Source organism: Ptychodera flava, chromosome 8 (assembly GCF_041260155.1).
Source record: "Ptychodera flava strain L36383 chromosome 8, AS_Pfla_20210202, whole genome shotgun sequence".
Taxonomy (NCBI): domain Eukaryota; kingdom Metazoa; phylum Hemichordata; class Enteropneusta; family Ptychoderidae; genus Ptychodera; species Ptychodera flava.
Window position 1 is genome coordinate 30,591,058 of NC_091935.1, and position 72,089 is coordinate 30,663,146.

General features: G+C 38.9%; 4 protein-coding genes and 1 long non-coding RNA gene across 9 annotated transcripts in view; 2 read left to right on the forward strand and 3 right to left on the reverse strand.

Moving 5' to 3' along the window:
* The first annotated feature begins 2,658 nt into the window (after positions 1-2,658).
* Positions 2,659-6,809, forward strand: LOC139139038 (uncharacterized). Its single transcript, XR_011553712.1, has 2 exons — positions 2,659-2,781; positions 4,938-6,809. It is a non-coding gene; the product is annotated as an uncharacterized lncRNA (long non-coding RNA).
* Positions 6,810-13,498: 6,689 nt separating this feature from the next.
* On the reverse strand, positions 13,499-37,735 carry LOC139139043 (carbohydrate sulfotransferase 1-like). Of its 4 annotated transcripts, XM_070707747.1 has the most exons (3): positions 37,380-37,735; positions 36,988-37,098; positions 13,499-16,279 (listed from the first exon to the last, which is right to left on the reverse strand). In XM_070707747.1, the coding sequence occupies exon 3, from the start codon at positions 15,907-15,909 to the stop codon at positions 14,548-14,550; it is 1,362 nt and encodes a 453-aa protein (XP_070563848.1). In that variant the 5' UTR covers positions 15,910-16,279; positions 36,988-37,098; positions 37,380-37,735; the 3' UTR covers positions 13,499-14,547. The 4 variants fall into 4 exon arrangements, with proteins under 4 accessions (XP_070563848.1, XP_070563847.1, XP_070563845.1 ...); XM_070707746.1 differs by having other exon boundaries at positions 36,988-37,735; XM_070707744.1 differs by lacking the exons at positions 36,988-37,098; positions 37,380-37,735 and adding an exon at positions 17,007-17,637.
* Positions 37,736-49,208: 11,473 nt separating this feature from the next.
* Positions 49,209-50,257, reverse strand: LOC139139039 (alpha-crystallin B chain-like). Its single transcript, XM_070707736.1, has one exon. It carries the CDS (start codon positions 50,119-50,121, stop codon positions 49,528-49,530), a length of 594 nt encoding a protein of 197 aa, XP_070563837.1. The 5' UTR covers positions 50,122-50,257; the 3' UTR covers positions 49,209-49,527.
* Positions 50,258-53,775: 3,518 nt separating this feature from the next.
* LOC139137945 (uncharacterized) lies at positions 53,776-58,775 on the reverse strand. The gene is made up of 5 exons (XM_070706186.1): positions 58,425-58,775; positions 56,771-57,408; positions 55,511-55,673; positions 55,196-55,340; positions 53,776-54,318 (listed from the first exon to the last, which is right to left on the reverse strand). The coding sequence occupies exons 1-5, from the start codon at positions 58,623-58,625 to the stop codon at positions 54,176-54,178; spliced, it is 1,290 nt and encodes a 429-aa protein (XP_070562287.1). The 5' UTR covers positions 58,626-58,775; the 3' UTR covers positions 53,776-54,175.
* A 2,410-nt stretch (positions 58,776-61,185) lies between these two features.
* Positions 61,186-72,089, forward strand: part of LOC139139046 (uncharacterized) — a 12,451-nt gene continuing 1,547 nt past the window's right edge. The window contains exons 1-2 of one of the 2 annotated variants that reach the window (XR_011553713.1): positions 61,186-61,432; positions 70,956-72,089. The exon at positions 70,956-72,089 is cut by the window's right edge and continues 473 nt beyond it. Coding sequence is in view for 1 of the 2 variants with exons in the window: in XM_070707748.1 (XP_070563849.1) it covers positions 61,424-61,432; positions 70,956-72,089 (1,143 nt within the window). In the remaining variant the exon portion in view is untranslated. The remainder of the gene's footprint in view (positions 61,433-70,955) is intronic. The other variant, XM_070707748.1, reaches the window with a different exon arrangement.

Consider the following 72,089-nt stretch of genomic DNA (forward strand, 5'->3'; position numbering starts at 1 on the left):
CCTTAAGACTTAAAGATATCTGGGATGATAACAGAAGTGACTGGCTTGAATAATGGGATATAATTGCAGAAATAAGGGGAGGTACAAATAGATATATGCAAGAGGAAATTAAGACAAAGAATGAAACACTCCTCAATTCTATTCCAGATTCCTGTAAATTAATAATCAGTGCAAACATCCGAAATGAAGAAAGCTGTGATATTCCATACTTGGTGAACTATATTGTCTGACAAAGGGAGATGTCAAAACCAAGCCACTCCATTGGAAATTAGTTGTTAAAAAACAGCATGAAGTCAAAGGTCAAATTGGTCAAAACGGGCTGAGAATCGTCTAATTCAACAGGGATTGTCTTTAATACAGTAAATGGTTTAAATTGGAAGATATTTCATAGAGGCCTAATCATAGAAAGCATGGCCAAAGCATGAATTTAAGTGACGGGATATGCCATATTTGTGGCCAAGAAGAAACACTGTAACACATCTTATTTGAGTGTAAATATGTAAAAGAAATCTGGCAGAAATGTATTTCTTTCTTTGTCAGAAAGTACAATTTAGATAACAATACCAATATCAAAAGATAGGCGATTGTAGGAATTGAAATAATAATTATGCAGCGTCAGACATCATATGATGTATCACTTCCATTGTAAAATACACAGGTTGGAATGTTAGAAATTCAGCTACTTTTGATGGGATTAAATTTACCCTCAAATCATATGTTATGCAATTAAAGTGCTATCTTTCTTCACGGATGAATACATGGTATTTCACTTATGAAATGATGAACAAAGCTGATAATTTTAACACAAATTTTTCAAGACTTGTAAGACTTGAAGAAGAAGGGTGCGCCTGAACGCATTTATGTGATGATATGATTTTCTTTGAGATATTTTTATTTTTCTTATCTTTAGTTACATGTCCATTTTTTCTGACATATTCGTTCGCTCAAAACATTTCACAGTTATGTCGATTTGTCTTATTTGCCACTTCGTTGGAATAAAATTATCTTTTTCAAAAAAACAAGGAGAAACATATTGTCCCTGTTGAAACGCACACTCCCAAATATTTGGTGTCCAAATTTAATCGCACTTACTGGTCGGAAACAGATGTCGTTTTCCAAACAATATGGGATGTACGATGAAACCATAAACCGGCAGCAGTCGTAGTCATGCGTGAAACACGTCGATATTTCAGTATTTAGTGTCCTTTTTGCGAGATGCCGGTGTTTTACATGTAATGGCATATTTCCGCTATCGTGTTGACATCTCGTTTAAAAGGACATCACTAACGACGGGCCATATGTTGCTTTTGATAATATAATGGTAAATTGTACAGAACGTATGCATTCCGTTCGCTGATAAAAACGATGACGGCAATTTACACTTGACGTCACGAAAGCAAGCAATCACTGACGTCAAGAAAGCAAACACAGAATTCTACCTGAAAAAACGGCAATATTTACATCGGTTTCGGACTGAGAGAGCATGATCTTACATAGCAAGCAAACCATCTGTTTTAAAACAATTATATCCATCTTAATACGCAAAGGCCGGGATGGTTTTATGACCAAACTTACTTGACATATATACCTAGAATTTCGATGAACCCTGCCGCCATACATGATGACGAAAACAGAAAAGCTAACAAAATTTAAGAGCTCGATTTCTGCATTAATAAATGACCCCCATACACAAAATAAACACAGACATTTTACAGGTTCCTCAGCTCATTCTCAGGTTATGTCGGTTAAAAATAAAATTTTAAATTTACACGACTAGCAATTATAAACCTTGAAATCGTTCATTCAATCTTAAATTTCTTTCCCGGATAAACATTAAAGGCAGGATTAAGATTGAGACAAACCGAAATTAGAAGTACTTGTGATTTCTTTCCGTTTGATAACTGAGCAATATATTTGGAATATTAAAGTGAACCAGGTTTGTTTGCCTCCTGTTTCTGATTTGATGTTAAATGCAATCCTCGGTTTTCACAATCTTGTTTATTGATCATGATGTAATTGTTTTATTGTTTTGAATTTTTCTTTTATCAAAACGTTCCATAAAATAACTGAGCAATATATATATATATATATATATATATATATATATATATATATATATAATATATATAACATATATAATATATATATATATTATTGGTAAAACTGTGTAGACAAGAGGGAAAAGCCGCGAGATTAGTGACGCTGAATCCTTTTGGACCCACAAGCCATACATACCCCTCTCTTGTTTTCATTGACGCGAATCGGATAAAATTCAACAGTCAAAGAATTCGAGGCGTGGGTTCAAGGTTATGGTAGTCTTGGTAAAGTTGTTGAACACTTAAGAAGTAGACCTCGAAATATTTTGCTTTATTTTGTTGATAACTCCCAAATATGAGGCAGCAAACGTGTGTGAAGACCTCTAAGTGGTCCCTGACTTCAAAGTGGTCCCCGTAGTTGTAATTGAACTGAAATTTACGCAGTCCAGGGATTTTTCCATTCCTATATTTGCATAAAGTTGTTAAACTTTGTAACATTGCCAATACTAATCTGTTATTTTGGTCCTTTTGATATATGCGCTCACTTTTATTACTTTTTCAAAATTCCGATGCATTTTACATGCCAAACCAGCCCAAACTGCGTGTCCAATTTTTTCACCTGGTTAGGGTGTCTCATATTAGCATCATGGGAGATCGATTGCGCTGCATACGACACGAGACCAGCGACCGCGACCCACCGATCACTGTACGGATATGCGGTCCATATGGCCTAGCAGTTTACTGAGTGAGTACCAGCTCAAACAGTCATTAATTTCAATCTTGTTGCTTGACGTTATATTTCATACTCGCATACAGGCGTTCTGTTTACTGGGTAGCTCTGCATGGCAGGGCTGTGTGTTACCGGCGTTATACGGCCTCCCACCACATGTGTTGGGAGGTCGTATAACGCCGCGCCGCTAACACACAGCCCTGCCATGGCCATGCAGCAGAGCTATACTGGGTAGTTTGTTTTATGCTACGTTCCGACCATGGTTCCGACGTTCTGTTCCGTAGACTTTTACGGAACAGAACATCGGAACGTAACATAAACTACACTTATACAAACTATCCAGTAAACAGAACGCCTGTGTGCGAGTGCTGATTGTCTTCGTCCAAAATCAAATTACACTGTGAACTTACAGTACACAGAAACATCGCACAATGAATGATGGCCCTGCGTACGATGCTGTGTGTTTCCGCAGAGCTAAAACTGCTGTACCTCTCTCGGGGGAGGGGGAGTACTTGTTCAGAGAAGTGGTAGGGGTGTGCGGCCGCAGGTATAAAACCCAGGGCCCATTTTAGACCTAAAATCTCGTGGTTTTAGGACCCCATTTTAGACCTTTTTGACCTTTGACCCAGGTCAACAGTCGTAACGTCAACATTTTTAAAACGGAAAAAGCAAGTATTTGCCCCGGCAAAGCCTACCACTGTAAGCTTATACTGCGTTTAGAGCTATTTTGTTGCTGGCCAAGCCATAATTCCGAAAAATCATGAGGAAATACTAACAAATTTTGTGAAAGAAAATGCCTTTCACTCTCACCAAATTTTGGTCCAGCTTCTGCAAATTATCAGTCATCTGCAGTTACAGTGTGAGTGGTGTTTTTTTTTTAAAATTACAATTCACAACAAACCTCGCTGTTTGTCTGTAAAGCAATACTACTTCATATGGCCATGGTCGACCTGAATAATACTAGGAGCAGTAGAGCCACTTTGTTTGGGTGTGGGCAAAAATCTGCCATATGTAGAGTTCTGACAAATCAGTGACAATGTTTTAAAACAAAGTCCATATTTACTTTCAGCCAGGGGGTCTCTGTAATGGTTCCCCTGCCACAGAAAAGATATCCATGCTTATTGAGTGCAGCTCAGAACCCTGCTAGCGAGATAGGAACAGACTGTTGAAATTTGTTCTTGTGTGGCACTCAAACTTCAACCCCATTTTAGACCATGGTTTACAGTGGAATTGACCCCCCCACCCCCCATTTGGACCAAATTGCTGAAATACCCACCCCATTGGGCGGCGCATATACATATTGGCAAGTAATAGAAGTGACCCCCCCCCCCCCCCCCCCCCCCGACTGCTCTTTGCCAACTTAGATTTTTTTACCTGTCCGTGGTATTTTGGGGAAAGGGTTTTAAACAGAGTTTGTCAGGAATTTATGATGATACTTGAAAGAATAGAAATATACTCCAACACCCGACCCTGGCCCACTAAGCCCCAAGGCTGTATCATGCACGCACAGGAAAGCAAATTTAGCACTTTGAGGCAGCCATATTGTCTAGTTTCTATGTGTTGAGTTCGTACTCTACATGCCTTGACATTGTTTTCATTGTAACTTAGGTCATTTCACATCATTGGTACAATGTACATTTCAGTGACTTTGAATGACAAAGTTCTTTTACGTCAAGGACTGTGTCATCAGTCTTAACTGATGTCTAGCTGTAAATTCAAGCTGTCAATCTAAACTGAATACAATATGATTGTGCTCATGGAATTTGTGTCCCTACACTTTTGTAATATATTGTTGTTTCAGTCGGATTTGAACTCACAACGTATAGCACCAGTCACCTTGCGCAGAAGCCATAGATAAAACAGCTGAGCCAAATCCCCAATCTCAGCCTCATGTGTGTTCAGCACACAATTTGAGTCTTTACGGTTACACCTATAGTGTACTCATTTATGTATTTTGTTATGTCTCCATTTCAATACTTACCGTAGTCATAATTTTACATATGTGCTTATAATGAACAGACCTGCTTTGAGTCAGTTTTTAGCTCATATTTGGTGTGTATATAAATACCAAAAAGAGATTATATTTAATTTGCATACATTTTATCTTCTGATAATGATGACTGGATTGATTTGCTTACTGGTAATAAATTTTTCAATTTTAATCTCTCCAGATAACAGAGTTCTTGGAAATGATGTGGAAAGATCAGAGTTATCACTGCTTGCTGATTTGGACCATGCCTACACGTTTTAACAGGCTGAATAATAAACTGGTGACGTACTCAAAAATTGGCGCCCAACAGAAAAGTAAAAAAAAAACAGTATTTCCCCGCACATACACACCATGATCATACCAGAAACAACAGCATGATGCCATTTACTTAATGCACAACACACGAATGCCAACTATTTGTTGTAATTTTTATTTTCCTGTCATATGATTATTAGTCCCCAAGGACACCGTCCAGGGGGACTTATAGGTTTGGTCATGTCCGTGCGTCCATCCGTCCGTGCGTGTGTCCGTCCGTCCATTCACACAGATATCTCAGAGACGCCTGGAGCGATTTTGTTCAAACTTGGTACAAGGATAGTACCCTACCTCATACAGATGCACGTCAATTTGTTTCACAATGTGATCAAATTTGGCCGTCTTAGAGGACTTTTTAGTTTACACCTCCATAGACTCCCATGTATAAGGCAGCTCTCCATAGACTCCCATGTATAAGGCCAAGAAAAATAAAAATTTAGTTTCTCATCGTATTCATATTGCAAAAAGGATGCAGTGACACAGTTTTTAGTCCCCACAGATAAAGTCCAGGGGGCTTATAGATTGGGACATATCCGTCCGTGAGTCCATCCGTTCACCCATCCAATCACGCAGATATCTCAGACTCTTTGACAAAATGTCACCTGACCTTGGTGACCTTTGACGTCAAATATACATATTTGTCCATAACTCAGTAACCACAAGTGCTAAACCTTTCATATATGGTATGATAGGACACCTTATGACGCCACAAATTGTACCCCATTAATTATGTGCATATCTAATTTTGAGCGAGCCAATAGAGCTAGAGGTCTGATTTTTGGTATATAGGGATAACTTAGCAATACAATTTTTTTGACAAAATGTCATGTGACCTCGGTGACCTTTGACCTTGATTATACATATTTGTCCATAACTCAGTAACCACAAGTGCTACACCCTTCATATTTGGTATGATTGGACACCTTATGACACCACATACTGTACCTCATTAATTATGCACATATCTCATTCTGAGCAAGCTAATAGAGCTGGATGTCTGATTTTTGGTATATAGGGATAACTATAGGAGAGAAATTTTTGACCAAATGTCATGTGACCTCGATGACCTTTTACCTAAAATATATGTTTATGTCAATAAATAAGTAACCACAAGTGCTATGTCCTTGTATTTAGTAGGATGGGAGACCTTATGACAACACACACTTTACGTCATTAATTATGCACACATCTAATTCTGGGCAAGCGAATAGAGCTAGGGGTCTGATTTTTTGGCATATAGGGATTAATTAGCAATGTAGTTTTTTTTTCAAAATGTCATGTGACCTCGATGACCTTTGACCTTGATTATACATATATATGCATATCTCAGTAACCACAAGTTCTATACCCTCCAATTTTGATAGGATATTAGACCTTGAGATGTCACATCTTGTACCTCATTTATTATGCGCATATGTAATTCTTGGCTGGCCAATACTGCTAGAGGTCTGATCTTTTTTCCCGGTATAGAACTATAACTTAGACATGCCTCATGTGTTTCAAATTTGGAACAACGACATAGACCTATGTGCCCATAGATCTCAACATATACCGGTACACTCCAGTGATACTTCTTAGTGACCACATTTCCCTGCCCCATCAAGACTAATACTCCTATTACAAGTGGGGACTATGTCATTGTCAATGACTTGTTGAGTTAATGGTTGTATCACAGTATTCGATATTTCTAATTCTGTATTTTTTCCATTTTATATTCTGAATAAATACATTAAACATATTTCACTGTCTCCAGTACATTACATTTAAGTATTTTCACTTCATGCACTTTATCCCTTTCAAACATGTTCAAATATCTGACCAGAGAACAAACACTAAATAGTCCAGGATGGGAGCTACAGTGTCATTGACGCTATTTTTTGTTGACATCGCTTTCTGTATGTAGGATCTGCTTGTCCCGTTGCTATAGAAGATGATATTCCCAAAGACGACCTCCAGAGTACCTAAGTTGCAGACCTTATTTGCTTTTGTCATTCTTGTTTTTCTGGTTTAAATATTTCTTGAATTTACCAATTCAAACCGAATGTGAGCACACTGTCCTTGACAGTATTTTTTGATATTGTTGAAAATATGCAAATTAGCGCCAAAAAGGCATTTTTGGTAAAAAATCTTCGTCATAATCGCTGGTCAGACAGCTTTGTTATTTTGTATATAGGTCCCTTGGGATAACCCAACTTAGATTTGTTCAAATTGTAATGAAATGTGCAAATCTGTACTTTTAAGGAATTTTTTTGTCATTTTTGGTCAAAACTTTATTTCATCAAAACCGCCCATCTGACAGCTTTGATATTTGGTATTGGTATACAGGTTCCTACAGATGAACTAAATATGATTCTTGAATATATGATGAAATCTGCAATTTTGTATTTTGGGGCAATTTTTCCAATTTTTGGTCAAAAAATATTTTTCTCTCAAATTTCTTGTTAGATTGCTTTGAAACTTAATACTCTTGACTCTAGAGTTGTTTTCTATATGATTTCTTAAATTGTGGTGAAATTTTCATCTTTGTGTTTTTGGGGTTTTTTTTGCATTTTGTGGCAATATTTTGGTCAAAAAATAATTTTCTTTGAAGTAAATGTTTTGATTGGTTTGAAATTTGTTTTTAATGTATCTAGAGGCAACCTCAGTTGAGTGTCTTCAAATTTTTGGTGAATATTTTCATATAGGCATTTTTACGCAACTTTTCCCATATTTGGTCAAAAATCATTTTCTCTGAAATCCCTCTTCCAATGGCTATGAAAGTTTGTATGCATGTTGCCAAGGGTAAACATAGTTAAGTGTACACACTGTGGCCTGCCTCATCAAGTCAAATGAGAGCCAAGTGTCATTGATGCTATGTTTTCCATTATTGATCGAAAAATCTCTTTCTCTAAACACTACTCATCTCATACCACTGGTTGATTTGTTCTCAGGGATAATCTTACTGTGATGTTCAAATTATAATAATATTTTCAATTTTGTATTAGTGGTAATGCAGCGTTTTTGACATTTTTTGAAATGTGCTATCAAAGTATCTATCTTCATAAACATATGTGTCACAAAAAGCTATTCTCTACATAGCACAACAGGAATGTATTGGCCTTTAGGTAATTTGCTTTTATTTTTGTGAAATTGATGCCCTTTATCTCATTTTTCCGGTTATTGAAAGTAGTTATTTTACTTTATAGAGAAAAACTGCTCTTGTGCTTTACTCTACTGTTAAAATTTATGTACAGTTAAGTAAAGATTTTTTTGGCTAAATAATGCTCAACGTCCATTTGTATGTGTGTATGAGATTGAGTTAAAGACAGAGTTACTTGTAGGATTATTCTACATTTCTACTGATTTATCACACACAATTTGTATTGTATTGAAAAAATACATATGAAACCAAAATGTCCGTAAAGGTGTCCACGGAAATTCCACTTGATTATACGCTCCATCTGCTATGTTCAGCTTCTTTTAAGGTAAATAAAAAGAATTGTTGACTTGAAAATGTAACATGCCAGCTGTGAAGTATCAGGTATAATAGGCCTATAGTACACTTCCTTGGATTTTTGTCAACTTTTAGTATTGCATATAGAAAATCAGTTCGACTCCAAAAGTGTCCTTTTGACTTCAAAGTGGTCCCCGAAAACTTGGGATGATTTTACGGTCTCTCTGCTGTATTCAACATCGTTTATGTTAAAGAAAGAATGTGTTGACTTGAAAAATGTAACATGCGACCTGTGAAGTATCAAGTATTAATAAAACTATAGTACACTTCTTTTTTTTTGTCCAACTTTTAATATTGCATAAGCAAAATCAGTTTGGCTCCAAAAGTGTCCTTTTGACTTCAAAGTGGTCCCCGGGAAAATCGAATCATTGTACACTCTGTCTGCTTTATTCAACTTCTTTTGCGTAATTGAAGCAATGTTCTAACTTGAAAAACGGAACATGCGACCTGTGAAGTATCAGGTATTAGTAGGACTATAGCACACTTCCTTGGATATTTGTCAACTTTTAGTATTGCATAAAGAAAATCAGTTTGACTCCAAAAGTGTCCTTTTGACTTCAAAGTGGTCCCCGGGAAAATCGAATGATTGTACACTCTGTCTGCTTTATTCAACTTCTTTTGCGTAATTGAAGCAATGTTCTAACTTGAAAATTGTAACATGTGACCTATGAAGTATCAGTTATTAATAGGACTACAGTACACTTCCTTGGATTTTTGTCAACTTTTAGTATTGAATAAAGAAAATCAATTTGACTCCAAAAGTGTCCTTTTGACTTCAAAGTGGTCCCCGGGAAAATCGAATGATTGTACACTCTGTCTGCTTTATTCAACTTCTTTTGCGTAATTGAAGCAATGTTCTAACTTGAAAATTGTAACATGTGACCTATGAAGTATCAGTTATTAATAGGACTATAGTACACTTCCTTGGATTTTTGTCAACTTTTAGTATTGAATAAAGAAAATCAATTTGACTCCAAAAGTGTCCTTTTGACTTCAAAGTGGTCCCCGGGAAAATCGAATGATTGTACACTCTGTCTGCTTTATTCAACTTCTTTTGCGTAATTGAAGCAATGTTCTAACTTGAAAATTGTAACATGTGACCTATGAAGTATCAGTTATTAATAGGACTATAGTACACTTCCTTGGATTTTTGTCAACTTTTAGTATTTAATAAAGAAAATCAATTTGACTCCAAAAGTGTCCTTTTGACTTCAAAGTGGTCCCCGAAAACTTGGGATGATTTTACGGTCTCTCTGCTGTATTCCACATCGTTTAAGTTAAAGACAGAATGTGTTGACTTGAAAAATGTAACATGCGACCTATGAGGTATCAAGTATTAGTAGGACTATAGCACACTTCCTTGGATTTTTGTCAACTTTTAGTATTGCATATAGAAAATCAGTTTGACTCCAAAAGTATCCTTTTGACTTCAAAGTGGTCCCCGAAAACTTGGGATGATTTTACGGTCTCTCTGCTGTATTCAACATCGTTTATGTTAAAGAAAGAATGTGTTGACTTGAAAAATGTAACATGCGACCTGTGAAGTATCAAGTATTAATAAAACTATAGTACACTTCTTTTTTTGTCCAACTTTTAATATTGCATAAGCAAAATCAGTTTGGCTCCAAAAGTGTCCTTTTGACTTCAAAGTGGTCCCCGGGAAAATCGAATGATTGTACACTCTGTCTGCTTTATTCAACTTCTTCTGCGTAATTGAAGCAATGTTCTAACTTGAAAAATGGAACATGCGACCTGTGAAGTATCAGGTATTAGTAGGATTGTAGCACACTTCCTTGGATATTTGTCAACTTTTAGTATTGCATATAGAAAATCAGTTCGACTCCAAAAGTGTCCTTTTGACTTCAAAGTGGTCCCCGAAAACTTGGGATGATTTTACGGTCTCTCTGCTGTATTCAACATCGTTTATGTTAAAGAAAGAATGTGTTGACTTGAAAAATGTAACATGCGACCTGTGAAGTATCAAGTATTAATAAAACTATAGTACACTTCTTTTTTTGTCCAACTTTTAATATTGCATAAGCAAAATCAGTTTGGCTCCAAAAGTGTCCTTTTGACTTCAAAGTGGTCCCCGGGAAAATCGAATCATTGTACACTCTGTCTGCTTTATTCAACTTCTTTTGCGTAATTGAAGCAATGTTCTAACTTGAAAAACGGAACATGCGACCTGTGAAGTATCAGGTATTAGTAGGACTATAGCACACTTCCTTGGATATTTGTCAACTTTTAGTATTGCATAAAGAAAATCAGTTTGACTCCAAAAGTGTCCTTTTGACTTCAAAGTGGTCCCCGGGAAAATCGAATCATTGTACACTCTGTCTGCTTTATTCAACTTCTTTTGCGTAATTGAAGCAATGTTCTAACTTGAAAATTGTAACATGTGACCTATGAAGTATCAGTTATTAATAGGACTATAGTACACTTCCTTGGATTTTTGTCAACTTTTAGTATTGAATAAAGAAAATCAATTTGACTCCAAAAGTGTCCTTTTGACTTCAAAGTGGTCCCCGGGAAAATCGAATGATTGTACACTCTGTCTGCTTTATTCAACTTCTTTTGCGTAATTGAAGCAATGTTCTAACTTGAAAATGTAACATGTGACCTATGAAGTATCAGTTATTAATAGGACTATAGTACACTTCCTTGGATTTTGTCAACTTTTAGTATTGCTTAAAGAAAATCAGTTTGACTCCAAAAGTGTCCTTTTGACTTCAAAGTGGTCCCCGAAAGCTTTTGATGATTTTACGGTCTCTCTGCTGTATTCAACATCGTTTATGTTAAAGAAAGAATGTGTTGACTTGAAAAATGTAACATGCGACCTGTGAAGTATCAGGTATTAATAAAACTATAGTAAGCCTTACACTTCTTTGATTTTGTCCAACTTTTGGTATTGAATAAAGAAAATCAGTTTGACCCCAAAAGTGTCTTTTTGACCTCAAGGTGGTCCCCAAGACTTGTGATGATTTTACGCTCTCTGTCCTGTATTCAATCGTTTATGTTAAAGAAATAATGTTTTGATTTTACAATTGATATGCGACCTGTTAAGTATCAGGTATAAATAAGACAAGAGTACACTTCCTGTTTTTTCAAACTTTTAGTAAAGAATAAAGAAATCAGTTTGACTTCAAAAGCGTCCTCTTAACTTCAAAGGTGTCCCATGAAAATTCGGATAATTTTACGCTCCGCCTGCTGTATTCAACTTCTTTTAGGTAATGTATTACTTCAATCGCGTCACTTTCTATGGTAGGTATTGGATATCTTTGTAAAAAAAATTAAGAAAAATATCCCCCTAAAATATTGGCCTCGAGCCCTATTCTGGTGTATTTTTCATCTGTGCATTCGTAGCATAATGCTGAGGCCTATAGATTGCATTTGTGTCAAGGGATATCGCTTCAGAACCGCTGTTAATCTGTCCATAGACCTTTTCTGTAGTTTACTACGACACCAATCGTTTTTTTATTTACCTCGCAAAATAATGAAATAGCTTAGTCTTTGAATAAATGAACATGTACCTACTTTATCTCTGACTATCTATGACTCATCTCCTACTTCCGTTAATTATGTTGAATGTGGCAACATCTATAATTTCAGCTTTTTTAAGAGCCGTCGACTGTTTCTGCTCGGTTCTGAACTTTTGACAGACCCAAAGTATTCAATTACGCGAGAGGGCAAACGTTGCAGAATTCGTGGACGTCGGCTCACGGGAAAACGGTTGAAAATACATGTTTATATTATTGAGGTAGCTAGCAGAAGTAGACAATGGGTCGTGAACTGACCAGTGTTATAGTACCGGTCGAAGTAAACTACCAAAAATGTCTATGGGCTGGCTTGTGGCGATGAATTTTTGACCCGCAAGTGCGATTGATACGCCACAGCAATGCTGCAAATTGTATTTCATATCCGTTTATGTATTTACGAGCAGCGATTAGAATGACTTCCAAATATCGATATGACTTCAAATGAGTCATTTTATAGATAAGTCATGATTGATGTAGATACTAGCCCTCCCCATTGTTAATTCTGTGCTCAGCCCTTATTTTGTACATTTTCCCAACTCTAAGAATTAAATACTAAAATAGCAGCTGATATTACATCGGAAACGTCCGTGTGACAACAAAGCGTCCATTATGCGGTAGGTGTCGTCAGACTTGAGTTTAACCCCCTATCTTACCGGACATTTAGGATGGGGACCACTTTGAAGTCGGGACCACTTTGAGGTCTTCACAAAAGTGGCTTACTAGTCAAACAAACGGAGGTACGAAACCGTGCCTTAAGAAGAAATTCGACATGACGGAAGATTCTATAATCTATCTTGCATCTGAAAAAATCAGACACAATTGTAACGCTATTTTTAAATATAGTTGTAAAAACACTGTCTAATAATTGACCTTTTTTTAAAGTTTCATGCCAATGTTACCATGTTTGCGTGTACATATTAAAGATCTGTGCGAGAACTACACAGCCTGTTGTTGTCTATAAGTATTACTTACGACTCCAGCAGGTCATAGGGCTTCGTCTCTACAACAACTGCAACAATCTGGAGAAATGTACCGTTTGAGGAGGTAATAGATTCGTATTTGAATCATCCCGATAATTAGATTAAAATAAAAAGTGCCATCGTATGTTTCGTGTGAATTATTGTAGTAGAGAACTTCATCATATATCATGAAAAATATACATGAACGTTCACAGAGCATGACATACAGTCTACTCTATAGTGACAGTATTTTGGGTTTAAAGATACGGCACGAAGAAAACAAAAGACAGGCAAGCAGAAAATGGCTCTGCAGGAAAAAAAGGTGACCGTGATTTCCTGAGTCTTTGCTGCACAAAGTCACACCACCTGCATAAAGAGAACCCTCAATCGTGTCTGCTTCTCCGAATTTGGGAAATGATCATCAACTTATAACAGGATATAGAGTTATTGACAATGTGATTTAATGGAACGTTTTGATGAAAAAAATCAAAACAATTACATCATGATCAATAAATAAGATTGTGCAAGGATTGTATTTCACATCAAATCAGAAACAGGAAGCAAACAAAACTGGCTCACTTGTATGATTTTACATATAATATTCCGAATATAATATTCCCTGTCGTGTTTTGATATAGTTGATTGTTTTACATGTAAATAGCTACTGATATGAGGGAATTTTTAGCTCAGTAATGAAAATATCCCGGTACCTCTTTCTGTGATTATTCTAATATTTTTTAATTCCGAAATACCATTACAAAATGCCGGTACCTGAGACAATCATAAAACGATTGTATTTCAAATTTATATATGACCCTTGAAATTTATTTCAGCGTTCAAATGCACTTTGTCGTCCTGAGTCCATCTTAAGTCTAGGGGTAGCAAACACGCCGATTGTAAGAACTAATTTAATTGCAGGGAATACGTAAACTGTCCTCCAATCGCAATTTGTTTTTTTTCTGCCCATAGTTTCCCAATCTCCTCTTCCCCATCAGGAAAACTCCCTTGGGCCCTCTTCAACACAAAATCTCCTTACTTCCCTCACTCTGCCACACCAGTCCTTCTTCCAGCCCCCCTAATCTTCCCGGCAATCTTCTCTGGAGCAACCGAATCCCATTCCTGGCCCGTCCGCTAAGATTGTTTATCCTGTGAAATGCCCCGGCCACGATAAAATTTTTCACCCTTTCCTCCGGTCACTGTTATAGAAAAAAAAAGCCCGCTCACCCAAAGAGAAGCCACTTGCGATCACTTTTTAGGCAAATATGTTTGTTGGCTGACCCTTAAAGGTATACAGTCACCTGTAATCTAAATATGCCCATATAGTCAAAGGGGCGTTCCTTGTTATTCAAAATGCCCATGTGAGGGCGCTGTTTTTTAAAAAGCGGCCACCCGCTTAAAATTTGTTTTTGGTTAGATTTTCTCTTTCCATGGTAACTGTGGCAAAATTGGAACAGGTGACAGTATACTTTTAAATGTTTCAGTAAACTTTCAACCCTTCTCGACATATCTCCAGTCATTGTAGAAATTCTCGGGGTGGAATTCAGGTACCTTGTCGACGAGGCTCAAGTTCTTTGCATTAAGAGCATCCTCACCCTGAGCGGCCAAATAACCAAGGGTAGCCATCATCGACCTACACGCTGTCAAGTTCTCAACAGCTCTCACGGCACCCAATGACAGCTGAAGTCTCCATTTCTGAGCCTGTTTTCTTGAATTCCGACTGGTTCCGTAACGCCCACCGTCCGGCTTTCGCCCCGATGTGTTTTCCGCAAGCCACTCGCGCACGTTGCCGGGCATGTCAAGTCCAAGATCTCGGTAAAGTTTCTCGGCTGTTTCGAATGGACGTTCGGCCATGTCTTCGTATCGAACGAAAAGATACCTGTCCTTGAAGTAGGTGCTGCTCATACTCCTGCCAATGATGTAACTCTCCAGCCACTTCCGGCAATACGCGTTGGTCGTATCCAGGGCTGAACGGTCGACATCATCCGACCCGTACTTAGCTTTTACTCCTTTCTTCATCTCCAACCAGGATGTCATCCGTCCTCGAGGATCACGGATAACGTGGACGACCTTTGCGTTAATGTTCTCGTCTCGTATCAAGTGAATTGCTTCGTTGATGTGCCTGACGCGAATCGATTTGATAGCCACGTGTTTCCTTCCCCGGCAGAGCTCGCCGAGCAAGTTCGGAGTCAACGGCGTGCAAGCTTGGATGGAGTTTCCGGTACGATTCATCGGACAAAGTTCATCGTTGACGGCAGAGCGAATTTCCCGACGTCGCCCCTTTGTTGACATTAACGAAATTTCGTTGAAGTAGCAATCCATGTTATCGAAACGACACTGGAACATTTTGTCTAACATTTCGACATGTTTGGCCGGAAAGACACTCTCAGGAAGTTTTGACATCGTCATGCATTTTGTCAATAAACGCCCGGGCTCAAACACGTAAAAGAAGTTGTCGTGCTGGTTGAACAGCTCGGCAGTAAAAGTCGACCCTGTTCTGTACCCAGCCATTAACAATATATGCATCCTGCCATTCGTCTTCGATCCATTTGCTGCAAATGGCGTTTTCAGCTCCGCCAAAGCGATGCCCGAAGATTGTCCGTAAGAATTGACTTCTGGTAAAATTTTGACGGTAGTTCTATTTTGATGACCCGGAGTCATTTTCGACTTTATTTCAACGGTCGCCATTCCACCGTCATACGGCTTCGGTCTTCCCTTGGCATCGCTTTTCTCAAAACCGTTTAGAGCTATTATCCCAATCAGAAAGAGGATTGCGACTGCTAAGTATTGTGTACAGTTTCGTATCATTTTTGTCGGGATGATTTTCGAACCCCTGTCCAAATACGCGGGCATGGTTGTCAAAGTTCCCGGAATCGGGAAGGTGATGAGGTCGGAAAAGCGGTTTCTTAGAACGTGACAGATATTGCAAATCAAGTCTGAAGTCCGTCCATGCTTCCCAGTGACATTTCCAGTCTGCGTCGTAGGCTACAGGTGTAAAGTGTTGTATCCTTACGACAGTAGGACCGCTCACCTTTGGTGTGAGCGCACTTCAGTACTGAGCTAACAATATGAATGGTGGGAACGTGGTAAACAGAAACCTTATGTTTCCGCCGGTACTTTCAATACAGCTGCCGTAGGTAACCAAGCGATTGAAATGGCCTTTGAGTATCGACGAGCGAATCCTTACTATGCCCTCACGCCTGCGCACGACTGAGCGATGTCACTGTGGAGGGCAGAAACGCAAATATTACACATTTTTCAACGAGTTCAAATATATTATATTGATTTATAATAAGAGACATATTAACGAAATGACGAACTATGAAATGCTCTGTCTGCAAAACAATTATCCTGAACATAATTCATTTTTCAGACATCGATCACGATCACACTGTAATTTCAGAATATCATTGTGGCGTGCGAGCTTTGTATGCGCACTATAATCGCAGATATTGTTCGAAAATCCAAAACGACTCAAATAAATTTCTTTCTTCACAGATATTTCACAATTTCGCCAGTTTGTAGGTTTCACGGTTGTGGACCTAAACGACAACCGTATTCAGTATATGTTCAACGAGAAAAATAAGCAATTTCAGCGTTGCGCGTGAACTTGTACCGTGTACGATACGCAATACTCAGTATCGGCACAATATGACGAATGACCACGGGAGACATCACGAGAGACCGAATTCGAATCCAATTCACCGATTAATTGTGATACTTCGAACGTGTATGTAGAAAAACGACTTCCATTGCCTCACCACTGTGTACGTTGCTGACTATACTGACAGTATAGGACGACTGAACGACGAGTTGTTAAAGGATAGTCTTGGTTCGTCCCAGTTACCAAGGTTACGGTTTGACACGGATGGAATCTATACTTATTATGCATATTCTTATAAGGTGTGTATTATATACGATAAATAGGATAAAGCATTAGACTTACGTACGTGATACTGACAGTTTCCATGGGACAGGGTTGTCTAACATCCAGTCTTTCGAGAAGGAAGCTTGCCCGTGTCAGTTTGGTCCGCGTACAGATGATGCAGACGTCAAAATGGAGTTAAACACGATCAATACAGCCTCGTACGATTTTGCTGGTAGTACGCGGTTGCTATGCATTATCAACGGTGAAGTGTGCGACAGTATGTTTGTGTACGAGGGTACTTCAATATTATACGCTTATCAGATGGCCAGGACCTCGATTTCAAAACAATATGTGATTAACATCGCATTTGTGAAATTAGAATGGCTGTAGAGTCGTTAATAATTGATGTGAGTGACGTCAGTCATAGGTATTAATTTTCTGAGCCAGACTTCAAAAGACGTCTCTCGGGTAATCATGGATGCGAAGCAGCAAATACAGTGTTTATCAACGGCAGGATGATAACCATCGCCCCTACCCCCTTCCCCCGTCGCGGTTGTCAAGGCACGGAAGCGGATCGATGAAAATAAAGCGGAATGGAATGCTTTCAGTCAAACGATGTCGCCAATATAAGGTTTCCAAACACATGACACGTTTTTAAAGACGTTTTATTGCGATTTTAATGGTTTTGATGTGTCGCCAGAGTTGTCGTCTTGCAATTCAGCGGCGCTTCAGCAGATAGTTATCACTCGTAAACCCGTACAAAAGCGTGACATTCGATGAGCTAAACAAACAACAAATTTGAGTTGAAGTTACGGGTACCATCAAACCTTGCGAAAGCAATGCTCGTATTAGAATGTAACAGGCACGGAAGTCATATATTTAACATTCTTCGTTGTTTTAAAAGATTACACTTCACTTTGGAAATGCATATATAACTCCTAATTCCCTGGCGGGAAATTGTCTTGATGCTGGACTCAATCCGACGTACCGGTAAAGAACATGTAAAGCAAACAGTGTGTCCATCTGTCTCCATGTACTCGTCAAATAGAGTACTCTTGCTCGTTAACTCAACCTCTGCGTGTTCAGAAAGGTAGAATGCGCCTCGGGACAGATATTTGAAATTTTCCAATTCTTTTCTTATATATCACTAGTCGGGGTTCATTTTAAAGCTCTGGGTGCGATAAAAATTTTTACCATCATAGTTTTACGAAAATTGAAAATTTTATTTTTCTCCATAGACTTAGGGAGCCGTCATTATTTACGGCCTGGGAGGAGGGGTCGGAGGAATTTCATCGGAAACTCCGAAATTTCGAGTAACCTGCAACCACGATGAATTTGAGTAACTGCCCCTCTCTAACGAAGAAATTTTAACCGATCCCACCCCTTCCCGCACTTAGAAAAGTTAAATATCAATTCATGTATTAGTAAAATTTACAAAAATACAGCTGTTGGGAATCACGTGTATGGTGTAGCTCCGCCCACCAATTCCTTTACTAATTATGTAGATTATGCATTGGGCGTGTCATTAGTTGGCAAATTATACAGACTTATAAAACACATGTACACCAACACAAATACACATCAAAACGAATAATTTTATCTCGCCCAGCCTGAAAGTTGAAAAAGGAGTAAAACAGGGCTGTGTTCTAAGTCCTAGTCTGTTCAATTTATATGTCAATGACTTGAAAACAAATCTAGACAAAGTAAATACTCAACCACCAGTGTTGAATAATACCCCAGTTAACTCATTATTTTACGCTGATGACCTAGTCTTAATCTCTACTTCAAAAGAAGGTTTGCAAAGGGAGTTAAATACACTACACACATTTTGCTCCAATTGGAAACTTGATGTTAATTTACAGAAAACCCAAGCAGTTAATTTTAGTAAATCTCCTTTGGTAGATAAACACTTATTAACTATGGTAGTACATGCATCAAATCTGTTAAGAGCTATACATACTTAGGACTGACAATTAAATCAAATGGTAGTTTTAGTGACACAATTACAAATTTGGCTGATAAAGCAGCAAAATCTTTGTATAGTTTAAAAAGGGTTTTATTGCACAACAAAAAGATAAAATTTTCCCTACATCTATTCAATGTTTTCATTAAACCTGTTTTACTGTATGGCTCAGAGATTTGGGGACAAGATTTCATGGATTACAAGAAGTGGGATAAATCAGCAATTGAAAAAACTCACCTCAAATTTTGTAAGAACATTTACAGTGTAATAGACAAGCTTGTAATGCCGCTGTGAGGGTGAACTAGGACAATTCCCACTTCTACTGGAGATCAAACTTAATATTGTTAAACACTGTCTTCATATCGTACAACTGCCACATTGTAATCTTGCTAAAAAAGCTTTTCTGGAACAAATGGTAAACAACACTAACAATAGATCCTGGTTTAACTTAAATTAAATAAGACAATGGAATGGACTTTCTCCTTGATAAAGCTCCATCACTTAAACACCACAAAGTTATAACTGGTTTAATGAAAACAAATTTAACAAACAATTATGAAGTCTTTTGGAAAAAGTTGATCACTGATGAAAATAGTAAACTAAGAATGTATGCCAAAATAAAACGTAATTTTAGATTAGAACCCTACTTAACACAGTTGCAAGGTGAGAAAAGAAAATTGCTCACAAAACTTCGCATTAGCAATCATGATCTAGCAATTGAAAAAGGGAGACACACTGTTCCAAAAACCCCATTAAATACTGAAAGACACTGCAATCAGTGTAACACCAACAGTATTGAAGATGAAACACACTTTTTATTAGTCTGTCAGAAATACAAAGTCCAAAGAAAGTACTTTTTCAGTAAAATCATTTCCCAAACGACGATACTGAAAATCAGCTTATTTCTCTACTAACAAAACAAGAGTTATCTTTTAATGAACAACTTGCTGATTATATTTTTACTTTATATAAACAAAGAAATACCTAGTTATATTTATTATTAGCTACTATAATTATTATACTGTAATACTTTATCTTTATTGAAGAAAATTTTAACTTATTTTTGTATCACACTTTTATTGCCACAAATGTGATGTAAATCCTATATTTACAAGCAAGCAATAAAATATTATTGTACTTGGGCCTCAGCCCAAGTACATTTGTTTTCATTCCGTGGGAAAAAACTGTAAGGTATAACCATTTCTGGCTGAGACCAGGGAGGGCAAAATGTATTGGCTTCATCTTTCTTGGCATAATAAATGGCGTAATGATGTTAACTGAATGGAAGTGCTGCTCTCAGCCAGTCTTGAATAAGTGAGATGTGAATATAAATGCTTCTCTATCTGAGTTTTTGCACAAAATCTTCTGAATATAATCAAAATGTGCATCGAAATGCAACAATTAATGCACCCTCCGTTTACTAGGCGATGGCACGACCCTTGCTACACCCACTGGACGAGCCAAAGTGGGAGGGGTAAGTTCGGTTTGGTCGAACAGGAGGGCTCGAGACCAGAATTTAACATTTAAACTTGAAACATGTTTAATCACTGACAAGATGTGGATTAGTGTTAATCAAAGAGAAAGTTTGAAAAGGAAAGGTTTTATATCCCGGACACAATGAAAAACATTACGACTGGAAACTGTACCCCCGGTTGAGAATAGTAATGCCCACAGCGATGGAGAACACTTATCCTTGAGCTGAGAAAACCAGACCATCATTTCGAATAGAGCTGCAGATTCGAGAAGCTCGTTAAAAATAGCTAGGTACACCCCATAAAGGGGTGGTTTCGAGTCTTGAGGGCAAATTTCGCCTCCTTCATTTAGAAATCGTACGTTTGTTTTTCCAGGGGAACACATCATTTGACACAAAATTTGCATGAAAAGGGGTCGCCAGTAAGCACGTGGTCAAATCTGGCATAAGAAACAATATGAAATGTTGGGTAAAGCCAGTCCAAAAATAAACTGATTTGAACTTTTGTCTTTTGTAATTTATACCACTGCAGTAACATGACTTTTTTTGACAACATCACACAATGTAATACGTTTTGAAACTGAATACTCCGACGTATTCTGTGTCCCCTTTGCTAAAAAATACGGTATGCCGATTACCATGTAAGGAGATGATGACGTCAAGACAGATTTGTAGTGCGTTTGGTCTTGGATGGTGCACGAAGTTTTGTCGAGGTAGCTTGTGTATTTATTTCCTAAATGGGAGATATTAGGGTCGATCTAAAAGAAGGCCGAAAAATGTTATGATACTCTAAGCGAGCTGAACTCCAATGCGAATGGTTGGATAATTTGGAGGATGTCTAGACTGATCTCGTCTCATTACTAAGATTATTTGGCGGTCAGTATTGAATTTCAACTGCGTCACAAGTTTGCGTCGAACGGTCAACGAACGATATTTTAGAAATCTGGAGACATGGCACATCGCAGTTTTATTTTAGTATTTTATATTTTACAAAAGATGTAAGAAGCAATGATTTTGTTGAAAATTCTGAAAAAAATATAGGAAGATTTGATCGCGAACACATTTTCACTTGGGGGTCAACTAGCCCTGCGTACGATGCTGTGTGTTCCGCTACAGCTACTGCCCCGCTCACCACAGCCCTGCAAAGACCCGTACGTTGGGTCGGTGACTTCAATCCATTTTGGGACTTGACCTAAAAGCCAAATTACTGCCGAAATTCAGCGTTCTTGGGCCCAAGTCGTATCCCAGCCTACCTCAGCTACTCGATCGCTTCCAAAAATGACAGTCTTTTATTCACTTCTCGTAAATAACCGTCGATGTCGGCAACTCTCTCGCTGGCCCTGCGTACGATGCTGTGTGTTAGCTGTAGTACATAGCATCGTACGCAGGGCTAGGGGTCAACATGGGGTCGCAGCCATGTTGCCTCAAAACTTATTTCTGTCTGCACTCAAAACTCAAAAATGTCGCATATGAACCTGAAAAATCGATGTAATTTGTCAAACTTCGGCGAAATTTCAGCCTAATTTCATCTAGGTAAGGTAAATTTACTGAAATTTGATCGACAAATAATCCTGAGCTTGAACGTGACAGCTCGCCTTCTCCGGGAAGTCATGCATCCGGCCAGCTGCCCATATGGCCGGGTGCATGAGATTGTTTTCAAGCGACGGCGGCAGACCGTACGGGGCTCTGGATAGGAACCTACCGCCGGTGTAGCTGTAATAACTGTTGCGTTGTTTTTAATCACCACGGACGAAGTCCGAGGGGACTTATAGGTTTGGTCATGTCCGTGCGTCCGTCCGTCCGTTCACGCCTAGTACCCAACCCCATACAGATGCACGTCGATTTGTTTCACAATGCTATCCAATTTGGCCGTGTTAGAGGACTTTTTAGTTTACACCTCCATAGACTCCCATGTATAAGGCAGTTCTCCATAGACTCGCATGTATGATGCCAAAAAATAAAAATTTAGTTTCTCATCGTATTCATATTGCCTAAAGGATGCAGTGACAGTTTTTTTGTCCCACAGATAAAGTCCAGGGGGCTTATAGATTGGCTCATATCCGTCCGTGAGTCCATCAGTGAGTCCATCGGTTCACGCAGATATCTCAGACATTTTGACAAAATATCATGTGACCTTGGTGACCTTTGACCTCAAATAAACATTATTGTCCATAACTCAGTAACCACAAGTGCTAAACCTTTCATATTTGGTATGATGGGACACCTTATGATGCCACATATTGTACCCCATTAATTATGTGCATATCTAATTATGAGCGAGCCAATAGAGCAAGAGGTCTGATTTCTGGTATATAGGGATAAGTTAACAATATAATTTGTTTGACAAAACTTCACGTGACCTCAATGACCTTTGACCTCAAATATACATATTTGTCCACAACTCAGTAACCACAAGTGCTACACCCTTCATATTTGGTATGAAAGGACACCTTATGACACCATATATTGTACCTCATTAATTATGTGCATATCTTATTTTGAGCGAGCCAATAGAGCTAGAGGTCTGATTTTTGGTGTATAGGAATAACTTAGCAATACAATTATTATGACAAAATGTGACGTGACCTCAATGACCTTTGACCTCAAATATATATATTTGTCCACAACTCAGTAACCACAAGTGCTACATCCTTCATATTTGGTATGATAAGACACCTTATGACACCACATATTGTACCTCATTAATTATGCGCATATATAATTTTGAGCGCGCCAATAGAGCTAGAGGTCTGATTTTTGGTATATAGGAATAACTTAGCAATACAATTATTTTGACAAAATGTCACGTGACCTCGATGACCTTTGACCTCAAATATATATATTTGTCCACAACTCAGTAACCACAAGTGCTACACCCTTCATAAATGGTATGATGGGACACCTTATGACACCACATATTGTACCTCATTAATTATGCACATATCTAATTCTGAGCAAGCCAATAGAGCTGGATGTCCGATTTTTGGTATATAGGGATAACTATAGGGTAGAAATCTAAATATGCCCATCTAAATATTAGACATCTACCATCGAGAACAAAAGAAATTTGCTGTAATTTGAATATTTAAGGAGTTTAAGCAATTCCCGCTATAAATAAAGAACCCTGCCTCAAACTCCACAAAAGTTGCTAAACATATTTTGCCGTTGTCATGCCATTGCTTCGTTTAATAACCAGTTAATCAAATGCCTCATTGACAGGAGGAAATTCAAGACCATATTTGAATAGTAGTATATATTGTCCTCAAAATTACCCTATCACGGCCCAAGTACTCATTGCCTTCAGCAATACTGCCTTGATATTATTATTATTATTATTAGTTAGTCATGTCATTCATTGATTCTAATGATTATTCATACTACACTGTATATATGGACCTGTGACAGTAATAAAGGTCAAGATTTGAACTTGGTCATACTAAGACACAATACAAGGCTGTCTCCGGCCTATTCTGTCTCTCTCTAACCGAACCTATCCCAAAGTGTGTACCCCACATTTGTTGGTGCCGAGACCAGGTCATCTTATTTGTAGTTTCTTTCTTTAAAGCTTATAACGAACCTTTACGGTAAGAAGGATTTAATTAAGTATGGTTATATAAGGATTTTCAATAGAGATTTCTTTGAAGTTTGTATCACGCGCCACAAACAGAAGCAGATTGTGATTTAATCCGTACCAGGCGTATTTTCTTATCAAGCATGATTAGACACCAACCGCCATTGATCTTTCAGATTATTCTTTCCCAGTCTAACGCTTATCATTGACACTTTACTCTTGAGATTTATTTCGTGTTGCTCTTTTGCATTTGTGAATTCAGTTGTGTAAGATTTTGAAACTCTTTATCTTGCCGGCGGGAGGATGTTGGGAATCACGTGTATGGTGTAGCTCCGCCCACCAATTCCTTTACTAATTATGTAGATTATGCATTGGGCGTGTCATTAGTTAGTCATGTCATTCATTGATTCTAATGATTATTCATACTACACTGTATAACAGCAAATAGTAAAGACCTTTCAAATCCTGGTGTGCCCTGCTAGATTATCATTGGTTATCTCATGATGGTTGAAAAAAGGTGAAACCAATTTAATGAAATTCAAAATCACAACAAAATATAGATATAAGCTTAAAAACTCACGCTATAATCAGTATCCACCCATACGGTATTGTTGAATTTGGACGGGTATCATGACAGGGTTTTCACTAGGATATCTGACCGCGCAGAATTTGAAAGTACGGGGGGAGAACACGCGAGAGGCTGAGGGGGAAGGTGCAAAGAGGAGTGTCCCCTATCTTGCGTGGGAAATTTTGAGATTGATGTGTGCAATGGTGCAGTCTGGTACAATCTAAGAGATGTTTTTAATTTTTTTTCACCAAGTAAAACAGAACACCCCAAGGGGAGAGCACGAGAGGGGGTGCCCCTCTCTCGTCGAAAATTTTGAGAAATTGATGTACATGTATTTATTTTGCACTAGGTAAATCTGTTTGAAAATGACATTGAATACTGATATTTTCATTACATTTTTTGCATGATCAGTGTTTGAGTCACAATATTAAACAACCAAACGATGACAATGCATTTTGTAAAAATCAGTTCTCAGTTTGCCTGGGATCGAAGACCAAAGAATATGCAGGAATGGCAAATCTGCGAACTTTTTGTGTTATTTGCGAAATCTTACATTTCTGTAAATGATATTAGAGGACCATCAGTCAGAGTCAGTATTTTTTTTAATCCATTCATTATTTGTTTGCAAGTTCGCCAGCCTTGCAATATCTCAAGCTGCCAGCTTCTAATGAAAACCTGAATACGGTATGGTTGAATGTCAAAATGGTTATTCAACTGAAACCAATTAAAATGTAAGGTTTCCGTGATTATAAAGGATGAATTCGCAACAGTTCAGTTTTGTCCTAGATCCTGTGAAAAATTTGAGAAATTGATGTGTGCAATGGTGCAGTCTGGCAATCTGAGAGGTGTTTTCAATTTGCTTCTTTACTAGTCAAACTGTTGAGAACACCCCACAGGGAGAGCGCGAGAGGGGGATATAATTTGAGAAATTGATGTGTCCGGTGGTGTAATCTGAGAGGTGTTTCAATTTACTTCGAAACTAAAATTGAGTAACCCCCTTCTTTCTCTCCACATTTTTAGCAACCCCCTTATAGCATTCAATTTTTGAGTGACCCCCTCACATTCCTCAGACCCCCAGGCCATAAATCATGACGGCTCCCTTAACACAGGGATGGTCGCCGTTTTGAATTTCAAATATCGGTAAATCTTGGGTAATTTGTTTCTCCAGCACTAAAATTTGCACGGTGACCGTCGATTTTATTCTTGATTTTGAAAGAGAATTATTGAAAGATTCCATGAGGAAAGTTTGAGCAAAAATTTTTAAGTTGTTTATATACAGAATCTATATCAGAGACAATATTGCCATTCTTGTCTATAATCTCCTTGTTGAATTGTTTTTTCCCTCTGTGTTTTTCTTGATTTAAGGAAATATTTTGAAGACTTCTCCCCTTGTTCAACCCATAGGGTCCTTGACCGAAATTGCTGTATTTGTATTTGAGCTTATTTATGTGATTTGAACTGATTTTCAGCTTCTTCAGTGTCCTTTACGGATTGATCTGATGTCAACATGCAGCATATTAGTTCTCCAAAAGATTACGACGTTTCTAATCAGTAAATTCTGTTTCTATGTAAACTATACTTAATGGCCAATTCTCGAGGTTTATCCTTTCCTTTGTCCCAAAAAAGTGAAGTGTTGGTTTTTGACTTTGCCAAAATTTCCAACGATTCTCTATTTGGTTTCAAGTTACACTTATTGAATTTCCATGTCTCTTTCCCATGTTTTAAACCTTCTAAAGATTCCATATCAACTACAACTGGTTGATGATCTGAAATAATACAAGGTAAATTCACACTTTTTAACTTCAGGAAACAAATCGTCAGTGAAGAACCACCGGTCCAGCCTAACTTTTGTTTGAAAGCTCGTTTTGTCTTTGCAGAGTCTGTGCCACGTGTAGTGGAGAAGATGTGGGTGTAGTTCTCCCTACACCAGTCGGATTGAACTGTTTTACCATAGCTTTAATTTCCTTTACACTACTATCATTACACAACCTAGCTGACGATATCTTATCTTTGGATGTATCTACACCGCAGTTGAAATCAACACCACAGATTATCATGACAGCTTTTTGCCATACAAATTTCTGCGAGAGCTTCTGCCAGCTTAATGAGTTAGTGGGTGGTTGTGTCAATATGTACACACTGATAACAATGAATTTTAACAAAGAAGCAGGTCGTATGTCAAGATTTTAAAACTTCAGTACTTGGTGACTAGAATATGACTAGAATATGATGAATATGACTAGAAATTCTATTCCATAAGGAAGCAGCAGCATTCATCTGTGCAGTCGAAGCTCTCGTTTTTCCTGGTCGAATTTGGATTGCAACGGGAAAACTCCGAGTCGTGCGACGGAAAAAGAGTTTTTCCGTCGCAACGTACGAGAGCTATGGCTGCTGCTACAGCGACATATGAGAAAGAACGACCATCACAATTTGAGTTTTGTTGGTTGAGTTTTAAGAGAAACTTCATCACATGAACGGAGAGATCTGAATTCTGGTTTATGAAATCGAAAACTTTAGTGTATACATAGTCCCTCATAACATGACTAGTTGGCAATAGTGTAATACTGTCAGTAAAATTGTACTCGGATTCATTGGAGGAGAATAGAGAAAATTGAGACATTCTTGAAGTTGGCCGGTGTTTAGACTCTCTCACAGCCCCTCGTCCGCTACGCAGCTCTATCCTCAACCATACGGTGACGCGCCCTCAACGGTCTTTATAGCAAGCGAGGCTCACCCAGCCAGCCGGGTTATAGCGTAGCGTAATAAAGGGAAAGTGGCTTCACACATCACTCATCTCGTCTTGTATGTGCTTTGGTGTGTTTAGTGTCTGAAATGTTTTGGCTGTTAGTGTGAAAATTAACAAACGAATCGTTAATTTTAAAATAAGCCATGGCGAGACGTGGGCGTAGTCAGATGTGTCTTTGACAACGTTGACTCTTTTTTTATCCCCACGTTTCGAAACCAGAGCGGTCTCTTCCTCAGTCGCCTAAGATATATGTTTATCTTTTTTGTTTTATGTCACATCGAGTTTGTTGATCTCCTGTTCTTCTAGCAATGAAGCCAGAATATTTATGTTTGGATCGTCATGTGTTCGTTCGTTCGTTCATTGACTTGTTCCTAATACAAAAATGCCGTGGACTTTGGCCTGTATCAGTATATCGCTAATGTTTGGATTTCTTTTGTATGCGATGATCGGTTGTTGTGGAAATATTTCATTCAGGCTTAGTGTTTCGTCCTTGTCTATGTGTTCCCAGTTTTCGCACATTGCTGCTTTTTATAGCTATAAAAATAAGCTATAAAAAGCAGCAATGTGCGAAAACTGGGAACACATAGACAAGGACGAAACACTAAGCCTGAATGAAATATTTCCACAACAACCGATCATCGCATACAAAAGAAATCCAAACATTAGCGATATACTGATACAGGCCAAAGTCCAGGCATTTTTGTATTAGGAACAAGTCAATGAACGAACGAACGAACACATGACGATCCAAACATAAATATTCTGGCTTCATTGCTAGAAGAACAGGAGATCAACAAACTCGATGTGACATAAAACAAAAAGATAAACATCTATCTTAGGCGACTGAGGAAGAGACCGCTCTGGTTTCGAAACGTGGGGATAAAAAAAGAGTCAACGTTGTCAAAGACACATCTGACTACGCCCACGTCTCGCCATGGCTTATTTTAAAATTAACGATTCGTTTGTTAATTTTCACACTAACAGCCAAAACATTTCAGACACTAAGGGACTGGACGTAAATTAGCAGGGGGGAGGGCCGGGGGGATTTGGGGGAGGGTCACAAATTTTTGAGCCTCTGTTTGGGGGAGGGTCACAATTTTTTGAGCTCCTCTAAGGGGGAGGGTCACAAATTTTTGGGCTTGTTGTCGGTGCACTAAAGGTAGAAAGCAAATTGTTTGTATAGACAATTATGCTCACATGACATCACTAGCTCGCACACTGCCTCTTACTTTCTATTAAGTGCTCATTCCCAACTCTCTGTGTATCTCTTCCCCACCATTATCTTAAATACGATTGTCTCTCTTGTTGCTATTCTTATCGCCATTAAGTTTATAGCAAATCAAATCTATTGTTCCTCAGCTAATCAGTGGCACTCTGGCTGCCCAGTGTACATGTAGTGTGTTTCGTTAATAAACATTGGACAGTGTTTTTGCTAAGATTGGGGAACATTGGGAACCCTGGTAAAATTTCTGTTGTCCGCTAGTATGACTGCACTGATATACCAAGGCTAACCCTGGTAAAATGACTGAGGAACCCTGGTAACATTTACCTAGGTACCGCCCTTAACAAAAACACTGCTGGATATTACCACAATATCTTACATTGTTCCACTGATGTAGTCAATCTTGAACCTATAACTATTTGACAATATTATTTCTCATTCCACTTTTTGTTGATCAATAAAAGTTCCCTCTCTTTCATAAGCCACTTCCCTTTAAAGTTTAAGGCCAAGCTCCACCCTGCATCAGTCACTTTATAGGTACATGACTTTTAGTTTTTAGAGATACTATTGTTTGAAATTAAGAGCAAGCTTTGGTGTGATAATTAATAATTTTGATTCCAGAAAAGTGATTTTAGTATACTTAAATATTTAGGTACAGTCATTTGATTGGTATGGCTACTTGTGGCATTTTTCAAGTTTATATTGGCTTTACCACGTGGGTACTATCTTTGGAATGGATAGTGTTCATTTGTGTTGTGAAGGCAGGATATATGACATTTGTTGAAATTTAATGTCGGTAATTTATACAGTGAATCAGCCATGTTGATCACGTATTCAGATTGAACTTGATTAAATATGGTGATATCCCGATGTCATTTCAGAATATGGAGACTTGATTTGTCATGAAATAGTGTTTGCCACTTCTGTGTCAAATCAGGATCAGTCTATCCTCTATTATCTAGGCTACTTTCTGTGATATGTTTAAAATGCAAAGAAACGAGGCACAAAAATTGACAAAGTATTGTAAATGTTAAAACACCATAATTTCAAACTATAGCATTCAATCCATGACCATACTTTGAATTGTTTGCTGAAATTATTGCTTGAATATAGCCTTTCTGTTGACCTTTCCCCACAAACAGGGCAACATGACCAAAACTTCTCATTGTCTACTGGAACACAATAGTACATTTCGTAAAACTGGATTTGAAATGAGTGCAATGAGCACATGTACAGGTATTTTCAGTTCTTTGACTACACAGGTCTATCAGGAATACTATAAAATCCAGTGAATAATGGGGTCATGCACACATGTAGTTCTGTATCTGTACCAGGAACACATTTTAAACATACATTGTACTTTCCCATATTTCCTCCCCATGTAGAGATTGAACTGCTCAATACATTGTACATGACCATATATCATTGTTATGGAGATCACGTTGTGTTTCCAGTATTCCCTCAATTGTCAATGTGATATATTCCAAAATTATGAATTTCACTGATATTTTGATAAATATTAAATTATAATTCCTTAGAAAAAATGGCAGGCACATGCATGTGCATTAATATAAAAGAAAACATTTGAAGAGCATTATTTATCACAATCACTCTTAAGGGAGTATAAGTGTGCTCTAGTCCATTATGAGCCAATTTGGGCATTCATTATTGGAATTATTGGACAATCTGTTGAATCATAACATTCCACATCTGCAGTTCAAAGCCAAAGTGAAAGGGTACATATTTACTGCCTACTTTACATGATATGCCATTGACTTGGTGTAGCAGTTTAAGCCCTACGAGAATGGTAAGAGTATTCAGCTATTGGCTGCTTTGATTGCCTCCAACAACGGCATACTCATCACACAGGTGCAACCACAGTCGCAACGCGAAGGCCTATGCACCCGGTAGAGAGAGAGCTCTTTGGGGTAAGTAGTCTTTGCGTAGCGACGGTGGTACACATATCCGCCTAGCGTAGGGCAATATTGCCGTTGTACCTCAATATTTGGACTGCTGTTTAGGTAGGACGTCAACTTGATCAAACCCTAAAATCTAAAAGCTTAAACTCCAAAAAAGGCAAACCCTTCAGTTTCGGAACTGCAGCTACATAAAGCAATATATGATACCACGGTACTACCAAAAGAGTGTGGTAGCTTCTAGCTTTGCATAGCAGGGCTGCGTGTTACCAGCGTTATACGGCCTGTGGTAGGAGGCCGTATAACGCGCGCTGGTAACACACAGCCCTGCCATGCAGAGCTTGTTAGCTCCATGATGATACTGATACACTCCTGCTTGGGAAAACAACACCGAGACTTGTGAATTGCAATATCAACATCCTTCTGATCCTTAATATATTTTTCATAAGCCAATAATACAGACCTTTATTCCCTGAAAATGATAGGCCAAATGTACAATGTATTGTACGTCCAGAGAACTATGCGTTGAAGGTATTTGAATATTTTTAGAACGATGTTCACTGTCACAATTGGAAGTAGTGACAATTTAGTCAAGTTGTAAGTGAAACATATTTGTGAAAATCATCATTAAATTAAGTACTTTCAATACTTAGAGCTCAATCAATTTTGACAGTTAGGAAGAACGGACAGAAATAATTGAGTGGAATTAATGACTCACATGACGAATCTCTGACTTAAACTGACGTTGAAATAACTGCCATTTTCCAGAATTCATGTACGTACCAAGCTTGCAGGTCAAGTGCAGAGGGTCAAGTATGATGTGAAATAGGCCCAGAAGAAAGTTTTTAAATAGCTTTGAAACAAACGGACTGCCAATCTTGTTTAGTGGTCATCTTGTACCAAGACTTTTTAACTTTTTCACATAATGCTATGCTTGGTGTCTAACCTCCATGGTGTACAACAAACCGGTACATGATTCGGCACTCAGCAGAGGACTGCACTTTCATATTGGAAATATTTGTGAGTTCACATGGTGGTGTAATCTTACATCCCTGTTCAGAAATGGCTAATATTATGATACTTTGGACAAAGCAATTTTGTCAACATTTTACAGTACTATCTTGTCAATGCACCAATTATAAAAATATTCATTGCCACCATTGCCACCATTTTATACTTCAACAGTGCAATGGTCATGCTGCTTGACACTTGAATTAAAAGAATCTCTACTAGATATGTACCAAGTTAAAGGGACAAAGTTGCTCATTATTGACATTATTTTGCCATTTAAATTTCTTTTGATAGATTATTCTCACTGAAATATGCTCACTCTCTGGTTATTGCAATTCAATTCTCACTTTTTATAAGACACATTAACATGTGAAATTTACTGTGACAATTTTTGGTACATACCTTAAATTAAATTATTAAGTGACCACATGTTATATCCATGCATGCATATGAGTTGAGCTGTGACAACCAGAATTTATAATAATACTTTATTGTCCAATCTAAGTGGAAAATTATCTTTGGCACCAGGCGTTAAAAAGCAAAACACTTCAACTACATAAAGAACAGTTACACAAAACGACAAACTACACATACGCCAATCCTAAAATCCTCTGAAAATGGAAGCTCTGCTTCCTGACGATAGTTTTGACATGTTCTTATTTAAAATGGCAACAGCAGACGGGATGAACGATTTCTTAAAAACATTTTTCTTTGCTCTAGGCACCAATAATCGGCGACCCGAAGGTAAATATTGGAAATGACTATGTAATGGGTGAGATTTGTCATTCAAAATCAACAAGCTTTTCCTCCGAAGAGCCTGTGTGTACATTTTTTCCAGGTCATTGAATCGTACCCCAACTAGTTTGTTGCAGATATTAACAAGTCTTGATAATCTCGTTTTATCTCTGACGGAGAGATGGCCAAACCAAGAGATAATATAAAAGTTAGCACACTCTCGATACAATCTCAACAATAACGATAAACCGAAACTAGTACATGGGTGCTGACATTGAAATTCTTAAGTTTACGTAAAAGATACATGCGTTGCTGAGCTTTTTTGTAGATGTTATCGGTGTTTAACCTGAAACTGAGATCCTTATCTAAGTGTGAGCCCAAATACTTGAACGATGTCACAATTTCTACATCTTGACTGTCAATACGAATGGGTGTCATTTCATTTGATTTACAATTACCAAGAACCACTCTTTCGTCTTAGTGATATTCAATGTGAGGAAATTATCTTTAAACCAACAACATAAGTGTTCTATTTCAGTAAAGTAGGTAGACAGTGAAGCTTCATTTGCAATTAAGCCCATTTCAGTGAGCAGCAGAAAAGTATATATATTCAACGGAAATTAAAATGACCAAAATTTTGTCAAAAATGAGTGACTTTGTCCCTTTAATGGCCAATGAAAATGGCTAAATTCCATGTTTGCTGTTTTGTTAGTTTTGCCTGTCACTGTCAGTCACTGTAATTTGAAACAATGTTGTTTTGTTGTTTACTTTGCAGGTCAGAGTTATATAAATTCATAAGATTTCAGAATTTTTTGTATTAGCTGCTGTATTTTAGCATGATATGCTCTGTATTGATTCAGTTTGTCAGCCTAGCTTGATGACACTTGAGCAGGGGTGTCATTTTCTTTGTGTCCAGTGAAGTCTTTGGTTTGTTCCACATCTACAAATGTGCTGACAAGGTGGAAAATAGAGCATTTCATCAAACTTGTGCAGAAAATCAAACAATGAATTAATTTAATCATAGAGTTTATCCTATGGTGTTCCACAGAACAATCCTGCCATACAACACTGGAAACAAGAATACCAGTACTCCTTTATTATCTGGTGATTGGTTTACTAAGTTTAACCTGTTCACCCCCAAGTCCCTGTAAACAGGTCCACACTCACCATTGATAACAATGGGATTGGGCCAAACCATGGTGGTGAAAGGGTTAAACAGTGTAAGAGTTAAACAGTATATTAAACCATTATCATAACAATCAAAGTGCATATTGTGTAGGCAGAGAAATCAGGGGTTTCCATTTTATTAAAAGTACTGAAAAATCTCTAGCATAGAATTATCGAGATTTTTTCTACAAGATTAGTTTTACCCATGCATGCTGGTCAAATGGGACTGACACCATGTCATTGAAAGTATTCTTAGGTAAGGCTGACATCCATATCTAGACTTGTTCTTGTCACAAGCAGAAGCAAATAAAACATTTGCAGACATCCCTTGCTGGTATCCATCTATATTGCCCTGTGTTGTAAATCCCCACCTCAATTTTTGATCGTTGAAACTTTGATCAATTTGTAATATTCTATTTTTTTGAAACTGGGGAGGGTCACAAATTTTTCAGCCTTGCTTTGGGGGAGGGTCATAAATTTTTCAGCCTTGCTTTGGGGGAGGGTCATAAATTTTGGTCACTCTCTTACGAAATCCCCCGGTCCTCCCCCCCCCTGCTAATTTACGTCCAGTCCCTAAACACACCAAAGCACATACAAGACGAGATGAGTGATGTGTGAAGCCACTTTCCCTTTATTACACGGTGACCCAAACACGAGAGAGTAGTATCCTTCGCGTATTTTCCTCTTTATATAAACCTTGTCTTGTTGTGCTTCTCCAATAAATGCAGCTGAAACATTTCTCTCCTTTGCCGCCCGAACTTGATCTTCCATAAGTGCCGTAAGTGGGCTAACAATGATGCCAATATGATGAGTTTTCGTAAATTCTTCAATACCATGCATTATATCGAATACCTTTGGAAGTAACTGGTAGCACTTTGATTTTCCGTAGCCAGTCGGGAGTATTACTAGCGTATCCTTGCCGTTGGCACATGATGACAGAGCTTCTAATTGCTTGTCACGCAACTTCTCGATATGACATTTATTTTGTGTCAATGCAATGGCCTTTTCGACGCTGTAAGCTTTCGGGTAAGACATTTTGAACCATGGACTTTCCGCCCCACTGACTATAATTGCACGACGTCTCGATTTCGTATCTATTTCGGCAATTGCGTAATACAAGCCTAAGGTATTTGAGCTGCGGGGTATCAACACTGATATCCCTTGTTATCTCATCATGCTCATAGGGAACAAGTCTGTCTCGATAGCATGGTCCAATGGCAGGCGAAATCGAAAAATATGGGTGGTAACCAATCAAAAAAATCGAAAATAAAATCGAAAAAACAATTGTGAACAGCCCCTCGCTGGCTTCGCCGGCTCGCTGAGCCGAGCTTCGCTCGGCTCAACTGCTGAGGGCGCTGGTATGGTCGAAGGCGTAGCCGGCGAGGGGCTGTGAGAGAGTCTAGCCGGTGTTCTGCTATATATCCTGCTGCCATCTATCCTGACATTTCTCATTTGCATACATAAATATGCGTGTTGGGGCAACGTGTTTCAATTGATATGCAAATGAGAGGATAGATAGCAGCTATATCTGCCATCTATTTTCCCCTGCTATCTATCCTTCCAGGCTTACTGTCAAAGCTCTGTATGAGTTACTCAGTTTTATTCATTTGGGGCAAAAGTCGCTCATTTTATTCATTGTAAAAGATGCTGATGTATTAGTGAAATATTTCTTTTCAAGGAAACAGTGACAACTATAAGAAGGTAGTCGGCAGAATCATAATGTATATGTAATAAAGGGAAAGCGGCTGCACACATCGCCTACACTATTTTTCCGTTCTCTGTGTTCGTGTTTGATTTTGTGTGTTTGGCTATTGGTGTAGATATAAGCCATGGCGAGACGTAGCCGTAATCTGGCTGTCGAATGACAGGGTGATTCTTTGACGCTACGTTTCGAAACCAGTGTGTGGCCTCTTCCTCAGTCGCTTTTTGATACTTGCTCTCCTTGGATTTTTGTTTCACTGTTTGAGGTTAAACCTTGTCAGTGTTTTGTTCATCCAGTAGGAGGCTAGAATACTTATCTGTGGAACAGTTTGTTGTGTTTCATTTGTTTGTAGAAATTGTTGTTAAATACGAATGTGTTGTTTTTCAGAATACTGTTTAGCATAATTAAACAGGTATTCTGTTGGTGTTTATGAATATTTGTTTGTTGATTGTTTGTTTTCGTTTCGCTGTTTAACGCTTTGCCGACAGCCCTCATGGCGTCATCGTGTTGTGTGCTTGTGTACATAGATACTGCGTCTTAACTAATGTGGCTAAGATAGCATTGTTCGGAAACTGGACAGAGTCCATTTTCCGGATGAAGTCTGTAGTGTCTTTTATATATGTATGTTGTTTTTTCACGATTTGTTTGGGGATGTGGTCTAGGAATTCCGATATGTGATATGTTGGACTTGAGCATTCGCTTATTATTGGACGACCTGTGAATTTCGTGTCCGTTGGTGGCGCTTTTGTGTAATTTTGGTAGACAATACCAGCGTGGTGTTGGCGTATTAGTATAGAATGGATTTCTATATTTTTAAGTATGGTGGTCGATGTGTTTCTTGTTGTACATTTCTGTTGTTTGTTGGTGTATTTTTTCTACTGTTTGTTTTGTGTAGTCTGTTGCTAATTTTGTGTAGTAGTTTGAGTCGCCGAGTTGTCTTTCACACTATCTTATGTAATCTATTGTGTTCATGATTGCTGTGCCTTTTCCCTTGTTGAGTGGCTTAATAGTGCATCTCCAATAGTGAGTTTAGTGTTTGATTGCTTCGCGTTCATTACGTGTCATGTTGTCTTTTTGTGTTGAAGAATGAAATTTTAATGGTAGCGCTAATTTTCCAGGTTTGTGTTATTCGATGCTGGTAGGGCCCATGTTGATTTGTGTTCGAATTTTGTTCCTTGGTTTGTTTATGGCGCATAATGTTTTGGAGACTCATTCTTCTTCGAGTAAACTTGTTTGCGTCTTTCAACAGTGATTCTTTTTTGGTGTCAGAATAAATTTGTGCCTTTTGTTGTGTGCATTTGTGTTAGTTCGATTGTGTGATGATAGATTTTTTATGACTCTGAGATTGTTGTTGGATTTTGTTTGTAGTTTGTGTTTATTATGGTATGGCGTTTTATTGTGTTTCTTTTCTTGTTTCGTTTCTTGTGTCTGGTTTTCTTGTTTTTGTGTTTCGTAGTGTATTGTTCTTGTTGTATATGTTTAACCATTGTGTTACGGTAGTTCTCTTTTTGGAGAGAGTGGTGGCCTTGAGAAAGGCCGTTTGGTTCGGTTTTGTTGAGGCTATTGTTTTAAGTGCGTACCTGTGGACGTTTCTGTCTAGATTGTTGTTTCGCCTTCTTCTTTGCTGATTCGATGAATCTGGTGAGAAGGTGCTGTAATAAAGGGAAAGCGGCTTCACACATCGCCTACACTATTTTTCCGTTCTCTGTGTTCGTGTTTGATTTTGTGTGTTTGGCTATTGGTGTAGGCGATGTGTGCAGCCGCTTTCCCTTTATTACATTAGCTCCACGCTCAAACATATAATAAACTGACCCAATTTCTTTCAAACTTTGCACAAAGATACTATAGCACTTTCCATACATAATGCACGTTGCTTTGTTTCATAATACGATAGCTCTGCGTCACAGCGAAAGATATAGCTACTCACTACTATTTCTCAATAGAAAGTATGTTGTGTTATCAAAATTGAAAGTTTGATGCGAAGAACTTACCGAGACATGTCTTGGAGAGGTAGGGATCCAGTCCTCGGAGCATTCGATGTCACAGTTCCAGCGAGGCCGGTCGAAAGGCATGTAGCATCCACACCACTGAAGTTGCTTTTACTAGTGGTCAATGTAAGTCAGAAATTACAGATCAGCAATGTCCGAAAAGTACACGGCAAATTGTTCAACGAAATCTTGAAACGCGCAACGGTTGTGACTTGGATAATCGCAGGGGTCTCACATACACATGCAATGGTGTTATCCTCTTCTATCTCCATGTTCTCACATAAACAAGTGGATCTCGCAGTCTTTGTCTTGACATTTCGCTACTTCGGCGATTTGGTGAGATATCTCACCAAATCCTGCACTTGGGAGGATACAGAGTCCAATTGATGCTTTACCTTAGTGCCAGTGTCTGAGCGCTTGTTTGTAACTCTTTTACGAGTCGAGACTTTGAAGACGGGCTTCTTAGGCCGACAGTCCCTTGAAGTTGAAGCCCCAGATATTGCCTCCTGCAAGTGCGCTGCTTTATGGCTGCTCCTCCTGCTCTGTCTCATCGTCTTTACGAGTTTGTTGTCCAGAAGTGGCCATTTTGACAAGAAACAGTTCTGAACTATTCTATGTTACCTTACTAGGAGAATTCTTGAATCCACAAAATATGTGAAGGTTGAAAACGGACAAAGGCTAAAAAAGGCGAAAGTGAGCGCTCTGAGGAAGTACAGCAACTCTGAACAAAGAGGAATGAGCTTGCACACATTGAACACAAATGGTGTTATTACACCTCAGGTATCATCCAGATGCTGTGATTGGCTGATTCTCACTCACGTGACATAGGAGAAAAAGTGATAAAACATGGTTTTGGTGATATAGCCCTGTCGCGTGCGTTGATATAGCCCGCTGGGTACGTCGCGTGCGCTGATATAGCCCGCTACCGCATTTGCGTACTGCGCGTGCTTTCTGCCCATAACAAATTGTCGTTCGCTCCCAGCTGTTCTTACCTGCAACTATGGCTTCAAAGCGACACGCTGAATTGACACCAGCTCAGCTGGATGACATTTTGCTTCAGATGGACAGTAAGCACACTAGAGTTGCGACAAACGGTGCAGTATCGGTTTTGCAAAATTACCTGAGTTCGAAGTATGGTTACAGTCCCAGGGAGATCGAGACGTTCACAGCGGCAACCCTCGACACAGCTCTGTGTACGTTTTATGCGGAAGTACGGACTCAGAAGGGCGAACTCTATACCAAAAATTAAGTCCCTTCAATCTCTGCGATACGGCATTCAGAGATTTTTTAATCAGCCGCCAATGCGCCAAAACTTTGATATAGTTGATGGCGAAGATTTTTCCAACAGCCGAAAGATGTTTAGTGCTGTATGTAAGCAACTCAAGAGCCAGGGCAAGGGAAACGTTGTTCATAAACCAGCTATACTGCCCGGTGATCTTGCTAAGATAGCCACGTACTTCAGTAGCTCAAACTCGGACGCAAGAGTACTGCTGCACAAGGTATGGTTCAACATAATGTTGTATTTTTGTCGTCGTGGTAGGGAGGGACAACGTGATCTCCGTGCAGAAAACTTCGAGATAAAGACGGACGATTGCGGCAATAAGTATGTTATCCAAGTTGGTAGCGAAGTAACAAAAAATCACCAGTGCGACGACGATGGTGTGTCGGGCGGAGTGATGTATGCCAATAATTCACCTCAGTGTCCCGTTCTTGCCTTCGAACTGTACCGTTCAAAGATGAATCGTCGTTGTGATGCCTTATTCCAAAGACCTCGTGATAACTACAACAACGAGGATGCTGTATGGTTCGACAATAAACCCATAGGCAAGAACACCTTGTCAACGATGATGGCAAGCATATCTGCAGCAGCAGAATTGAGTCAACGCTATACCAACCATAGCATCCGGGCGACATCAATCACACTTCTGAGTGAAGCAGGCTTCAACAATAGGCACATCATGAGTGTTAGCCGTCATCGAAACGAAGGCAGCATCAGTTCTTATGTCAGGGAGACATCGATCCAGCAAAAGAAGCAAATGGTGGAAACGTTGTCATCTGCAATTGACACGACCGGCCAAGTTTCCATCAGCGAAAACTGCACTCAGAGTTCATCCGTCCCTACTGCATCTGCTAGCCATCTTCAACACAACCACATGCCATTATCATCCGTCACTTCTCAACCTGTGTCTGGTCAACAGTCCCAACCAAACATAAACATTGATGTTCCAAAATCTGCTGCATCGTCTCTTTTTGTGGGTGCCATGATCACTGGCGGAAATTTTCACATTTTCCTTGGACAGCAACAGTAAATGCTGGAACGAGTTCTCCTTTTCGTAGTTGTCCATTTGGACATTTAAAATATTTTCGGAAACCAAAGATTCAAATTAAATAATTTGAATTTCTACATAAATTATATCTTGATTGGAATTAATGAATTCCCCAATGTTGAATGTTCAAACTGTTTTCTGCTGTTCAAATAGGCCTAAAAGAGCAATGCGTTCCTAAGTGAGTTGTAATGGTTAAAAGTTCACTCACTTTTAGTTTGTCGGATGTTTGATCGCATATTTATTAACCATTAAATTAATTAGTGATTTGAATTCATTTTTGTTGTGTGTGTCGTTATTTGGTGTGAATCTTCGGCGTAATAAAATAAATAACACATGATAGCGAGGGCAATATCACAATTTGTTGCCTGCCCTCGGGCTGGTGCTCATGACCGGAATATTGATGATGCCCTTGCCTTCGGCTCGGGCATCATCAATATTCCGGTCATGAGCACCATCCCTTGGGCAGGCAACAAATTGTGATATTGCCCTCGCAATCATGTGTTATTATTTAATTATTCTCACATAAACAATTGGATCTCGCACAGTCTCGCTCACAAGAGCCTAGGCTTCACTTTTTCAACCCTAAGTATTACGTATTGCTCGATAAGTTTCCTAAAACTTGTCGCATGAATCATTCCTGCAATTTTCAGCCGAAACAAACTATCACAGGAATCTCAGTACTCAGTCAACCTCACAGGCGCCCGTGGGTTGGGTAGTCTGCTAGATCGATCGATTTCCTGCTCGATCTGTCCGCTACTGCATTTAGATTGAAGTGGTGGTTGCAGTGGTGGACAGATCGAGCACGGGATCGATAGATCAAGTAGATCGATCGATTTAGCAGACTACCCAACACATGGGCGCCTGTGACCAACCTCTCTTTTGCAGTGACGGTTATGGCACGAACGTAGCCTGACCAAATTGCGAATTTCAACTATGTCTTTGTGCAATCATGCATTTAAAATTTAAAAAAAATTAAAATTTCGAAGGATAGCAATAAATTTGCAGCCGATTTACATTATAATATCCATTTACGCAAATGGAATTACATAATGATATCGCATGTTTTGAATGTAGCTGTAGAAAAATGTCATCATTAGAGTAATAAAAGAGAAAACAAATAGAAAAATGTATGACATGCTTTCTCAAAATTAAAACTCATGAGTAATGAGTTGATTTTATTGTTTTAAAAAAAGTGAACCACTGTAAATTCAATTCTGCCACCGGCTCCCCCATCAAGTGACGTAATCTTATGACTCTTGGAGCACCACCTTGCGGATGCATATTAAATATATGAACACGCACTCATCAATTCAAGAAGCAGCTAAACTTAATGTAAAACTTACATTTCCAAAATAGTTGGACCAAATTTAGTGAAAACCTGTAATTACTATTTCACGGATTGCGTAAAAGTGGACCAGTGAGTGTAATTTTCAAAGCTGCCTCAACAACTTTCACAGAATTCATTTCATACTGGTTGACGTTGTTTTGCTCAATTGCAAGGGCTTTTCTTTTGAAGCCAATTAAATCAAAGTTCGCGAGAGTAATTTCCATTTGTCCATTGTATAATCTAAACCCTGGCTCGCGGCAACGTTTCAGTTGAGAAGAGGCTCAAAGCTCTGATTCAGAGTGATCATTCCGATCGCCTTTTTCGAGGCCACGAAATATTACAAAAAAATATCTGCCTGCCATTAAAAGACGATACAAGGATGCGACCTGACGTCACGTTGAACGACTTTTTCGTTTGATGACCTGCTACAAAATAGTATCCTTAATACGCTGCCTGCTTCCTGACAAATGTTCACTGCTGGACACGACGTCTTTTCTCCCGACTTTCATAATCTGACATTTTTCACCGGCGTTTAGCCCCCGGGGTTTGCCCTATAGTGACTTACACCGAAATGGCCGCCTGTTGCGAGAGCGCCCTCTAAAGGCGATGTTGAAATTTCTTTCATAATGCATTTTTGTAAAGAAAACCATTGATTTAATCTCTCATACATCGTATAAAATGCTGTTTCATAAATATTTTCAGTTTAAGAGCGCATGAAAGTCTCTAATATTTCATCTTATATGATATAAATGACTAACCTTTATTTGAATTGTTACCCGATCTCTTCCAGTTACACACACATGCATGCATTTATACATACACAACACACATACAAGTGTGAATGCATGCGTACATACCCCGGCTATTCTACCATTAATTGCCACCTATTCTACTAGTGTCATATGTCTCCCTACAATTTACTCACTTAAGACTGCCATGGAAGGATAGATGGCAGGTGGAATAGCTGGCAGTGTATCTGCCATCTATCCTCCCCTGCCACCTATCTTTCCATTGCCACCTATTCTTATATACCAGTGTCATATGTCTCCCTACAATTTACTCATTTAAGACTGCCATGGAAGGATAGATGGCAGGTGGAATAGCTGGCAGTGTATCTGCCATCTATCCTCCCCTGCCACCTATCTTTCCATTAATTGCCACCTATTCTGCCAGTGTCATATGTCTCCCTACAATTTACTCATTTAAGACTGCCATGGAAGGATAGATGGCAGGTGGAATAGCTGGCAGTGTAGCTGCCATCTATCCTCCCCTGCCACCTATCTTTCCGTTGCCACCTATTCTACATTTGCCGCCTATTCTACCTTACCGGTGCTATATATCCGCCTATGATTTAGTCATTTAAGACTGCCATGGAAGGATAGATGGCAGGTGGAATAGCTGGCAGAGTAGCTGCCATCTATCCTCCCCTGCCACCTATCTTTCCGTTGCAACCTATTCTACCATTGCCACCTATTCTATCAGTGCTTTTTATCTCCCTTCAGTTTACTCATTTGAGACTGCAATGTTGAAGCACCTCATTTCATTGATCATTATCACAAACGATCTGTGAAATGGTGATAAAACACCGTTTTCACGTACATACAGTACAGCCATACAGTCGTAATGGAATGATAGATTGAATGGGGTTTAACATTTGCATAGCAATTGCTCCAACACGCATATTTATATATTCAAAAGAGAAATGTCAGGATAGATGGCAGCAGGATAGATAGCAGAACACCGTAAGTTGCGTACAGCCTCCGTGCGTTCCGGCGTTACACGGGCTAGCCGGCATGTTAGCATTTTTTCTTATCTGTGAATAAGTCAGCATATCAACATTATACTTCAATATATCAAATTAGACGACTGACCATACACTAGGCTTAGGGAGCGTTCAGTTTTTACGGCCTGGGGGGCGGCAAAATCTTGTCGCCGGTGTTCAAAAAAATATAGACCCCCCTGCATTTTTTGTGAAAAAAAGATGAACCCCCCCCCCTTTGTCAGACGAAAAAAATTGATGACACCCCCCCCCCTGAAAAATAACCAAAACCCATATGTCAAATATACCCGCATGGTTTGGATTTGAACTCCGGTACGCGGCGCACTTTATTCGTGTAGCAGAGATGCCAGTGCACAAACTTCTCAGCCACATCCATTGAAACGTCTGTTAATTAGGACAACTGTAAGGCAATTTTTAACTTCATTTCCATAGACAACTCATGTCCATGGACATTGTATAAAGTAAACTTTATTGGAGTGGTTCGCCAAAGGCATTTTACACGAAAGGTCTGCACGAAATACATTCTTTACATTTAATACATTTTTTACATTTATGTCGTGAAAGGTCTGCACGAAATACATTCTTTGGTCGGGTCGGGTCTAGCTGGGCTTGCACGAAATACATTCTTTACATTTAATACATTTAATACATTTTTTACATTTTTTACACGAAAGATCTGCACGAAATACATTCTTTACATTTAATACATTTTTTACATTTATGTCACGAAAGGTCTGCACGAAATACATTCTTTACATTTAATACATTTTTTACATTTATGTCACTAAAGGTCTACACGAAATACATTCTATGGTCGGGTCGGGTTAAGCAGGGCTTGCACGAAATACATTCTTTACATTTAATACATTTAATACATTTTTTACATTTTTTACACGAAAGGTCTGCACGAAATACATTCTTTGGTCGGGTCGGGCCTAGCTGGGCTTGCACGAAATACATTCTTTACATTTAATACATTTAATACATTTTTTACACGAAAGGTCTGCACGAAGTACATTCTTTACATTTAATACATTTTTTACATTTATGTCTGCACGAAATACATTTTATGATCGGGGCCAGGTCTAGATGGGCTTGCACGAAATTCATTCTTTACATTTAATACATTCTTTACAATTAATACACTTTTACATGTTTTACATGGATGACATGAAAGTTCTGCACAAAATACATCATAAGCTCGGAGCAGGTTGTAGATGTGGCTTGTAAAAGTTCAAAATGGGCGAAAATTGTCTTAGCACAACGTACATACCCGCTGAGCGACGCTTAGAACAAGTTTGACACGACAAAGTGTTACATAATCTATCGTTATTCAGCACCCATTCACACCTATGGCCATGTCGAAGTCCAGATAGTACAACCACGGCCCCTGTAACGTGTTTTAGTGCGGACATTTTTACGACAAAATGTATTAATTGTACAGAATGTATTTCGGGCAAGGCCCGCCTAGACTCACGATAAGGTCGGACCGTCCCTCCCAACCAAGTCCTGATAGTTTGTGCGGACATGTTTTGAAGAAAAACAGGAAAAAGCATTTAATGTAAAGAATGTAATTCGTGCATACCTTTTATGTAAAGAATGTATTAAATGTAAAGAATGTATTTCCTGCAAGCACAGCTAGACCCGACCCGACCTTAGAATGTATTTCGTGCAGACCTTTCATGTTATAAATGTAAAAAATGTATTAAATGTAAAAATTGCATTTCGTGCAGACCTTTCATGTAGGCCTACTAAATGTAAAAAATGTAAAGAATGTATTAAATGTAAAAAATGCATTTCGTGCAAGACCGGCCCAAAATCCCGATCATGTCCGATAACTCCCGAGAATTGAAAGGCCCGATAGTTCGGTGTATTTCGTACGGACATTTGTTGAAAAAATGTATTAAATGTAAAGAATGTATTTCGTGCAGACCTTTCATGTAAAAAATGTATTAAATGTAAAGAATGTATTTCGTGCAGACCTTTAATGTAATAAATGTAAAAAATGTATTAAATGTATTAAATGTAAAGAATGTATTTCGTGCAAGCCCAGCTAGACCCAGCTATAGACCCGACCTTTCTCGACATAAATGTAAAGAATGTATTTAATGTAAAGAATGTATTTCGTGCAAACCTGTCATGTAAAAAATGTATTAAATGTAAAGAATGTATTTTTTGCAGACCTTAATGTAATAAATGTAAAAAATGTAAAGAATGTATTTCGTGCAGACCTGTCATGTAATAAATGTAAAAAAATGTATTAAATGTAAAGAATATATTTCCTGCAAACCTTTCATGTAAAAAATGTATTAAAGGGCCATTATTTGTAACTTTTGACAATTTTTTACCTCGGAAAATCCCATGTTGGAGGCTCATATTTGTTGCAAAATGTTGTTTTACGAAGAAATAAAGATGATTAGTGATGTTATAGCCACATAAAACTGCTAATTTTTGTTCAAACATGTTGCCCTTCCGAGCTCGTTGACATGCTCAGCGTGCTGGGGAGAACGCAGATATGGTGACGCCGCGATCACGCCAGATGTACAAGTTCACGTTTATTGCGGGATCAAAACAACATTGCGTCGAGGATTGCCAGACATCTGGCTACGCAACATGCTCGGACAATGGACTACGACGTAAGTGCCGGGCATAAGTAATGAATATTTATTTTGAAATTGCTGTAAATGGCTCGCGCAGGTGCAGAAGAATGCCTACGTTGCAATCCGCGTGTCAACAGAGTTTGTATTTCTGTCCGGACAAAAATTGAAATTTTCGTTGTAAAATCACATGTTATTTAGTTGTAGGGCACGTAATGTTTCCGAATAATGTGCGATTCTCTGTTATTTGACAGGCTATTCAACATGAGCCAGTGATCATTTCAATCAAAACATAACGAAAAAATCGCAAGAAGATACAGCTAATGGAACTTTAAATGTAAAGAATGTATTTCGCGCAGACCTTTAATGTAAAAAATGTAAAAAAATGTATTAAATGTAAAGAATATATTTCCTGCAAACCTTTCATGTAAAAAATGTATTAAATGTAAAGAATGTATTTCGTGCATGGATAAATGTAAAAAATGTAAAACGTGCAGAATTCTTGACTACTGGCCATGGATGCGAAGGCGGCCCGCCGGTAAAGAGGGTTGATCATGGCCATGGCATAAAGTGAACTTTATTGTTGGTATTATGTTTTTGAAAATGTGGTGACCCCCCCCTTTCCTACCAGTGAAAAAGCGATGACCCCCCCCCCCCCTTTGCGGATTCCAAAATTACGATGACCCCACCCCTGGATTTTGTCGCCCCCCCCCGGCCGTAAAAACTGAACGGTCCCTTAAATAAAGGATAAGAACTGCCGGCTAAGTACAAAGCTGGGATCGAGGTACTGGCCTGTGTACGGGCGGAGCGAATCCTTGTCCCCGGGAACGCCAGCACTTACAAACAGGCAAAGTTGGTCAGTTTTCGTTTTAGTGTTATGTCCCATAGGCCGAAATGTTCTGCACCTGTGAATGCCGGACCCTTGTCCATAACAACGGAGAAAACATCAGCTTTGTAGTCATTCAAGTCACTTGAACTGGACCATTAATACACGTCATACCGTCGTACCGCGGCCGATCGACACGATCGCAAGCGTACGTAACACTCGTCGCTGACGTGTAATGCATACCACAATGTCAGCTTAGAGCGTACGGACATATAAGCTTATGGCCGTGGTTTGAGGGACTGTGGGGCTTAAATACTCGAAATTATCGTGTGTCACAACGCATTTCTTTTCATTTTCGACCAAAAATGGTAACTTTGGTACTTTTACAACATTACATGCACTTTTAATAGTTTGCTAGTATCCATTTCAACTCAATGGACAATAGAAACATCGTTTGGTGTCACCGTTCTCAACTACCGAAAATCCAGTTGTTGTGGACTGACCAGGTGGGAGCGCAGAGAAATACTTAGAAGAGCCAAGTGTAGAATTTGGAATAGAGTGGGGATAATTTGTTTGCGTTCCTGTCAGCCTCATCCGAGGCATTCTTTGTAGTTTTATCGCCCTCGTTCACGCTGAATATTCATAGACGTGGGCACTATACGGTTCTCAGGGCCTAGACCGTATAGTGCCCATGTCAAAATTTGTATGGCCAAAAGCTGGAGTGATGAATTCTGTTGCGTGATCTCGTCATATCTATACCACATGAAAGTCACACCTGTTATAACAATGGACGGTTTGTTATTCTGAGAATCCATGTTTTTATAGGACATTAAATGACACCTGTTACCAGGGAATGCAGATCCACGTCACAACGACATAATGTATCCTAGCACTAAAATGTTCAAAACATTTTCCTACTCTTCATGTTTTTTTTTCGCTGTATCTCCTTCATCTTCAACCCCGTGTGGTTTGTTTTAGAAATAACGTCAATTTCGGTAGTTGCTGAAAACTTTTCCTGCTTCTGTGGTAGAGGATATCGGGGGGGGGGGGGCAGACGGATGCGGTCGTCATGGAAATGACGATACCACATATTGCTATCTTGTTTTGAGTACTCTGATCGCGTTTATTTTTACCATCCACTTGACGGATTTAGTCACTGCACAAACTTTGCGCAAGCGTCACATGTTTTTCTTCGTCAGAACTAGAAAATCCGGCTCCAGGCAGTCTGTTTTTTACCCGAACTCTCAAATTAAGAAATCCATATTTTGGCTGATTGTTCCATAACACACCAGAACTGCACCACGCAGAGTTAATAACAACCCCGGTAATCGCCAAGTGTGTCATATGTATTTACTGTACGCAGTGAATTTTATCTATCCATCGTTTGTTGAAATTTGAATCCACTAAATTATGCATTTATCCCCTTGTATTCTGTCACAGCCTGTCCTAAAGTGTAGGGGTCAGAGTGCGTCAGTTGATTTTGACGTGTAATTCTCGTCACTGCGCAAGTTCCCAAAATTTGTACAACATACATTTCAAAACAGATATTAAAAGTAATAACTTGAAGAGCTAAGGTATAAACTTTTAAGGTGTGAATAATAAAACAAATATAAAAATTGTGTGTGTGTGTGTGTGTGTGTGTGTGTGACTCGGAGGGTGTGAGTGTGTACGGTTCGGAGTTCTGGCTGGACAAGTGAAGGGGAAGTATTCATCAAATATAATACGTAAACTGGCCTGCCTTCAAATTCAAGTCTCGCATTATCAAGTGTCTATGTCATGTGGTTTATCGGTTTCTTCCTAAACGTCTCTTCCTTCTTGAATAGTGTGCTGCACAGTAGAGAATGTCCATCTCTCGAAACTCTGGGTGCTCTCGGAGAGTTCTAGAAGCCGTCCGAAGGAATTTGAGCAATATATATACCTCTAAGCATGTCAAAAAGTACTGTAGTGTGGACTTAAGGCTTCTTCCTCATCCTGTGGTAGATGTTTGTACAAATCTAAAAAGTTACTCTTTTGCGTAAGGAAGTTTTATGTCACGGGTTGAACCACAGCCTATCCGAATACCATAGGTGCTCGTCAAGTGATGCAAAGGTGATATCTGAGAAAACAAACTCAACAAGTGTGTAGGATACCAAATTGCACAGATAATCATGATGTAATATGGGGTGTACGGGTTGTTCATGAGTGTCTGTTCTGGGACGATCAGAATGGGCAAAGAAACGATATCCTTTCTTCAGCCAAGATACAGCTTTGTTCGAGGAGTTGTTGGGATAAAACATGCTTTTCCCAAAAATTCCACACTCGCGTTTCAAGTCAGGTGAATATTGTTTGGTAGAGGAAGAAGGCTTATTTTATTTATCATATACCTCTTCACAAAAAACGCTCCGCACAGTAGTTTCTTTCATTTTGACAAATCTCTTCCAAGATCAAAAGGTGCATCTTTAGCTCAAGTGTCGCCGATAGACAATTCGAAATGTTGAGAGGCTATGTAACTTCTCATCTTTCAAGATATAGGCCTAACACATATAATTTGTTGGCAGAGAATGCAAAATATTTCCTCCAGTTCTACACTTTCCCGTAATGTTGATAGTTTTTCTTGAAAAACGCAGAAAGCCTGCATTCTTGATCTCACGTTTCTCACCATAACCTATCACAAGACGTTCTCTGCTACATAAATAGCTGCACTCGCTGTGCTTTGTGCTACTCGATACAAGGCTTATCATAACACCAACGGCCTTTGAGTGCCAAAGTTAATTTATGTCACCTTCATAAAATATAAAGCTAACATTTTTTTTCAGATTTTTTTCAAAATTTTGATGAAGAACTATAGCCAGAGGGAAGTAATGTCCATTCGGTCCAAAACTGTCAAACAATCAAAGAAAAATTCATAAAAATCAGAAAATTGTTGCACAAAAATTGGGTGGGAAAAATTTCAGCCGTCGCAGGGTTAAACTATAAACTGTATTTCTATTAAAAAAATTACAAACAGTATAGATCAAAGGTGCATTACATTGACAGAACAGATCAAACCACCCTAGGACACAGTGCTCTTCACTACAAACTAAAATTTATTGGTCGCCGTTTCTATGGCTTAAAAACTTTCAAGGTTAAAAACTGATATAAACCGATAACAGACTATAACAGCATTTAAAAAAGGAAGAAAGGACAACAGAAAACTGGCGAAAATCTAAAAAGTGTTTTCAGTGGTTAACTGAACCATAGACTCCTCACGAGGGTCTATACCACAAACAGAGTTGAAGAAAGCAAAAACTGTTCGCACTTATGACGTATAACCTTAACACGATCTACAGTGCCTATAACATTAACATAAGGATATATATATATATATATATAATATATATATATATATATGTATATATGTATGTATGTATATTATTCGCCTAGATTTCACGTTGTGAAAATCCCCATGCTTTAGAATGGCAAAAAAAACCGAAAATATCAGCAACCTTTAACCATGGATGTGAAAATGCTTTAACTTCCTATCTAGCATAGTTCGCCAGAAGTGCACGTAGAACAAGTATTTACGTTTGTCAGGGTTACAATATGCGAGTTTTTCTACAAAAGTCGGTTAATGAGAGTTATATAGCAGTGGTAATAGCATATACTATTTAGTGATTGTCGTACCACGGCATGGCGTGGAATGTCTAATCTTACTTTTATGATAAGTGTCAGCTAAATTTTCCATCGAGTCTTGAACTAGTTTGCTTATTGAGTCTCGTCTTTAGGCTCTTCATCGATTCCCTCGATTTTCTTGGCGGGTCTCCCATTTGAATCGGTATGACTCGCTCCTTCGGTTTCTCAATCGACAATTTTGGCGCCTCCAGAGTCAGAATGCCGTCTTGTGACATGTAGGACTTGACGTTGTCAACATCCGTGCCTCGCGGTAGAACGTATTGTCGTTTGAATTCACGCGTTATGTATCCGTGTTCGTCTTCTTTCTCTTCGTGTTTGGCGTGAACCACGATGCGGTCTTCCACCAGCTTGACGTTAATTTCTTCGGGGCTGAAGTGCTGCACGTCCAGCATGACTCGAAACCTGTCGGCCGTGTCTTCATATTGGCTCGGACGCCGCTGCGCCAACCGACCTGCACTTGGACGCCGATTTGTCGACGGCGAGACATAGTAACCTCGATACAGACTCGGCGTGTAGGAGGATGGGATCAGGCCGAGCCCACTGCGTTGGTAGCCGAGTGCTTCGTCGAACAAACGGGAATTGCGGTCGAAGTCATCAAAGAACGGGTGGCTGAATGGAATCTCAGACATATTTGTTGGTCGGCTCAGCAGTCGAAGTTTTTATCCTGTGAGATCACCACTTTGCAATATTGGTAATGACTTCTAGGCGGTGTGGGGGAAAAGTGCGAACCGCTCCTTTATATCAACAATATTTCAAAACTATAGAATTTAACTTTGCAAAAATCCGTTACATAACTTGTGGATAGGTCATCGGTATGAAAATAAGGTTACCTAATTAGACGTCATTAACATAAATAAAATGCTAATATTACCCATAGACCCTCGAGGTTTTTCTCGAGGGTCTATGTATTACCTGATGCATATAACGCGATAGATCTTGAGCGACATGCTCAAAAGTGGAAAAGAGTGCAGTGTTAAACTGGCCAAAATTTCAGCCTTCTTGCTTTTGCAAAATTATAGATATGGCTGGACACCAATAATTGTGTGGAATTCTTGGAATCAATGTTCATGTCCTGCCACTTTTTAGAAGTAAATATACAAAATAAGTGTATTCGGAAAATTTTAAACAAATTGCACAACATTGTCACCACTCCTATCAGATACATTGGTCTATCCCTCAACGACCGTACAAATTTTGAAAAAGTTCGTTATATCTATTCGTCAATATGTAAATCTGTACCTTTGATATGTGTATTCATAATACATTATGGAAGGCATTGTGTTGTAAATTATTGGAATTGGAATTGGTTAGGTAAATAAAATTTGGTGAAAAGTGACCCTGTCGAGTATTGCATACCGTTACATTTCGTTCTTGAGAAATATTTACCTGAACTTTATGTCTCTCGAGAATTCCCCAGAGATCAGCTCAGGTCGTAAATGTATTAATGATAAGAATCTGTTCGGTTTTACTTAAGGTAATATGCACCTCGAAAGTGAAAGACTTAAACTTTTGCTCTAACTTTCCTCAAGGAATCTTTCAATCATTGTCTTTCAAAATCAAGAATAAAAATAGGGGGTCACCGTGCAAATTTTGGTACTAGAGAAACAAATAACCCAAGATTTACCGATATTAGAAATTCAAAATGGCCGCCATACCTGTGTTAACTCTATGGAGAAAAATAAAAATTTTCGAATTTCAAAAAACTAAGCCGGTGAAAAGTTTTCTTTCACCAAGAGGTTTAAATGAACCCCCACATGTGGTATATCAGAAGAGAACTGTAAAAGTTTGAGAGTCCGAATGTCTGTCCCCGAGGTGCGTTCTACCTTTCCTCGTCAAAAAACTCGCGGTATTTGGCTTGAGTAATTTAGATCGGTGCGGGTGTGTTAAAAGGCAGATAGCGATAGCAACACCACACATTTTACGACATAGATATGTGATTTCGTTATCAAAAGTGAGACAAAAAATGACACTCGTCTCGTCCGAGTTCCAGCTGCTGCCGATTGTTTAAATATTTGTAAACGGTGTATACTGAACAGCGGTGGAATTTCACCAGGTTCCGCGCAACTGAGCAAATAATTCACCGAAATATACTGAGTATTGACTCAACGATATGGAATATAGACAAACACATCGATTTGAATTCAATGACTTCACCTCAGAATATAAATTTCTCTCGTTGTAATTTTTCCGGAAGCAAAGCGCGCAGAATCACCTGGAATCTGCCATTGAATAATGGTGAACACTGGAAAAATGGGAATTTTGTATTGTGCGTATTTATGTATGGCAAGAGATCTGTGTCAGTATTGCATTATTATAAACAAAAGGAATTCTTTTCGTTGTTTCTTGATTGTGGTGAATTCTTTGCTAATGCGTGGCGAAAGTATTATGTTTTTGTCAAGGGATGATCATGTCTGTTTTGATAATGTATGGAATGGTATGGCATACATCGCGAAATACAACAAAAGACAGACATGGAAAGAATGCAGATAGTTCACTGAGTGTTTCATGTATTATTATTGGCTAAAGTGCACCGAACAAAGAAAACGGAATTTCAAAGCGTCAAGAGCGTCATTGTTTGTCGAAAATTACCCTGTTTAGCTTGTATCAACACGGTGCGTGTAACAAGTCCGGGAAAAGGGTATATAGCCTTCAGTTATACTTATATAGGTGTCAAAACGAAGCTGGTTTGTGGGAAAAACCAGAGACGATGAGCGAATGACGTAACTGGACACGACCATCCAATTATGACAGTCGACCGTCCATGAGAAGACACACATATTGGAACTATGCTTCTTTTGAGGTGAAAATATTTATAGCCCCCTTTTGATAACACCTCCATTTCAAGCCCATTGTATTCAAAGTCAGATAATTGTCTCTCCACATATCTTGATCTCAGTGCATTTCGACAATAATATTTGATTTACAGTCTGTTTCGGTGTAAGCTATAGTACTAGAGAAACGAATTACCTAGTATTTACCACACTTCAAATTCAAAATGACCACGATCCCTGTGTTAACACCATGGGGAAAATAAATTTTCAATTTTCGAAAAACTAGGAAGGTGAAAAATTGTCTTACTCCAAGAGCTGAAAATGAGCGCCCAAAAGTGCAAAAAAGTGGCGAATCAGAATAGAACTGTAAAATTTGAGAGTCCGAAGCGCATTCATCATGACTTCGAAAAACTTTTTCGGTCACAGGTACCATCCCATAGATTCTTGTCATCGTGTAATTCTTACTATCATAAAAATTAGAGTTTATGTTGTCATGACGAAATACCTTTCAAACAGCGACTTATCTGTCTTGATCCAAAGATTGTGCGGTCTGTTAACCCTTTGCACCCTGACCCCCTGGTACTATATGACGTCATCGGACATTTATGTCCGATCCGGGTTCAACGGGTAAATTGCAAATTGATGTTCATTATTAACATCTTACGGGCCAGTGTGGTCAAAGTGTATGTGGTACTGTTGACACGAAATAGATCGTTTTGGTATTTCATCGGAGTCGAGCTTCTTTTCTACTCTGCAGTACAATTTGCCTTACCATAAAATTGTCAATTCTTCCCACAATGCAATAAGGACGTGAGCTGGATAAATACTTTGTATTCAATCTTAGATGACATATCATATTTATCTTTACCCTATTTCTGAAAGAGACGTCAACTGCGTGAGGACACCAGAAAGATTTTAGGTAATCAATTGGTGTGTGTATGATATATAATATATATATATATATATATATATATATATATATATATATATATATATATATATATATATTAATAAATATATATCCTTAAGTACCTACCTACATACCTACATACATACATACATACATGCATGCATGCATGCATGCATGCATGCATGCATGCATGCATACATACATACATACATACATACATACATACATACATACATACATACATACATACATACATACATACATACATACATACATACATACATACATACATACATACATACATACTTACTTATACTTACTTACTCATGGGTGTCTCATTGGCGATTTGAAGTTGGCTACAAATGACGGTATTAAACTATTTACCAGCTTCCCCGATCATTAGTCCGCAATGCCTTATTTAGAAAGTAAGCTCTTTAGCCCGAGCTACAGATGCAGCTCTGATACTGAGTACGGTTTATCTTCTGCCGCTCTACGATCCGGGAAACACATAGACAGCGGACAAAAAGACAGGCAGACAGACAGACGTGACAAACACGCTCACACTAACAAACGCAGATTCTCTGACGTAATGACATCAGGGAAACTCACGAAACTTTTAATGCACATGTAAATGCAAACTGTTATCCTCCGTCTGGAATCTTAAAATTATTTTGTTTTGCACTGCAACTAAGAATTACAGTCATACATTATACTTTGTGGTTTCCATATTTCTTACCGCAATGATGTATGTACGAAGCAATGCATGAGTAACATTGTGTATGGCCACATAGTTCTTAATCTTTTAGTCTGGCTGTTGAGCTGTAATGAACAGTGACGCATGCCGTCATCAAGAAAATGGAACACACTATTTCACACGTGTCAATCCATAGACAGTCTTTCTCGACTGTCTATGGTTAATCTCACTTTTCAAAAGGAGGAATACTTTGATGAACTCCTACAAACTTAAATCATAAATTCTTCCAGTTTGAGGGCGGCGTTGCATCACAGATACTCCAGTCTGACAATTTCTTCAGGTACACCGGGTAGTTGGTCAAGGTGATAGCTAATGGCACCGTCAGCATCGCGTTCATCAAAAATGAATTCAGACCAGTTTGAATATTGCACGCCGATGAAGACCTCAGCGCCTGAAAAAGTCAAAGGAATTTAGCCATACTTTTTGTCATCGATCTATAAACAACAACCGCGTAGACTTTAAACTTAAAACCGTGTTTGCTTTTCGTAATGACATGTTTCTATGTACTAGTAATACGTGTGACAGCTCTCCTAGAGTACAAGTGCAGACTGGACGAGTAACGGTGAATTCTCCAAGATACATATGTTATTGTTGATGTAAACGCGATTCTTAAAATCTATGAATTACTGTATCGAGTTGTAGGGTGTTCGTATGCGACATCGTCCTTCATATAGACAACAAGTTAGTGATTAAAACCGAAATTCTACGCTTAGCTATTATACACCGATTCAAAGAATAATAGAATCGCACACCCCAAGGACATGGGATCAGATTTCTCACTCGACTTAGGGATATTTTTCCCCTACCGTCGATCCCACACTCTCAGTGGCCAGGAATGTGAGAACTGTTCCTCCCACCCTCTATCTGTCTATCTGTATGTCTGTCTGTCTGTTCTGTCTGTCTCTGTCTCTGTCTGCCTGGCTGGCTCTCTCGCCGTCTCTCTGTCTCTGTCTGTCTGTCTGTCTGTCTGGTTGGCTCTCTGTCTGTCTGTCTGTCTGTCTGTCTGTGTCTGTCTGTCTGTCTGTCTCTCTCTCTCTCTCTCTCTCTCTCTCTCTCTCTCTCTCTCTCTCTCTCTCTCTCTCTCTCTCTCTCTCTCTCTCTCTCTCTCTCTCTCTCTCTCTCTGAAAGACACAAAAGTTTGTCTATTCAAAAAATGACACATTACTTTTTCACTGCATTAGTTGCAATACGAGAGCTTGCCCAGCCGTGGGAGATTTCCTTCAACTTTTGGCTTAAAGTATATGATATTAAAATATGAACGCACTCACGATAACAAACTTCCTGTTCCAAAAGTGACAGCATAAAATCGTCCTTCATCAGCGGAGACAGATTATCTGGTAACGATTGGAAGGTTTTCAAGGCATTGTATATACGAGTGGACGGTACTATCTTGGCGAAGGAGGTGACGATCGCCTGCAGGTATTAAATCGTATAGAAAATCGAAAACCAAGGCAAGTGAAAACGAGACTGGAACTCTCAACCATGCAAAAGTTTTGATGCTCCACAGAGTAATTGAATGTAATTTGAAGCCTTTATATTGACAAAGTAGGTGTACCTCTGTCTGAACTCTTTCTCCATCTTACCTCAGAATACGGTACATATGATATATACAGGCAACTAATCTGGTATTTTCTCATGACGTTATACACTGCCGCCGCTACTTTGTCGCCGCCATATTGTCTCATATTCTCGATCGCCCCGGCGCACCTCGGGTCATTCCACGCGGCACGATTGCCAATATCGCACCTGCAAACCGATCATACGGGATTGGATAAATCTCATCTTTCCATGAAAGATACACCTCCAATTGCATGTAAGTTGTAAAGGCAAGGCAGCGTCATCGATCCCATAGCGAAAATTTAAGGGAGCGCTGCACCCAATACAGCCTATGTTGCTCAAAATCACTTTGTTTGCAAATATTCATTCGATTTTAATTAATTTGTTAACCAAAGATATTGGTTTTTTGTTCACCTTTTTAGCTTATTAAACAGTAGTCAGTTACGTGATAAAGAAGTGTTAAATTATGCAAATGTATGCAAATCCCCGATTTCCTGGCTTCTCTTTTCTTCCAATTTCAAGATTTCAAATGAATTTAACTCTACTCTAGCTGGGTCGAATTTTCTGAAATTTTCACATTATGTTCTTTACACGCTATATAACAAACCGACTAGTTTGTTTGGTCATAAAATTCTTACATTTTGAATAAGCGGCAATTTTTCTAATCATGCTTGTGATTTTAGAATGGAGATAGATAATGCAAAATGAAATAGTCGTTTTTTTCTACATATAAGCTTACTCTTGTTTCAAGTGAAATATTAAATTTTAGAAAAAAGTATCAAGTTTTTGACTTAAATTGATTTTTATCATTAATATTAAAATTTATGTTTTTTACCCCAAATATAGATCCATTCATCCTTTGACCAAACTATTGCTACCATACTAAACTTTAGATTCTCTACTTTTTGAAAACATATTATAGTATAAGGGGGTTTTCTTGTCATACAAAATGAGAAATATTCATTTGAAAAAGACTGTGTTGGCAACATGCAGCGCCATTTTAGTATAAGTATTTTTGTTTCCCCTGAATATTGCAAATTCTACCTAATTATTAATTTTCTTTAATTTGAACGATAAAGAAACAGCTATCGCATTGATTAAGGTTATTAAGTACAGTATTTCACTTTTCATCACCGGAAGAGGGTCAACTAACTAAAAACTAAAAGGCCAATTGCTAAAACGTCATGTGCCTTCTTTTTGCTGGTTATGTTTTGTTTATGAACGTGCACAGCCAACTAATTTTTGTTGCTAAACATTGTAGGTTGTTAATGTATGAACCCACGTACTGTTCGCCTGTTTTGTTCCTCCAATGGAAAGCGAGGTACGGTTTTCCGTCACACAATGCCTGTCTTGCGTACGCAATCGCTGCTTGTATCGGTGGCGCTCGTTTCACATGTCGATTAACATTGAGAGTCAAGTCGCTGTCCCCGGGAAAGGTCCAGTTTTTGAAATTGTATGGATAATGCATTGCCAAGCACTTGGTAGTCACTGACGAATCGAAAAGAGCGATGGCGTCGCTCTCACTTTGTATTTTTAGTTCCTTTGGAAGTATTACGTCCAGTAACGTCGCAGACATATTTCTTGTAACGCGGTATCTGTGTATGAAGGTGCCGATTTCGTGCACGCTCAAATGCGGTGCTGCCAGTACCGCTGCCACCTCGTGGCCACACTGTGCTGTATATTCCTCCTGTGTAGCCACTGGCAAGAGTTCTGCAAGCCTGGTCTCGTCAAAGGTGCGCTGAAACGGGACGAGATACTCTCTCGTCCGATGACGATGTCTCAAAAACGGTGTCATGACAATAGTTCTGTTCAAATACAAGGCGAACTTGGCGGCAATCTTGAAGTGTTTGAACTGGAACCCAGGTCCCCCGCCGCTTATTCCGATTGGTAGAAGATACTTTTTCGGATCCACTGTCGCCATCTGCTAAAGAGACGAAATATCATTCAGTGCTAATATATAACAGAGAGGAATGGCATTGGGACCGACTGATGTTTCCTGACCCAGGGTTCCTGACTGCATCACGCCTGCACTCATTCACATCAAAATAGCTCCATGGTTGGTGCCAGATGGTAAGATAGATTTAAGTCTGTGCAAACGCAGACCAGTTAACACACCTAATGACTCTAAATATTTTGCCGATCATTTTATCGAGATTTTCCCGTTGGGGTAGAAACGGACTCTCAATTTTTTACAATTATTTTCTCTCAGAGTAAGACAATTTTCATCGTCTTAGTGTTTCGGAAATTGAAAATTTTATTTTCGTTCATAAAGTTAACACTGGGATGGCGGCCATTTTGAATTTCAAATATCGATAAATGTCAGGTAATCCGTTTCTCTAGTACCAAACTTTGCTCGGTGACCCCTGATTTTATTCTTAATTTGGTAAGAGAATGGTTGAAAACTTCAGTGGGGAAAGTTTGAGCAAAAGTTTAAGTCTTTCACTTTTGAGGGGCGTACTACGTTTTCATACAAAACTCTCCAATTATAGTCGATGTTACATGTAAAATGGCAAGGTCTGTGATTCTGAGAGTCAGTAACTCCTCGGCAATACGACATATCCATCAAATAGGCATGTCGAATATAGATTAATAGCTTAAATGTCGTTTTCCCTTCCATTAGTTATATCACGACCACACACTCCTGCAGATTTTAAACATTCCACTCCATTCAAATCAAATTGAAAATTTGGTTTTATTTTTGATATACCGATATATTGAATTACCTATTCATAACTACATAATATCGTTTGGCCGCAAAATACGGCAGATTCCGCGGAGTTGGAAAATCCGAAAATGCTCATGTGAAAATCGAGTAGGAAATAAGTTTATTGCTAATATAACTAACTATGTCAAAAACACATGTTACTAGGGAAATCAGGTCCCCGTTGCAATGGCATGTCACGTCCTAACACTTAAATTTGAAAAAAATAATTTTCTTACCAATCCTTGATTCTCCCATCTTAATCCAGAGCCATCGCCACCCTCCTTGTTTGTCATCCCATCAATGACGTCATATTCAGCAGTCCCATGAAACTCGCGTGGATTCCCCGGAGAGAGTGTCGAGAAGACGAAGACGAAAGTGGTCGTCATGGAAGCGGTGATGCCAAATATCGCCACATGCTTTGAGTGCAGTGACCGCATTGCTTTTACTACCCACTTGACGGTTTTGAGTTCAACACAAACTTTATGCTAGATTTTTGAAACATAAAAAATCGATTCGATTCTCCGGAGTCCGCAACGTAACGGTGTACCTTCAACTTTCGCATTAAGCACGAAACGGATATGCACTGCGAACATTCACCACGCAAAGTTAATTTATGTTCAAACCGAGCGGTGTGTTATATATTATCATATGTAAATTGGATTCTCCATCTGCGTGACTATAACGTGGAGGGGATCAGCATTTTTATGGGATGGGCGTGTGTGTCGAGATCTCACTGAAATACCGTCAAACTCAGCATTGCAGACACATCCGGGTACCTACTGTTCATGTTATACACACTGCCAAGCTCCTTTGTTTTGTATAAATGGATGAATGAAGCGTCAAGATAATAACATACATATAAAGCTGCAGAGTTCTAGAAATGCGACTGGGGTGTTTACTGAGGGTTTTTATACACATTTTGAAGCAGTTTTTCTCACTGGCATACGTTACTTAAAAATTATTTTCAATTTGGAAAAAAAAATTTGAAGGCAGCTAAGAGAGATAAAGAGCAACATAGAAAGCAGTACTACATGGAGATATATACACACTTGTGCCCTAAATTTATGAATGCGTGTAAGTGCGGTACTGGTTGTGTGGGTTGTTGCTAGCTGGAATTAGCGTATAAAATAGTGATCGGCAATCAATAAAGATCAAATGTTCAAAGTGCACTTAAATGTCAGGCTACTTTGATTTGCCCAAAGCCTCGTGTCAGCATACCGAGTGGTAGGCACTCAATTGACGAGTTAAGTATTTTAAATAGCGGTAGAATATTAAATATACATTGGCACACGAAGGCCTGAACTGAGTGCATCTAGCTCCTTCACTGTACCCACTCTGCTTGGGTAGAATCTCTGTGTAATGGTGACAGTCCGTTCTGTTGATTGTTCAACTGCACTGAGTCAATTCACATTTAATCAGTGCTACCATATGGGCTTTGGATCGCGCTGGGGGCTATTGAACTGCCGGTTGTCACCGTTCGGGCGGAATTCTTTTACCCTATAGACAGTCAACAAGTTCTTTAGTGAGAGCTACAATCCTCCGAACGTCGGTAATTTATTGTGCCACATAGTATGGAGGAAATTTAGGATAGGCAATTCACCATGTTTTCGTTTTCTCTGAAATGCTGTACCGAGTGAGCGACAGTGGATAGGTATGCACACACTTCAGAGTTGAGCGAATAAAATGTTTTATTATACTACATTCGCTCATCATTTAATGGCTATATTAATCCCTTCGGTGCTTGCGAATCCATTTTATATAGCTGCACACTACGTCCATATCATATCTCTCTGTCCTCGGCCTCCTCCTTCCCGGTATGGTACGCTTAACACTGTATACAGTAGAACACTCTAACACGGATTAATTCCATATTCCGAGCGGTTCTCTCTGTTGCCTCTCCGCTAGGCGACTGATGCCGTATGTTGTGGGTTCGAACCCGATTGAAAACTAGCCGTATTCCATATATATCGAAAGTGTATATGCAGGTTCACCCAACCGAGTCGTTTTTAAAAAACAAACAAGCAAACCTGTCGCCATGATGGGCGAAAACAACTCCGATTTCAGACATAACGCATTCCTGAGACAGACTTTTTTTCTGTAAAATGTGAACAACCTTAAAATCTAACCATTTCTCGACATGCTATAAATTGTTTGGTTAATTTGCAAGTCGATATACTCATAGACTTAGTAAATGTCTGCCGAGTATGGAAATGACATCATAACATAACATCACTGGAAGCAACAGCCGAGCTCACGTGCTCTATAGGTCAAGGGTCGTTCTCAGCAATGGACGTCAGCTGAAATGCGGGTGCTCCAGTGACTTTTTATCGAAAAATTCCTGGTGGGAATTTACTGTCAATTGTCTGTGTTTTGACTTTTTAAAAAAATGACAGAGACATCAGTGAACATCCATAAGTGGGAAATGAGATCTACACAGCGAGCTAAAAAGCGTGCTATTTGTGTAAACCTTGTAGTGTCGCGTGGAAAATCTCATCAATATTTAGGTGTACAACATACCAGAATTGCTCAAACTATTATTTAATAACATTTGATTGGTATAAGCCGGTGGCAAACAGTCCCAAGGAATGCGAGTGACGAAGTGTCTATAAATTCCAGGGTCGAATAGTTTAACAATTTGTAAAAAAAAACTGGCTTTACCGTGGCTTTGGAGTTTACTTGTAAATTGTTGTTATTTAAAAGTACGTTTCGTTTCGCTGTTGTAGTGCACAATGTCGTCGGCATAGCCTTCGATGTGTATCTGCTAAGATGAACGTGTGCATTTTGACCATGAAACGAATTCCCTGACAGTTTTCCATATCAGCTCGTAGTTAATATCGCCTTTGTAGAGGGGATTAGACGCTCGGTGCTGGGCTCGAATCACAACCGGTTAATAAAACCGTTTCGAAAGCCAAAGAATTAAACCTAAGAAATCCCGGATCAAGTCGAACAGTAAGAAGCCTTGATGCATATTCCAGTCTTGTTTACGACAGAACGACATTTAATAAAAAAAGATTCCAGCAGACTGACGCAGTCAACGATAACAGTTCTCCTGGATGGTCACCCGATGAGGACGAGCCTTGAACGTCATAGCAAAACTTTTCGCCTTCCACTTTTCTGACATACATCAGGGACTGCCGACCAGCCTGACCAAGACATCAGTACAAAAGGGCGATTTCTTAAAGGGTTGAAATCGACGTCGGTTGTCAGCCGTGCTTCAGACAAAAACTGACTTGAGATGCCACAGGTAAGTATGGGGAAACGATAATACTTGAAACTGTGACAACGGTATGCATTTTTGCGTTTTGAAAAAGAAGAAGGCAATACACACGATATTTTCGCAATTTTCGTTTGCGACGTGCACATTTTATTCAAGATCACTTAAGACTATTTGTCCCTCTTTCAAGAAAAGAAAATTAACTGCTAAAACTTGGAGAGAAAACCAAAAATACACACATCATCGAAAGCATAGCTATTTTGGAATGCATCGATATATATGTAGCAAACACCCGCTTAAGGAAGTCACGTGACAGGCGATTTTAAAGCCCCTCGGCAATTGTTGTTCCTGGTCATAGCAACAATGATGGCGTATTTCCGTTCAAACTTGTTGTCATGAACAGGTAGTCACAATTTTCACTGCGATTGTACTTGTCCCTGTTTTTGTTTGAACTGTACGACCGAAAACAATGTTAATAATAAGAATTGTTTATTCCACTTGCACTGTAGGCCTCCAGCCCTATGTGTTGGAAAATAATACATAACAACGAAAATAACAAACAGCGAAAATAACAAAAAATAACAAACAGCGAAAATAACAAACAGTGACCTTGAATAGATAAATTACAAACAACCTAAATTGGAAATCAAAATACAAAAAGCATAGATTAATCAACTAGCTCTCCTTTTTTTGAAAGCATGAAATAAATAACAACTTAATTTTCGAAGTATATTTGTATTTTATGTTGACATTAACTGAATGAATTTATCCACACTGGGATTGATGTGATAATGCTCCGGTAAGTATTTTTCCCTAAGAGCCTGGTAAAGTTTACATTGTAACAGAAAATGGTATTCGTTTTCGATGATACCTTCATTACAAGGACACAATCTATTTTGGCATTCCATATTTTTACGCCGACCCTGTTCAATATTAAGTACATGATTTGATAAACGAAATGAAGTTAAAGTGGATTTGAAAATTGGTTTAATTTGAGTAAGTATGGTTCTACAGTGAGCGATGATTTGAAGAGTCTATAGGATTCAAGTCTGCTGTATGTGCTCATATCAGTGTGCCATTGTTGTAAATCAATGTTTTTGTTTGAACTGTACGACCGAAAACAATTTTGATGTGAAATGTCATTTGAAAATTTACATGGCGACCTGCAACAAAGCAGTTGCCTCAATTATTAAGAGTATAAGGACAGCTACAACAAAGTTCATCCACCAACGTCACGGACAGAAGATCATTTCAACAACTTTAATTGAGGATCTGTGTTGCGATTAATTGTAAACAATGAAAGTGTTCGGGCGTATTCCAACCTCTCTTTACTTCTGTCGAATATTTCTGATTGCTGAGCGTTAGCTCGCCCTGGTAACTTGAAATATGTCCTTTGAATAAATCGGACAATTCGTAGTGAGGAAATACGTATGCGGAATAATATCAAATAGATTGCAGAAAATGTTACGTGTAAGGTTTTACGAATTTAGAACCTCGTCAGATGTACGTAGCGGCCTATTTAACACCTATGGGAATCAACAGTTCTGCTTTGAAATTAGAGTGGGGTTGTACAACAGTTGCGTGGTGTGTGTGTGTGTGTGTGTGAGTGAGAGAGAGAGAGAGAGAGAGAGAGAGAGAGAGAGAGAGAGAGAGAGAGAGAGAGGGGGGGGGAGGGAGGGGTAGGCAGACAGAGAGAGACATGAACAGAAAGAGAGACAGAGATGGGCCCAGGCAGACAGAGGCAGACATAATGGCAGACAGACAGAGACAGACAGACAGACAGATTGATAGACAGAAGACAGACACGGGCAAACAGAATGACAAACAGGGACAGACAAACAGGCAGACAGACAGACAGATAGACAGACATAGGCAAACAGAATGACAGATAGACAGGGACAGACAGATACCAGCGAAAAACACTGAAATTTTGTCACTTGATTGCGGATGGGTTTTTACTCTAAGGGCTAAGTTCCTTGAGTGTACTCGCTTTCTCCAGTAGATTTACCTCTATTTTGTGTTGACCAACGTAAGACTTAACTCCTTCGAAAACGTTTATCGTTTAACACCGAAATAATTTCACTTACCAATATGCAATCAAAATATTGATTACTGCAACCGTATGCTGTCAAGCCCTTAGCATTTCCGAAGGACGATTTCAATTAGCAGTAAGTTTTTCTTACAAATGTATTGTATTCGTGTGTAGGGAGTTTCTTAATACTTTGGTGAAAGTGAACTACCATCAGCTGGGTGACAACGTTAGGTATTCACAATATCATGACGGCGGGACCTTGGCCTTTTGTATATCATCGGATAATATCGTCTAAAATGTGTAAGTCAGAGACTGCAAGGAACATGAGACCCGAGTGCTCTAACATTGATAATCGTATCGATCTTATCGCATAAAACATCATGTTGGGCATGTACCACCAACCCACTTCTAATATTAGACTTTTACTCAGATGTTAGACGATATTATCTATTTTATCCGATAATATTCTATGACAGAGCATGTCAGGCATGGGCCACTTCCCAACCCCTCTTATATTAGACTCTAAGTTAGACAGTTTATAGGCAATATTATCGGCTAATGCCTAAAGTGCTAATGTATCGTTTTGACATGTATTTTTTTAAATCTGCAACCCGCTTGACGGTGTTTATGTTTTCGACTTAACGCAGATCTCTATTCGATGTCGCTTTATAAAGTTCGCTTTTCACAGGCTCCGAGTTATTATCCGCTCACAGCTTGTCATTGCGTTAGGTCCAACACAATCAATGAAATCTGTCTGTTCACTGGCATTCGCAATTTAAACCACGGCTACTAGCAAGTGTTAAAATTCTTTTTCACGGGACCTTTAGGCCTACTGTTATGAAATACACTACAGATCGCTGTGTAACTAATTCATTGCTGTACTGCAGAAACAAACGATGGCAGAGTGTTTGATTTCCGTTCACGAGACATCCATTACAGCGAAATAATGTACAACCCACAACACATATTACACCGTATGCTGTGATTGGATCGTTATGCTGGTTAGTTCAGCACTTAAACACGTGCAAACACAGACACGGTTAATCCATACTTATTGGTCAAGCATTTCCGTTTATGTTCAATAAGATGGCAGTGAAGAATAGTAAATGGGTTGAACTAATAATAATTTATTGACAGGGTAAGATTCTGATTCCGAGAGACGAGGAATGGTAAATAAAATAATGTACACGATTAAACGGACGTTTGCTCTTGTGCGACGTCAAGCTGCGTTCTATACTAAACTTGACACAAGCGGATCGTTCCAGTCGTATTGCATTGGTACCCGAGTACATTTGCACATACCTGTATATCAGTAAATGTATTATGCGCTTACAAGTCTAGATAGATAGATAGATAGATAGATAGATAGATAGATAGATAGATAGATAGATAGATAGATAGATAGATAGATAGATAGATAGAGAGAGAGAGATACATAGATAGATACATACAGAGATACATACATAGATACATAGATACATACATAGATACATACATAGATACATAGATACAAACATAGATACATAGATACATAAATACATAGATACATACAAAGATACATACATACAAAGATACATAGATACATACATACATACATACATACATACATACATACATACATACATACATACATACATACATACATACATACATACATACATACATACATACACACACACACACACATCCATCCATCCATACATACATACATACATACATACATACATACATACATACATACATACATACATACATACATACATACATACATACATACATACATACATACATACCCACCCTCAAACAAACATCAAATAATAATTATAATAATAATAACAAGGCAGTATTGCTGAAGGCAATGAGTACTTGGGCCGTGATAGAGTAATTTTGAGGACAATATATACTAGTATTCAAATATGGTCTTGAATTTCCTCCTGTCGATTAGGCATTAGATTAACTGGTTATTAAACGAAGCAATGGCATGACAACGGCAAAATATGTCTAGCAACTTTTGTGGAGTTTGAGGCAGGGGTTCTTTATTTATAGTGGAAATTGCTTAAACTCCTTAAATATTCAAATTACAGCAAATTTCTTTTGTTCTCGATGGTAGATGTCTAATAAATATTAGTATGTGCACAAATAACATGGTGTTTGTTTAACTATATTTTGGTGGAGATTTCAGAATCCGGTCATGACCACCCCCTCACAAAGTCTAATGGTGCGTCCCTAAGTGAATTGTTCTGGCATTGGGAAGCAAACTCAACATTACAGGATTTTATTAGAGCCAGTTAAAGGGCCTGAGAGGTAACTGCAAAATTTAACCAACCTCAAGTTACCATTTAATTTTCGCAGATATTCATTGCTATCTATAAATTTTGCTTATGGCAGAATAGGCGAAACAAAGAAAGATTTTTGTTAATTCTGCATTTCCAAAGCTTGCCATACTATTTGAAAAAAGGGTATAAATGGAGTGGATTCCTGCCCCATCCTGAAGTAGGTTGCACCATGTTGTATCTGTAAAGATGGAAAGATTGCACGTGCACCATTTTTTGTGTTTATCATAATTGTATGGCAGTACTGTGGCCATATTCGGGAAGAGAACTGGTTGCCTTACAGAAATCTATCCTTGTAGTTCAACTCAATGGATAATTATACTTGAATAAACATCGCAGAGTCAGAACATTTCCATGAACTAACTTTAATATAATAATAAAATCAAAAAATATTCTCAAAAGTTGTGCAAAATTTGCATCAACTTAATGAGTGTTTGATATGACCTACTAATCTATGAACTGCTAGACAAACTTTTGAACTGTTAATCAAGTGTCAAACATAGCACCAGAAATCGAAGCACAATCTGGAAACCTTTTTGAAAATAACACAACTTGCGAGTTTTTTCCTGAAGTAACATTAAAAACACAACTGAATTAACTATATTATCAAACAACATGTGCACTTATTACACGTAACTCTCTTGACAATTGGGTTTGGAAAAAATACAAGATTTATCCACTAAACGAGTGGTAACCTACACATGTATGAAACTATTGAACACATTTATCAAACATTCATTATCTATACAAGTTGAATAGTTGTTGAATGGAAATTGTCAGTGAAACATGGTTAATTTGCCATTCTATATGAACAATGAGAGGAAGTGAAAAACACAACATAATTGGCTTTTAAGGTTATTTTTATGACAATTTGCAAAATGTCACCACAACAGATTACACTGCATTTTTATAATTGGTACTGTCAGGAAAGGGCCGAGTTAGCACTAATTTGGTGTATCCAGACGCAGATTCTGAAGTGATTGCATGCATGCATGCAAGCTGTTGTAAAACGATTCATTGACAATGACATAGTCTCTACTTGTAATAGGAGTATTAGTCTTGATGGGGCAGGGAAATGTGGTCATTAAGAAGTATCACTGAAGTGTACATGTTGAGATCTATGGGCACGTAGGTCTATGTTGTTGTTCCCAATTTGAAACATCAGGCATGTCTAAGTTCTGGTTCTAAATCGGGAAAAAAGATCAGACCTCTAGCTGTATTGGCCAGCCAAGAAATACATATGTGCATAATAAATGAGGTACAAGATGTGACATCTTAGGGTCTAATATCACATCAAAATTGAAGGGTATAGAACTTGTGGTTACTGAGTTATGCATATATATGTATAATCAAGGTCAAAGGTCATCAACACTGGACAAAATGTTTAATATGCGTTTAGCATATTTACGTATATTGACGTATATGGAACACAATACTAATTGCATATGCAGCTTTTATATTTTTGTATATGGAACATTCCAATACATTGATATGCGTATCGTATTTCTATGAAGATCATGAGTATACGTAATGCAGATCTTTGCACACTAAGTGTACACTGTAGTTTTGCATTTTATTAGCATACGTACTGTATACTTAATGTATTTAACACATGTACAGAATCAGTATATGTGTATATATTGTTGTATATCAAGCATTTTGCCCAGTGCAAGGTCACGTGACATTTTGAAAAAAAACATTGTATTGCTAATTAATCCCTACATGCCAAAAATCAGACCTCTAGCTCTATTCGCTTGCCCAGAATTAGATATGTGCATAATTAATGAGGTAAAGCGTGTGTTGGCATAAGGTCTCCCATCCTACTAAATATAAAGAACATAGCACTTGTGGTTACTTATTTATTAACATAAACGTATATTTAAGGTAAAAGGTCATCGAGGTCACATGACATTTTGTCAAAAAATTTCTACCCTATAGTTATCCCTATATACCAAAAATCGGACATCCAGCTCTATTGGCTTGCTCAGAATTAGATATGTGCATAATTAATGAGGTAAAGCGTGAATTGGCATAAGGTCTCCCATCCTACTAAATATAAAGAACATAGCACTTGTGGTTACTTATTTATTGGCATAAACGTATATTTAAGGTAAAAGGTCATCGAGGTCACATGACATTTTGTCAAAAAATTTCTACCCTATAGTTATCCCTATATACCAAAAATCGGACATCCAGCTCTATTGGCTTGCTCAGAATTAGATATGTGCATAATTAATGAAGAACAATATGTGGCGTCATAAGGTGTCCCATCATACCAAATATGAAGGGTGTAGCACTTGTGCTTACTGAGTTGTGGACAAATATATATATTTGAGGTCAAAGGTCATTGAGGTCACGTGACATTTTGTCAAAATAATTGTATTGCTAAGTTATTCCTATATACCAAAAATCAGACCTCTAGCTCTATTGGCTCGCTCAAAATTAGATATGCGCATAATTAATGAGGTACAATATGTGGCGTCATTAGGTGTCCCATCATACCAAATATGAAAGGTTTAGCACTTGTGGTTACTGAGTTATGGACAATAACGTATATTTGAGGTCAAAGGTCACCAAGGTCACATGATATTTTGTCAAAATGTCTGAGATATCTGCGTGAACCGATGGACTCACTGATGGACTCACGGACGGATATGACCCAATCTATAAGCCCCCTGGACTTTATCGGTGGGGACAAAAAACTGTGTCACTGCATCCTTTAGGCAATATGAATACGATGAGAAACTAAATTTTTATTTTTCTTGGCCTTATACATGGGAGTCTATGGAGAACTGCCTTATACATGGGAGTCCAAGGAGGTGTAAACTAAAAAGTCCTCTAACACGGCCAAATTCGATCGCATTGTGAAACAAATCGACGTGCATCTGTATGGGGTTTGGTACTATTCTTGTGCAAAGTTTGAAAGAAATTGACCAGGGCACGTCTGAGATATCTGCGTGAACGGACGGACGGACAGACATGACCAAACCTATAACTCCCCCAGGATTTCGTCCGTGGGCACTGAAAACAACGCAACAGTTATTACAGCTACACCGGCGGTAGGTTCATATCCAGAGCCCCGTACGGTCTGCCGCCGTCGCTTGAAAACAATCTCATAAACCTGGCCATATGGGCAACTGTGTATGGCAGCTGGATACTTGACTTCCCGGAGAAGGCGAGCTGTCACGTTCAAGCTCAGGATTATTTGTCGATCAAATTACCTTACCTAGATGAAATTTTGTCTATAGGCTGAAATTTCGCCGAAGTTTGACAAAATTACATCGATTTTTCAGGTTCATATCCGACATTTTTGAGTTTTGAGTGCAGACAGAAATAAGTTTTGAGGCAACATGGCTGCGACCCCATGTTGACCCCTAGCCCTGCGTACGATGCTATGTGCTACAGCTAACACACAGCATCGTACGCAGGGCTAGCGAGAGAGTTGCCGACATCGACGGTTATTTACGAGAAGTGAATAAAAGACTGTCATTTTTGGAAGCGATCGTAGCGGAGTAGCTGAGGTAGGCTGGGATACGACTTGGGCCCAAGAACGCTGAATTTCGGCAGTAATTTGGCTTTTTAGGTCAAGTCCCAAAATGGATTTGAAGTCACCGACCCTACGTACGGGTCTTTGCAGGGCTGTGGTGAGCGGGGCCATTAGCTGTAGCGGAACACAAAGCATCGTACGCAGGGCTAGTTGACATCAAGTGAAAAAGTGTTCGCGATCAAATCTTCCTATATTTTTTTCAGAATTTTCGACAAAATCATTGCTTCTTAAATCTTTTGTAAAATATAAAATACTAAAATAAAAATGCGATGTGCCATGTCTCCAGATTTCTAAAATATCGTTCGTTGACCGTTCGACAGAATACTCATTTCGCAAACTTGTGACGCAGTTGAAATTCAATACAGACCGCCAAATAATCTTAATGAGACGAGATCATTCTAGACATCGTCCAAATTATCCAACCATTCGCGTTAGAGTTCAGCTCGCTTATAGAGTATCATAACATTCTTCGGCCTTCGTTTAGATCGACCCTAATCTCTCCCATTTAGGAAATAAATACACAAACTTCCTTGACAAAACTTCGTGCACCATCCAGGACCAAACGCACTACAAATCTGTCTTGACGTCATCATCTCCTTACATGGTAATCGGCATACCGTATTTTTTAGCAAAGGAGACACAGAATACGTCGGAGTATTCAGTTTCAAAACGTGTTACATTGTGTGATGTTGTCAAAAAAAGGTAATGTTACTGCAGTGGTATAAATTACAAAACACAAAAGTTCAAATCAGTTTATTTTGGACTGGCTTTACCCAACATTTCATATTGTTTCTTATGCCAGATTTGACCACGTGCTTACTGGCGACCCCTTCAAATGGTGTGTTCTCCTGGAAAAACAAACGTACGATTTCTAAATGAAGGAGGCGAAATTTGCCCCCCAAAACTCGAAACCACCCCTTTATTGGGTGTACCTAGCTATTTTGAACGAGCTTCTCGAATCTGCAGCTCTATTTCGAAATGATGGTCTGGTTTTCTCAGCTCAAGGATAAGTGTTCTCCATCGCTGTGGGCATTACTATTCTCAACTGGGGGTAGAGTTTCCAGTCGTAATGTTTTTCATTGTGTCCGGGATATAAAACCTTTCCTTTTCACACTTTTACTTTGATTAACACTAGTCCACATCTTGTCAGCGATTAAACATGTTTCAAGTTTAAATGTTAAATTCTGGTCTCGAGCCCTCTTGTTCGACCAAACTGAAATTACCCCTCCCACTTTGGCTCGTCCAGTGGGTGTAGCAAGGGTCGTGCCATCGCCTAGGAAACTTAGGGTGCATTAATTGTTGCATTTCGATGCACATTTTGATTATATTCAGAAGATTTTGTGGCAAAAACTCAGATAGAGAAGCATTAATATTCACATCTCACTTATTCAAGACTGGCTGAGAGCAGCACTTCCATTCAGTTAACATCATTACGCCATTATGCCAAGAAAGATGAAGCCAAGACATTTTGCCCTCCCTGGTCTCAGCCAGAAATGGTTATACCTTACAGAGTTTTTTCCCACGGAATGAAAACAAATGTACTTGGGCTGAGGCCCAAGTACAATAATACAAATTATAATTATTATTATGACGTATCTTCAGTTTTCTTGACTAATGCTTTTCTTGTTTGTTTTTGTTCAGTCCACAGTGCAGGCGTCCGCGCCGTCCAACAAGTCTAAATCTGAGCGAGGGCAGATATCAAATCGACGGTTGAGTTCAAGGCTCATGTCAGCCAATCGTAACAACCGAATCGAAGACAAGCGCCTGACGCGGAAAATTCAGACGCTGGAGGAAGATGAGCATCGCAGTATGGTAAAACATTTCAGGGAGCGGTCAAACTTGATGTGCATCATGGAGCAGCTACACTCCGATATGAGAGCGACTGTCGGTGATGGCTTTTTCGATAAAACTGAGGCGGAAAACGATAATTCTGCCAACGAGAAGCCAGTCACAGGCGGAAACGCGGGCCCCTCGGGCAGGAGACACTCGAACCACACGCCGAGAGATACGCGATCGAATTCGACCAGCAGCGACATCAGCGCTACTGACTATCGGCTGATACTCAACAGAAAGGGCATCGCCCAGAAACAGCCAAATCGTCGGCGTTTCACCGACGTGGCGATGCTGTCCGACTCAGACGATGACAACCGCGCGAAGAGGACTTCCCCGCACAGGAGAAGCATCGACAAGAAGAGGCAGGAGATAGCCTCACAACGCCAACAGCTCATGCGACAGAGCGGCTGTGCGCGTGCGAAAAACGTTGTCAGTCACTGCAGTAACAGCTTAGAGCACCGGCATGCCAAGACCATCTTAGAATTGAAAAACATAAGTAGAGACGGTAGTGCACACAGAAGGATGAAGGAGAAAATCGCTAAAGAATTTTCCGTCAGAAGATCTCCTCCGCCTTCTCCTGTGTCCGGCAAGCGATTGGCATCACCCCGCCAGGCAGCTCTTTCAGGAAGCGTTTTCGCGACTGTCACAAAATCCAAGGACTATGTTCCATCTACAATGTTCGCTAAGACAGCTCTCGTTGACCGCCGCTGTACCACAGCTCCCGTAATCGCGGCACCTCGTAGTGCAAACTCTATAGAAATAACCACAAAAGGGCTAAAGTCGGACACACCATGTCCTCCGAGCTCAGCAGCAACAACAGAAAAGCATCCGTTTTGGCACCCAAAGCAGAAAGCGCTGTCCGCTGTGTTAACAGAACGCTACCGCAAGAGATCCCAGCATACCTACAACGAACAACTGTCAGGCAGGGTCCACGGATTTCTT

What these genes read in the sequence shown, in the direction of transcription:
- LOC139139043 (XM_070707747.1), bottom strand. Translation starts at nt 15,909, where the DNA reads ATGCCCGCGTATTTGGACAGGGGTTCGAAAATCATCCCGACAAAAATG.
- LOC139139039 (XM_070707736.1), bottom strand. Translation starts at nt 50,121, where the DNA reads ATGTCTGAGATTCCATTCAGCCACCCGTTCTTTGATGACTTCGACCGC.
- LOC139137945 (XM_070706186.1), bottom strand. Translation starts at nt 58,625, where the DNA reads ATGCGGTCACTGCACTCAAAGCATGTGGCGATATTTGGCATCACCGCT. An exon ending in GATGGGAGAATCAAGGATTG is followed by an intron (nt 57,409 to 58,424) that starts GTAAGAAAATTA and finishes TCGTCTCTTTAG; the next exon opens with CAGATGGCGACAGTGGATCC. An exon ending in GGAACAGGAAGTTTGTTATC is followed by an intron (nt 54,319 to 55,195) that starts GTGAGTGCGTTC and finishes TGACTTTTTCAG; the next exon opens with GCGCTGAGGTCTTCATCGGC.